This window comes from Drosophila guanche, unplaced genomic scaffold (genome assembly GCF_900245975.1).
Source record: "Drosophila guanche unplaced genomic scaffold, DGUA_6, whole genome shotgun sequence".
NCBI lineage: Eukaryota > Metazoa > Arthropoda > Insecta > Diptera > Drosophilidae > Drosophila > Drosophila guanche.
In genome coordinates this window covers 5,107,916-5,178,938 of record NW_022995749.1, presented here as the reverse complement: position 1 = coordinate 5,178,938, position 71,023 = coordinate 5,107,916, and the positions used below count along the sequence as shown (strand labels likewise).

General features: G+C 41.6%; 4 protein-coding genes across 4 annotated transcripts; all 4 read left to right on the top strand.

The window, feature by feature from the left end:
• Positions 1-19,914: 19,914 nt before the first annotated feature.
• LOC117585350 (dendritic arbor reduction protein 1) lies at positions 19,915-44,495 on the top strand. The gene is made up of 5 exons (XM_034274794.1): positions 19,915-20,263; positions 26,667-27,110; positions 34,422-34,534; positions 41,197-41,449; positions 42,548-44,495. The coding sequence occupies exons 2-5, from the start codon at positions 26,871-26,873 to the stop codon at positions 43,973-43,975; spliced, it is 2,034 nt and encodes a 677-aa protein (XP_034130685.1). The 5' UTR covers positions 19,915-20,263; positions 26,667-26,870; the 3' UTR covers positions 43,976-44,495.
• A 6,249-nt stretch (positions 44,496-50,744) lies between these two features.
• On the top strand, positions 50,745-51,737 carry LOC117584979. Its single transcript, XM_034274184.1, has 3 exons — positions 50,745-50,938; positions 50,999-51,456; positions 51,533-51,737. The coding sequence occupies exons 1-3, from the start codon at positions 50,801-50,803 to the stop codon at positions 51,627-51,629; spliced, it is 693 nt and encodes a 230-aa protein (XP_034130075.1). The 5' UTR covers positions 50,745-50,800; the 3' UTR covers positions 51,630-51,737.
• A 1,644-nt stretch (positions 51,738-53,381) lies between these two features.
• LOC117585499 lies at positions 53,382-54,526 on the top strand. Its single transcript, XM_034274998.1, has 3 exons — positions 53,382-53,624; positions 53,688-54,136; positions 54,225-54,526. Exons 1-3 carry the CDS (start codon positions 53,490-53,492, stop codon positions 54,307-54,309), a joined length of 669 nt encoding a protein of 222 aa, XP_034130889.1. The 5' UTR covers positions 53,382-53,489; the 3' UTR covers positions 54,310-54,526.
• Positions 54,527-65,037: 10,511 nt separating this feature from the next.
• LOC117585476 (sodium-independent sulfate anion transporter) lies at positions 65,038-68,666 on the top strand. The gene is made up of 5 exons (XM_034274968.1): positions 65,038-65,572; positions 66,366-66,586; positions 66,649-66,970; positions 67,198-67,359; positions 67,425-68,666. The coding sequence occupies exons 1-5, from the start codon at positions 65,104-65,106 to the stop codon at positions 68,126-68,128; spliced, it is 1,878 nt and encodes a 625-aa protein (XP_034130859.1). The 5' UTR covers positions 65,038-65,103; the 3' UTR covers positions 68,129-68,666.
• The last annotated feature ends 2,357 nt before the right edge of the window (positions 68,667-71,023 follow it).

The following is a 71,023-nucleotide window of genomic DNA, read 5'->3' as shown; positions in this document are numbered from 1 at the left end:
TTTTAGCAGGTTTATCTCCGGGAATCCTGGTAGATCTTGCCTAAAAGGATGTGCATTTGATGCGCTACGATGATGGGATAACAAGTGAGAGTTAATGGAATAATCTCTCAGGGAAATTTCAGGAAAAGGATCATGCATAACTCTGGTATTTATTTTATATTTTTAAAAGCAAATGGACTTTCCTGACCTCTGACCTTTGTGCTCCTCTCCGTCGCCGTCTCCCTCTTTCACCGACTTTTGGCGCCTTCCATCCTGTTGCCAGCAATTAAACCTGACACTGAGATACATTTTGTATGTAGGGCAAGCAAGCTTCCATTGTTTAGACAGCGGGCAGGCCCACACACATAGCACACCGCTCCCCACAAGAAAGCAAAGGTGTCCACCAGTGGCGTCATCCATTGACACAGGGAGCGGCAGGCACGACCCAAGGGAAGAAGCGCCCGCTGACGTCGCTCCAAAAGGGAGGCTACGCATTCATTCATTGCATTTCATTTAGGTTTTTCTGTTACTGTTTTCATTTGGATCTCAAAACTTTTGCTCTCCCCCCACCCATCCCAACAATGCTGTCGTACTGCCACTTCCCTTTCCACTTGGCAGTCGTAGTACTCCCTTTGGAACGCCAACAACTCGACGCACTTTTCCAGTGCGTTTTGACAAACGACTGACATTCATCATTGTCAGAGAAGCGGGTCTTTCCCTTTGGAACACACACACTCTACCAATTCCAGAGGCTCCAACAAATCAAAGGCACATTCCGTACGAACGACAAATGCCGCTCTCTGACGAGTGCGAGAGAGTGTCCGTCGGGTCTGTGTCTGTCTGTCAGAGCATCTGGAGCGCATTAATCGACACATATTGTACGAGTTGATCAGGCGGCGGCACCCCCCAAAAACATAAGAGGGACCATAAGAGAGAGAGCTGGAGCTACACAGGCGAAGAGGGAGCCACGCAAGAGTAGAGGGAGTCATACAAAAAAAAAGAGGAAGCGCACATAGCAGAGTCAGAGACTGCGGGGAGGGGAGGCGCTGCCTGTACTAAAAAAACCAACACACATCCTGTACAAAAACGCTTTGAAGCCGCCTCCCTACAAAAAAGAAAAAAAAAAAAGAAAACCCCGAAACCGAAACAAAAAATTATAAAACATAGGCCGCCTCCTGCCACACAAGCAACTTTTATTATAAACAAACGGGGGCAGGTCCCCCTGTTGCTACCCCTCCCTGTCACACACCGCCCATGACTTGTGGAGCGGCAGTAAATTTTTGCATGACAAATTGCCGATAAGATCAGCCGGCAAGCAGCCAGCGAGCGACAACGGGGCATCACTTCCAAAAGAGCAAAAAAGCACAAGGCGCAAAAAAAAAGGAGACAGCAAAGCTGCAGGGAAGGGTGTCGCTACTCTGATACCCTAGCATATGCAGTTGCTTATAGCATATGCAGTTTTTTAAGTAATTCTTATTACTCCCCAGCAATCGATTTAGAAATTGGGTGGTATTTCGTACAGAGGCATTTTGTAAATATGGACAAGAAAACATTAAATATTTCATACCATTAGCACTCCCAGCGTCACATCCTTGCAAACATCTAAACAAAATCGAAATACCCGAACTGCCAAAGGTATCAAAACTCTCAGCGAGTGTGACGAACGATGAGTGCAATAGGCGCGCTGCCTGCTTTCCCTTCGCTCTCTTTGCACCTCTCTCTCTCTCTCTTTGCTTCGTGAGGTCGTGTGCTGTGTGGGGGCTCTTTTGATGACGCTGCTGCAGTTGTTGTTTTTGCTCAATGCAAACAATTTCGAAGCAGCCTGTAGCTGCACAGTGGGTATTTAAGCAAAATGTAACATTAAATTATGCAACTCAGGGAAAGAGCTTTACATGACCATGGCGCGCAGTCTGTTAGAGCAATTATAACTTTTGTTCAAGTCTTTGCCCACCTTTGGCCCACTGTGCCCGCTTCCTGCACCTATGTTTATCTGATGCTGCAGCGCTACGTAACCGTTTATGCCTTTGGGCAGGGCCCATGCAAAGAAGGGAACGAAACCCAAAGACAAGACAAGCCAAGCGGAGTCTCGAGTCGCGAATCGCAATTCCTTTTAACGATCGCTCATTTAACGCGTTTTGTTGGTGCATCGTCGTCGTGGCTTTTGATGAAGACATTTTCCGCCTCGCTCCCTCCCCCTCCTTCTAGTTTCCACACTCCTTTCTCATGGTGCACTTGCCGGGGCCTATCACTACACTACGGGCAAATTGAGACATTAAGTTTTGATCGCTTCATCCCGCACTTCGGCTTCGTGTGTTCAATTTTGCCTGCACATTCGCTCTTGCTCTTTTCTTGGGCTTCGTGTGTGAGTCTGTGGTGTGTGTGTGTGTGTGTGTGTGGAGCGGAGCTTTGGCTGTTGGGCTTCGTGTGATTCGTCTTGATCTTCGCTTCTCTCACTCTTTCAAGCTTGCGTATCGTTTGTTGGGCTTTTGATCGCTGTTTCTCACTTCTTCCTTTGGGAATTGCGTCTGATTGAGTTTGACTCGTGATGATTTTCGTGTCAGTAAGGGTAAAGGCAGGAGTAGGAGGAGTGGAAGTGAGAGCGAGAGCTTACGGCAACAAAAGAACAAGAAAGGGTGGAGGGCAGGCAACCTTTTCGATGAGGGGAAGTAAGAGGTACGAATTGTGTGAATGACAGAAAGAGTATACGCCAAAGGTTTCATCAGGAGACGATCTCCCGAAAGCTTGATTGACCGGAAAAAGGAACAACAACTACATGAAGTGAAATTTAATTAAGGTCTCGGTTTTTTTTGTATGCAACTTCCAGCTGCATCTTATCAGTGGCAGTTGCATCATCATCAGCTTCAGCTTCAGCCTCGGCTTGGGTCATCAATATGCTATCAATGTTTACGCATACATTTAAAATGAATATTAAGTTACGCTACAGACTCCCTCGCCCGCAGATCTTGCGCTTACTCTCTCTCCCTCTCCCTTACTCTCTCCGGGATAGACATTAACAAATGATATTTGATTATGAGACAAATTGTGTGATGCGCCGACAGACGCTTTGCTGCCTCCCTCCCTCTCTTATCAGCCATCCATCCACGTTCACACAACCTCCTTCTGGGGATCATCAAACGTTCTCTCTCTCTCATTGCTGTCCATTCTGTTTGCTTTTAATTAGGCAGCGTGAAGAGCAGCCAGAGAGAGGGATGCCCATGTTAACGAGAATTTATGGGAAATTATTTTTTGTTGTTCATTTTTAATATTTCTCTGATAGTAAGCGCCTCACCCCCCCTATCATCTCACACTCTCTCTCTCTCTCTCTCTCTCTCTATCTATCTTTTATTTGTTCGAATTGTTCCTTTTGTTTGTTATCGCATTAGGGCGTTGATGGGGGGGCGTTCTGTATTGTTGGGCTTTGCAATTAAGTCAATTAACGGCTGCCCTGGCTCAAAATTCTACTTGCAACTTGCAACTTGCAACATTTTGTTGCCTGCTGCCGTTTGCGGTTGCTCTGGCTCTTCTTCGCTTTGTGTGTGGGTTCTTGTGTGCAATTGAATTAATATTAATGCCGGATTCATAGCGCCATAAATCACATCAATTAAATGTAATGCGCGAATGAGATGAGTTCAAAAGAGTTTAGAGAGAGACAGCAAGAGAGATCTGTGATCATCTTTTGGGTCATATTTTCAAAGGTTTTGTATGTGTATAGAATCTGCAACAATTATACTTATTCATGTCGAAGTTGTATGCGAATTTTGGCATAATAATTCAGAGCAAGGTTGAGTTTAACTGTTGTTTTAACTGATTTCCTTCCGGTCTTCTCTCCAGCTATTAATCTCCCATTTCCCTAGAAATTACTCCACAACTTCCCTGCAACCTTGAATCACCAACCGACAGATATACGATTCAATCTGTTCCACGCATCAAAACCCCACAGAGAACTGTGTGACTAACGTAAATTTTTGGCTAACCGTAGCACCGTATGGAACCCTAGCCAGGCCACCACTTCCACAAAGACTGCCACGACCTTGTCACCTTCTCCTGCAGCAGAAGGAAAATCTAACCGAAATCGTAACCAAATAAAGAAGAGATCTATCCAGCTGTCAGTCAGAGCAACGCCATATGATATCATGCTGTAGAAACCGTCGATAATTTGTTTATGCCCGGTCATCCCAGCGATGAAAGATGCCCCCCTACCGACTTAGAACTCAGCAGGTTCCATCGACACTGCAACTATTTGTTCAAGGTTAAGCGTTTAGCACTCTGCCTCAAGGTCGTAAATGTGCAATGGGCAATACAAATTGGCAACTAACTGGGCCTCTTCATAGAAGAGGGCGGCCCTACTAGCAGAAGGAAGACAATCTCAAACTGTGTCTTAGGGGTCGCGGATGGATTTACGATCTTTGCTACGTCATAAACCATTCTTGTTGTTTCTGTTTTTCTATGGTGCAGCCTCGTCGAGGCCGTGGCAGCATCTAGCACAATGACAAAAGACCATAAAAATCAATTACGACACGTTTGTCTCTCAACTTTGACATGACCAGAGACAGAGAGACCATGGAAGGTTGGTTGGTTGGTTGGTTTCCCTTTTGCCTTTAGCATCATTTCATCTTCATCTGTGACTCTGACTTCTCCTCCGGATCTGCTGACTCTGACACTGAGGATTTTATGACAACTCATCATAGCGTGACATGGTGTTGTGTGTTTGGCTGAAGAACCAACCTCGAGATCGGGGCATAAAGTCCGTCTATAATTAGCCATTAAAGCGTGCATTGTGGACTGACTGCGCAATGGTGGATTCTATAGAAGATCTTGTGTGATTAGAGCGGATTGTAAATGAAGAAATCGAACTGTTTCTGTAGCTGTCTCTGAACATTTGAAAGTCAAGCAACATTTTCTCAGTGTCATGTGCCTCAATGAGGGTTGGAGGATCTGTTGGTTGGGGATCGTTGCGTGTTGGTGGAAATTCTTCACGCTACCATTATCTTTGAGCATCTCTCGTACAAGTTTACAGCTCAATTGGCGTTAGTTTTTCCCCTGGTATTAGCCATGCTTGATTAAGTTACCAAAAACTCCGCTTGAGGTTTGTGGGCAGTTCTGAGTCTTTCATGGGTTGGTTGACCATTTTGGTCAATGTCCAGGCGTGAGGGATAGCGACTCTAATATGCTGCTAATGACTCTGGTCGACCGTCGATAATGGAGTGTGAACATTTTCTCTCAGCTACCTACCCACCAAGGACACATATTATTCGCATGTAGATTTATCCCAAAAAAGGAAAATTCCCTAAAATTCCTGTAGAGCTTCCCGCTGTTTAGGGCCAAGTGGTTCGGCCCTCGGGTTTGTCATCGTCGCTCATTAATTCGTTGCGGTAACAAGGTCGCAGCAGCAGCAGCAGCAGCAGCAGCAGCAGCAGCAGCAGCAGCAGCAGAAGCAGAACCAACCCACCTCCGACTCCTCCCCTCGAGAAATTTATTTCGTAATTCTCTTGCCGTAAAAAGATATATTTAAACATTTACGGTTATCAAACTAAATCCTAGGGATTCTCTTGGTCTATAGGGAACCAAATGTTTATAGCTCCGAGGGGTCCTCAGCTGCCGCCCCAAAGGGGTGTAATTATGGACCATAAAAAGTGAGAGAGAACGAAGACCCAACCAAGGCAGTAGCGAGACTGGAAGCATGCTTTTGGCATTTTGCGCCGCTATAGCGTCAAAATGTTTCAAATATTTAGCGCAGCCAGGGAAAATGGAACAGAAGATGCCTCAGAAGAGATGCTGCTGGTGCACTTAGAGCAAAGCAGGAAGGGACTTTAGGTAAATAAATAGAATAATAATTAAAAGTAAAAGAAGTACATCATAAATAGATAGAATAACAAATAATCACATGAAGATTCTCTGCTATTGATACTTATTTTCACATTTAAGTTAAATATTTTGAACGATTTTAGGCTTAAGATTTAATTCTCGTTACTAAAAACCATAAAAATGAGAGACATTCCAATTATGGAACATCAATCTTACGTTTTTAGCTCAGTTCTTAATATCTTGCATACTTCCTGCTTCGATTTGATTTATTTTCTTGTAGGTTTTGCTTTATTGTGCATATTTTTTTGTAACAAATTTCCACTACCGAAAACTGTCCTCTAGCGTCTACTGTGAGCCTCTAGAGATCTCTCATTTTCGTCTATAAGTATTTCTACACTTTTTCTAGCTCCTTTCTTTCACTTCTCTGCCATTTAAGACCAACTTTTCTCTCAGTGTAGTACTCCTGTGTCCTCTGTCCCTCGCTTCATGGCTGCTTTAATCAAATTATGCTCCATAGTGCGGCTCCACTACAAGCTCTTCCTCTCCCTGTCTCTCTTCTCCCTGAGCTGTTGTGCGGCATTTTCCATTTTCCTTGCTTTTCCAAACACACACACAAATTGTTGCCTTTGCGTGGACATCAATTTTAATTATTTTCGTTGGCGCAGATTTTGCATTTCACACGGTCAGCGGCGGCCCAGGTTAAGGTTGCGGTTTTCCTAGAATTCTACGCGAAAATGTCTGACAAGAGAGACAGACAGAAACGTCTGCTGTTTCCCGCAGATTGTTGGACCCGCAGCAGATCTAAGATGCCGAGATAGTTTCATGTAACAATTGTTTGTTTGTTTCGCAGTCAAGCATAAACATTTGTGTGACAAACAATCAAACAATCGGACCACGGAATCGGCAACAAATTTTGAAGTTTTTCGCCTTTGAAGTCGGGTCGGCGCAGGCAGACTCGGAGGTATTTCTGGCGAAACCTCAAGGAAGAGAGGGAAAGCCGCTTGGATCATCGTTTTAATTGTGCCAATTGCACAATGAAGTTTCCTTTCTCTCTCTCTCTCTCTCTCTGACTGTGTGTTGTCCCTTTTGTGCATTGGCCTGTGAAAAAGTGTCCTTTGAGGTTTAGTTCTTATGGGTGCTGGTCCTCTAAGGCTATACCTGTTTCCACACCTTCTTTTTTTGTCCTGTGTTTGGTCTCTGATAAACGCCGCTTTTTGCTCCAGATGAATGTCTCAATCGAAGTCGTTGTCATCGTCGGTGCCTGTGTCTTTGACCCTAAAAATTGAGTCGTAGACACTGGACTGGCGGTAGGTTAAAGGATTACCTATGGCCCCTCCCCTGCTCCTTGCCAGTCAGCAGTTTTTTTCTCCATCATTTGTCAGGGGCCCTAAGCGGTCGGTCGGCTGTCACCTATGGCCTGTGGTGACACCATAATTTCTCGGCTAACTCTGAATTGTTGCCCTTAATTGTTTGACTGAATGACTGACTGAAAGACACCGGCACCACCGACACTGACTCGTGGAAACAGAAAATCAATGCAAGTTCTTCTGGCCACGATTGTTTATTGACCTTCTGAGGCAAGCCGACGAAAGCCGCTCCAAAGAGACGATGAAAACTGCCGTTTAATGGGGCACAATGGGGTCCACATAAGGATTAGAGCAGGAGTAGCAGGAGTCTGTAGTCAGAGCTCGATAAGATTTGGCCTAATGAGTAGCATTTGTTAATGGAAACTTCTTTATTATGTGACAGGCGGACAGAGACGACGAAGGTGACAATCTGAGGTGCCTTGGGTTCCGAAACAATTAGTCGAATGATTTCAGGTGGCAAATCAATCGCATATAATTTAGGGATTAGTTTGAGCAACAGATGGCTGGAAGAGTGATTCACTGGAAGATTGGTATTATTTTGAGGGAATTAAAGCGAAAGGATATAATTTATATGAGTTTCAATGGGAATTCAAAAGGATTTCAAACGTGTGAAATAAAAGTGGTGTATAGAATACTTTAAGGCATATACTATCCAAGAACGGGTCTAAAAAAGTATTAAAAGTATTCTTAGTGGTTAAAATCCTTTGAAATATTAACTTACTAACTAGAAAATTGGATATAAACGGCAGAAATCTACTCTAAATTGAATATTTATGATAGCTATTTATGATTCCACATGAATCTAGCAGATTTCGATTATTTTTTAAGTATTTAAGGTTAAGGCCAATGGCACAGGCAATGCTTAGGTTCTAATCTTCCCAAAGAGTGCCATGTGAAACGGGTAAATAACTTATCTTAAAATCAATTTACTTCCATTACATATCACTTACATTACTCCACCCCGCACCGCACACCCTTTCCTTAATAACAATTAACCCAGCCATCAACTAAATGCGTTTCCATTTGCAATTCAAGAAAAGACTTTCATATTTACTTGGCCCCCCCACAGTCGAGTTAAGTGGCAACACTTTCTGCGATACTTTCTCAATTTGACACTTGGCAACTTTATTTAGCCCCAGCCTTCCCCTTCGATGAGTGGGTGGTGGTGGGCAATGCACACTCTTATTCCAACGTACAATGTAAAGTAGTGCCGGTAGGGGCAAAAATTGTTCGAAATTTAATTAAACTACGCTACTTGAAGTGTGTTTGCTCTTGCCACGCTGTCAACTGTTGCCCCCCGGCCACATCTCCACTCTCTATCTCTCTCTCTCTCTTCACTCTCCTCTCCTGCCACGAGCAGCAGCAGCTGCCAGCTTTCCCCCTGCATGAGGCAGAAGCGAGTGAGCCACCTTCTGCAGCAGCTGTTTGAGGACAAGGAGAAGGAGAGAGCCGAGCCGAGTCGAGTCGAGTCGAGTCGCGAGCATTTGCCAATTTTTGCATGCGTCACTCAGAAGAGGCAGAGGCAAGGCAACAACTCAACTCTTTTTGGTGCCACTCCTTCATGCCACACTGCTGTGCGCGCCTTCCTTTTCGGCTGTCAGTCTGCGCGGCAGCCAATTTGCTGCGCTTTTGTTGTCCAATGCGACAGAAGTGGCAATTTCTAATTAAATTATTTCCATTTTTTCCCCCTTTTTATTTGGTTTTTTTTTTTTCGAAAGAAACACATTTGGGTGGGCGGTGGGGGCAAGAGGAACACTACGGGTGGTCCAGATTCCTGGTCCATGGGGCATTTCCACTTGCACTTTGGTAGGCAGACCCAGGCCCAGTCCCAGTCCCAGTCCCAGATCTCGCGCCATTTGTTTGCCAATTTTTCAACATTTTCTTTGGCGTTTTTCTCTCTGTTTATGAAATTTCATTGGAAATCCAATTTTTTTGTATATTTTTTTAAGCAGAAACTTCGAGCTTTTAGTCGAGTTTTTGAAATAAATATTTAATATATGTTAACCATATTTTTTTAGCCATTTTTAGCGGAGAGATATAAATATTCTCTATATTAAATATTTATTTAAATATTTTACGCTGTATTTTAGATAAATTTCCCACTAAAATACCTTAAAAATGCAACAAATAAAATAAATTAAAACAAAATCTATAACCAGCCATTAAAACTGCAGCGAAATTATTATTTTTTTTTTAAAGAAAAATTGAGCTTTTATTTGAAGTTGTTTTGTCCAATTTATAGCTTAGAGATTATTTATTAGATTTGATTTAAATTTAATCCGTAATATCTTAGATAAATATGCCTCAAAAATGCGCAATAAACCCTTGAAAATGATAAAAATAATAAACTCAATGCAAAAACTATTTAAGGAAAAACCCTCCATAAAACCAGTAATAAACCCAAAGAAATAAAACCTCTTCGAGAATGTGCAAAATGCAGGAAAGGAAACTCTATCATTATATCCTAATTAGATTGAAATATCTAACAATTTCCAAACCGCAAGCAACTTTTCTTATCGCATTTTTCCAATGCCAAAAGCGCAAAAGGCAGGGGGAAGCAAAAAAAAAAAACCCACAGTACAGAAAAAAGTGAGGAAAATTAAATTGAGAAAAAAAAAGAGACTAAGAGTATTCCTGGGTTGAGGCAATAGTCTTCATGCAGCATGCGGCATGTGGCAGTGGGTTGGAGGTTTGGCGGCAGCGAAATAAAATTGCAGACGCAGTTTGAAATTGAACAACAAAAATGCATTTAGAAAATATGAAAAGAAACGAGAGAGAGAGAGAGAGAGAGAGAGAGAGGCTGTGGGTGGGAGCGAAAAACGCAAACAGAAATGGCAGATAGACAGGAAAACTCTGCAAGAGCGCCGGGTGCGGGGAAAGCCTAAGCGTGAGTGCTGTAAGGGGATGGAGAGGGGAGTGGGCGAAAGGCCCGAAAAGTATCTTTTTCTGTTTCTCCTTTCCTTCCTTCAGTGTTGTGTTGTTGCTCTGGGTTGGCTGTTGTCTCGCCTTGGTGCGAATATTTCCGTTTCCGGATTTGCCAAATATGTTTGCCTCGCTCCCCGCCACACGCTGTCCCCCCTCCTGCTCTCCGCTGCAGAGACGACGGCAAACCACTCGCACTTTTCCCGAAAAACTTACTTCTGCTGAAACTTTTATCCCGGCACTGGCCATGCATTGCACATAAATGAAAGGTTTTTTCTGTTCTGTCCTCTGAGCTGGGTCCTTGTAAAATGTGTTTGCCAAAAGTGTCTTGCAAAATGCTCATGTCCAAGGGCTAGGGCTAGGCTGGGCGGATTACGGGGGCAGCAGTTGCAGCAGTTGCAAAAGGAGTTACAGCAGATACATCGAGGAGGAGTGAGTGAAATCAAAGCTTCTGGACGGGCATTCTATGGAGAGGGCAGGGATACGAAGGACTCTCCACAAATGGCAGTTTATGAAAGTGAGAACATCTAAACGGAGATTGTGTGTGTGTCTTTTTTTGGGTGTTACATTTTATAATGAGGGCACAAATGGAATTAAAGTTGGAGCTTAGGAGCAGTTATGTGAAGAAGGGGAGTTTTGCAGGCAGAAATATGAGTTTGAAAAGTGTGAAAAAAGGGTTTTAAAAGCTTCAAATTTATGTATAAAAGGTATGAATAAAAGGTTCTTATATCTGCTTTAAAGGCTACAAAATTGATTGATTTAAGATCCAAATTTGGTGTCAATAAAGACTACAATTAAATATAGCAAAAAATTGAGTACAAATTCGTTAAAGAAATTGCATTATTCCTCAGTAAAAGTGTTTAATTAAGTTATTAATTGCCACACTTCAAAAATATCTTTAATTTTGCCCACCCAGACACCAACTTCATCTAGCCAGAGTCGCCACAAATTGCACTCTAAATCAAACAAGTGACTCCTGGCAGGACACTGTCTTTATAGCTTTTTCTTGTGTGTGTTTTTACTGCTGGAAAAGTGCACTTTCCCACTAATCCATCCGATTGATTGGCAAAGTTTTTTTTTGTTGCTGATGTCATCACATATTTCTTCTTGGATCCTTTAATAAACAGCAACAATGACTTCAGAATGACACCTTTGCCGCTGGCTCTACTTTTGCTTCTTCTGCTCCTTCCAGCTTCAACTTTTTCTCCATTTTACTTTGCTCCTTTTTCTGCTCCTCTCACACACTCTCTCTTGTAACTCCACTCTCCATAGCTCTTTTCCTGCCTCTCCTTTAACTGCTCCCTCTATAGCTCTTTTCTTTCCCAGCCTTTTCTGAGTGCACTTCAATTACCAGTCCCCTGCTCGGCCTTATAAATCTTTTGCTGGTGTCCAAAGTCAAGTTCTGGCACTCTCGCCCTACACTCCTTTAACCTCTTCTGTTGTGGCGCTGGTATATATCCCCCCCATTGGAGGCTTAATCGTTTAATTGCCTGGCATAATTACGAAATGCAGCTCATCATCAGATTTCAGCTCAATTTCTTAGCCACCTTGCCATGGCAGAGAGCGACCTCCTTCTTCCTGCTGCCTGCTGGCTGCTGGCTGCTATCTGGCTTCTTTCTCCCTTTCTCTGCCTGCTCCTTCCTTATTCTTTTTTCTTGTTCAGCTCAAAGTGGCTCGGGTTGCAAATTGACCCCCACAACTCCCCCAATTGACCTGCCATCCCCCCCCCAGAGCACAAAAGAAAATAAAAGTAGAAAGAGAAAGCCATTGAGCTAAATTGTCCTGCCGCCTGGAGCAGAAAATGTTCCTTCAATGTTCATAACTCACACAGGTCCAGGGCAGTGCTGGGGACGCATCTGAGTCGTTTCTTGATGGGCAGTTGGCTGGCTTATCTAACTGCAGCAACTATAATTTGCTTTCAATTGATTTTGTTGCCACTTTTTTTCGATCAACATTTCTCTTCATTGATTTGTCCCTCGCTTCTCCTTTTGGACATATTCATAAATCGTTTTACCCCCCCCCCCCCCCCTTTCTTGGGGCGGGTATTTGTCACACCCTCCCCCGTCTGACACTTGTTACAGCAACCGAAAAACCCTTCGATGCTTCCTGGACAAATGTGCATTAACGCCTTTGACCTGCATTTTTGGGGGTGTTTTTATTTTTTTTTTTTGCTGGGGTGTGATTGAATTTTTGGTAGTTTCTGCGGCAATATCCTTGTGTATCCTTGTATCCGTAGTGCCGCCTTGTAATGCACAGCTGACAGCTGCTTTTTCTTCATTAGCCAAGTCAACCCTCATCCTACGAGCTGCCTTGGAGTCCTGCCTCCGCGACTCTGACTCTGACTCTGCCTCTGCCTCTCTGGGGTTCTCTCTGTGTTGGGGGGTAGGGTATTCGCCTTTTGTTATTTTTGTTGGTGGGTGATTGTGAGGCGACCTTTTAAATTAGTTTACATGGCTGCTTGTAATGGGTTTTACCCTCTCCCCCATGCCATCATTGGGCTGGGGGGGTGGCGACTCTGTTGCTTTCTGAAATTTCATATGTTGCAGCCACAGGCGGTCCCTGCTGTGGGCCATTGAACTGTAACTAGTTTTGTGGGCAAAGTGGACAGCAGCAGGAGCGGGGTGCAGGCTGTTCAATAATTTGGCCTATGCCTCATATTCATTACAAGGCCCTGCAGCTACAAGTTTCGCTTTTGGCCCACTGAAACAATAGATTTTGGTGTTTGGCAATAGCTCTTTGGGGGCAGGTTAAAGTTCAAGAGTGCAATGTGGATACAATATTGTGAATATAGATGAAGCGAGGAAATTGCATGGCAATATTTGGGGAGCAGTTCACAGAAAGTTCTGCCTATTAATGCTGACTTGAATGCAAAGTCTTGAAGGTGAGAAGTGTCCTAATCTTATTTGCTCCCTTCGCACCTGGGACAGCTTGATGCACAAGCGAAGAGTGCCAAAGAGAATCTGCGAGAATGCTTAAACAAAATACCTACAGTGCGTGGAGAGAGAAAATGGCAGATTTAGAACAAATATTTCAAAGTTACAAACAAGACAAATTTTTAAACAATTCAAAACTAATTTCAAATGCAATTTTTTATGTAAAATAAATATTTAAAAATATTTTTTAGTTATTATATTTAATTTGCAGAAATATATTTAGTTTTAATAAACATAAAATATATTTTTTGTTTATATTTTTTTAGATTATTTTTCATTTTAAACATAGCTTAAGAGAGCTTAGCTCTGCTCAGTGCTCAATCTTTTCCCTCAAACTTGAATCTTTGAGTTTCAGCCCCCAAAAAACGATTCAAAGTTTCATCTTTTGCTTAAAACTTAAGCCTTAGTCCCATATTTTGCACCCCAGCGCGTAATACTCCCCCCGAAACAGATCACCTTTTGTAGAATGTACTTTAAAACACAAAACAAAACACTTTCTGGATTTCTTTTGCACAGCCATAAATACCAACTACTTACAGGACATAAAATACACACCTTTTGTGTGTGCTGCTGCTGGATGCTGACCCCCCACCTGGAACAATTTATGGCTACAACGATAACAGGCAGCAAACTGGAGGGGATGGGGAGCTTAGCAGTTGGAGGAGCACTGGAGAGTGTAATTATCAGCGGCATTAACACCTTTAATTACGGCCCGAACGGCCAAAACCAACTGCAGCGTGGAATGTGGGCCAAAATGCGTGGCCCCAGCGAAAAGAGAGAGACAGAGAGAGAGGCAGAGATGTGTCCAGGTGTAGGTGGGGTGCGGCTGCTGAATGTGGGGCAAAAGCGGAATATGCAAATGAGATACTGGAACACACACTGTGGCAGCCATTAAGGTCGCAGATCAGACACCAAACAATAAGAACACAGAAAGGGAAGGGCCCTACTGGGGGTATAAGAGGAGTGTAGAACTCCCTCTCCCTCCCTGTGTGTGGTGCATGGATATTAGAATAATGCAACAAAAGGCATACGATATCACGGATATGCGCATGCAAATGAAAATGCACAAGAAAAACCTTCAACAACAGTGGCAGCGGAAAAGTATCTTGGGCAAAGTCATTGGCAAATATGCTGGACACAATTTTTTGGGCCAGGAAGTGTCCGGGCCGCTCCAGGACTGCAGAGACTTCACATAGAAATGCCAGCCAGTTGGGGGCGCTGATTTATGAGCCACCTACCTACATGCCAGTGGATATATCTAAACTATATGCTGCACATATTACTATATAGTACAAGTACATCTGTATCTATATCTATACCTTTGTGTGTCAGTGTGTGTCTGCAACGATATACAGGTGAGTCCTGGTCATATCCTGCGTGTATGCTGGCTGGGATACGCATCAAAGGGGTATTGCAGTAGTATTGCAGGGTAGATATGTCATGGGTAAAGGGTAGAATGTGCGCTTTTGGAGCAGTCTTAGAGCAGCTTATTCTCACACATTTGAGCAGCTAAACAGCTGTGTTTCATCTCAGTAGAAGTTCTTACCCTATCGAATAGTTCTGATATTCCAATAGGATAAATCCTAAAATCCAGAGCTTTCTGCAAGTTGTATAAAGACAAGCAAAACTTTTGTTAAGTTGAGAATTAAATCAAAGAAATTTTGTGGATCATTGTCAAGAATAAGACTGCAATTGGAACCAACTAAAAGCCGTTTAAAAGACAGTCTAAACGGGCATCTAAGACGAAGTCTAATGAAAAGCCTAGAAGGGAGTCTCAAGTGCGAATAAAAGGGAGCCCGCAAAGGGAGTCTAAAAATTGTATTTTGCAAGCTTATTCCAGAAGGATTCCAGGATTGCCCGAAGAACGTAATAAAAAGTGGTGGTTTATGTTTGGGTAAAAGCAATATTAAGTCATTATCCACCAATAAAACATAAAATCGCTAACATTAAATGAATATTCTAACTATAAATGGTAAATAATCACCAAAGTCTGGGTTTTTTTCTAAGCATAGACCTTCCCATAGACCTCGCATTATAATCCTCATTTCTAAGGGCCCATTTAGTTACATAATAATCCCATATACTGAGTACTTCCTGTTCGTTACACTCCTCCACGCGCTCTACAATCTTCTTAGTTGTTTTTCACTCTCTCTCTCTCTGGGTTTTGTGTGACTTTGCATATTCCACTTTGGCTTGTAAAATTTATTAGAAAAGGTTGAAAAACTGTAAAGTCATGTGCCGAAGGATATGCAGGACACACTTGCACACCTCTCTGCGTGGTATCCCCACCAACCCCATCACACTCATCACACGCTTCCTCTGCCTCCTTCCGTAACCCTCTTTGTATCTCTGCTCTACTCATGCATATGCAAATTGCAATGGTTGTGGGCCCCCGCCAATGTGTGACCCAGTTTGATTGTGGGCGATGGGCGATGGGCGATGGGCGTGGTGTGGGTGTGGACAGTCCGACCCACACTTTCCCCCAAAGCACAGCCCTTGCCTTGCCACACAATTCCTGCCGCCTGCGTTTTGTTTCTGTCTCTCCGTGTGGGTGTGTGTGGGTGTGTGTGGGTGTGTGTATTTTTCCCCATTTTGTCGCTGTTGCTGTGGCACAGTTGTTGCCACTTGCCCCATTGTCGATTGTTTTTGCTTGTTGATGCTTTTGCATGACAAACAAAAATTATAATTGCACTTGAAAGTGGCACAAGGGGCAGGTAGATCCTGTGGGCTGGACTGGCTATATGCAGCATATTTCCTATTTGTTGTGTCAAGTGCTATCTCACACGGGAATTGTGCGAAATCATTGAGAGACACACACAGAGAGATTATTTAAGAGCCTTGAACTATATAGATTATGGATGCGACTTTAACAAGGTCAGAAAGTCAGATAAGATATGGGCGACACTTGTGGGAGAGAAACCATAATGAGAGATACGTTTAAAATTAATGTTTTTGCCTTGAAGATACAGTCTTAGAGAGATACGAATACACAGCATTTGCCTAGAGGTAATATTTGTGCCTGAGTAATGGATAAATCATTTTTGGTGACCCCGAATTTATCGCAGGACCTTGGCAAATGCATAATTTTAAAGATAAATGCTGCAGAATAATAATTAACAAAGATATAGGCTACCTTTACATGCAACACAATAATTTACAGATACATATTAAAGCTAAATAAACCAAAAAAAAGAATAAGTTGAAGCCCAATCAATATGCCAAAAATCGAATAACATTTCAAGGTTTCTGGTAGGGGATTTGAATTAAAAAGTTGCCAAGTTTATTCTGTATTTGCAGCCTCTTGTATTTCTTCGTTTTACTTATGGCAGAATTTCAATCCCATAAATTGAAAACTAATAAATAAGAAATATACAATTAACGTATAATTGTTCATTTCTTTCTGCCTGAAATAGCTACCACATTTGATGAGCTATTACCAAGAATAAACTCTTGAAATTCTCTTCAATGCCAACTTGTTTTTGCTCCTCTATTGCAAAACATTTGATCATATTATTGCAGTGCAACTTGCACCAAATACACAAATATTTCTCAAACACCACATACAAATTTCCATTGAAATGTGTTTCATTTAGAAATATATATTTTCCACACAATCTGATGGAAGAAATAATATTTTTCCTAGCACTAATGAAGTTTTATGCATTAAATGTCTAATAAATTGAGACAGAACGAACCGCTCCATCCCTGCCTGCCTGAACAGCTGAAAAATAAGCCAAAAATGTGTCTCAGATGCAGTACAAACGTGTGCCCAGCCCAGCACACTCCCAACCCCCGGTATTTGCAATTTTCTGTATAATCATCTATAGGAAAAACGAGCATCGTGCCAGCACAAAGAATTCACCTCGTACCGGAGAATCTATAAGTATTTATGCAGATGGTTTCAGGCCAACACACACACACACGCACACACACACGCATATTTAAATCTTTGTTGCTGCATCTGTGTGTGTGTGTGGGTGTTTTTGTGTGTCAAACATATTTTCTTCTCTCTTTTTACTCTGTGAATATTTTTGGACCGTATCACTTTGACAAACATGCGGATTATCCTCAGAATTATTAATTATTATATCTGCAAACACGACAGCGCTTGGTCAGCTGTCCCCCCCCGAGCTATGAAGTATCTGTGTGTGTGTGTGTGTGTGTGTTGAGTGTGTGGGTGCTGCCCAAAAAAAAAGAGCATTTTGTTGAGGGAGCCCCGAAACTCCGGGGATGACTAATTGGTAAGCCAAGTAAGAGATTTGTTAACTCGAAATGCTTTTGTTTTCGTGTGCGAAAGAGTTAAATTTTTTGGGTAGGATTGTTCAGTGGATTCCAGGCTATAAAAGATACATTTTTTTCGAAGTAATTCTATTCCCCCCGTTTCGTTCTCCCAAGTAACACTTTTCCGTGGCTACTTTTGCACACTTTATGGAATAATTCCTGTAGATTCCTTCTAAGCTCTTGCTCTCTTTGTATCTTTTGGTTATCTCTCTGCTACACACAGATACTTTTGTATCTTTTAAGCCACGCATATGCAGCGTTTGCATTTTAAACCCAGACTTTAGAGCTTCAAATACTTTTGTATCTCATAAACTCATAATTCTGGTGAGTGTTTGCGCGTAAGCTGCAGATGCTTATGTATCTTTGGAGCTAAAACTAAAAACTTTGTAGAGTTCTGTATCCTTAAGATACTTTTCTGTTTTGTAACAAAAGTTCTCTCTCTCCCTGACCGCTAACCTCTACCGCTGATTGTTAACCCCATCCCTGCCCCTACCCCTTACTGCTCTTTGATACAGGCCCCCCACCCTCTTAATGCTTCTTTAATTTGCGCCTCCCGTTTGCCCCATGTGGCATGTGGAATGAGCTGCTAATGTGTTTTGGTGGATCCCCAGGCCCCTTTCCCTGTCTGCCTCTGAAAAATCCCAACAACATATCACTTGACGCGCCTAATGAGTGTACGGCGGGGGGGTTGGGGTGCTGTAGGGTAATGCGGCATGGGCTGGTGTTGAAGGGTCAGGCCACAGGGTGGTGGTTGGGGCAGGGTATTACCCCCTTCGGACTTTGACTAAGTTGTGGGCTCCAAAAACATTTGTTGCCAACAATTTATTAAGAATATTCCAATCCCCCTCCCCGAACCAAGTATATATATCCTAAGCCACCCGCCACAGACCCCACTGTATGCCCACACTTCGCCCCCTCCTCCACCTTTCAACGGCTGTTCCAAGAGAATTGCATTCAAAACAAACACAAGAAAAAATCTCAGACAAAAGGCGGGTGGGAAAATGTTTATAAACAAAACACGGAAAGAATGCAGTGGGTGGGGGCGTCGTTGAGTCGTCCAGGGGATGGAGGTTGAAGACAGGTGGGGGGTGTGAGTCAGTGCAGACGAAGAAGGTGAAAGTGGAACGGTAAACAAAAATAAGAAGAGGTGCGAAAAAAATGCGTAAACAGAAAAATTGCACCAACAGCAACATGGAAACGTAACCAGCAACATATAAAATGTGTGCAGCAACACGCAAATGTAGCCAGCAGCACAATAAATGTGTATAGTCAGGCAGCAGCATGCTGCTAGGGAATTTAGGCAACATCAACATTGCAGAAAAACGAGAGAAAACGAGAGAGCATAACGTGAATGAACAGCCGAGAGAGCGAGCTAAACAGCGTTCATTTTCGAACTCGAAATTCGGGTGGAAGAGAGAGAGAGAGAGGGAGAGCGGCAGCAGCCACGCGTTTTTGTTGTTGCTTTTGCTGCTGGTGTGTGTTGTGAAAAATAACATTGCATTTTCATTCGAAATACCGGCATTTTCATTTTGCATGCAGCGGAAGAACAAAAAAAAACTGCAATAGCAGCTAAAGGCGGGGAAGACGCGGAAGAGAGATAGTGGAAAAAGCGGCAGAGAGAGCGAGGGGATAAACAGCAGCAGAGGCAGGGGGCAGAGAGACAGCAACATCGGGAAAAAAACTGTAAGCTATGAAAAGCACTAAACTCCCGCCAACGCCCGCCCCCACACCAACCCACTCAGACATTGACCTTGATCATATTATGCCCTTGCCATGGTAGTTGGGGCATTACGATTTTTACCAGATGTTGGGAATGGATTCATCCATTGCAATACGATAAAAGGGGAACTCTACTGTCCCTAAAGGGTATATAAAGCTTCGGTTTCCCAAAGCTAGACATTCCTACAAGCTGTTCGTTGCAGACTTTCTGCTTTATATGTCAATTCCTCTCGATGTAACCTGATAGAACATGAATAGCTCCTTCTATTTGCTATGCCAACTACACTTTTCCTTTGAAATTAATATCTACAATTATTTCAGTTGGCTTTTAATTGAACACAAAACACGTGTGGCAAGTGTTTTGGCGTACAGAACAATTTATGAGAATTAAAATAATTTAGAATATTAGTTATGGGAAGTTTACTGCACCCAAAACGCAGTCAATTTTTGGCTTGCCAACAATATTGCATCCAATTATTGCCTTGTTAACATTATATTAAACATTTTTTGGGTAGCCAGTAAATATTGTAGAATTAGCGTAATATGATCTTAAGTTCAATAAGCAAATAATTCCGATAATTTCAATAATTTTTAATGTTTTTTCTTTTAAGCAGCGTCAGCAGCAGCAACTTGTACAATCAAGAAGCTCCAACGAAAACCAAATGAATAGCGCCCAAAATCGAGGCAGAAATCAACCAGTTTAGAACAAAATGCTCTCCATTACCTGGCCACAAGAGCAGCAGCAGCAGCAGCCACTCTCTCTCACTCTCTCTCTCTCTCGGTGAGAGCAAGTTCATTCTGTAGCGAAACACGATTGAGCACGATGAGACATGCACACGAACATGTCGCTGCCTGCCTGCCTGCCTGCCAGCAGGGAAACCGGCAAGCAGCCTCGTAGTTACCGTTCAGTTTTTCCATCGCCGTCGCCGACATCGGACGTGGTGCGTCTAGCGTTATTTTCCAACTGAACGATCTGAATACGAAATATTCACAACACCCGCAACAAGACTGAGTGACGAAAAAAGTGATTTGGAATTGATTGGAAAAATATCTTAGAGATAACAAAATAAAACTAAAGATATAACGCGCGTCGTGCAAAAAACATTTACCAAACAAGCAAAGTTTTGAAAAAGAAAATACAACAAATAATAATTGTGTTAAGTGTTTGAAAAATTCAAAAAGAAAGAAACGAAAGAAATACGAAATAGAACATAGAAATAAAAAACCCAACATTTTGGAGTATATAGGAAATAGCGGGTAAGTGTCTAGGGAAAATGGATACAATAAAAAAATTCACAAAAGAAATTGGAAAACTTTTACCCAACGGATTACGCATTGATCTCACGACAGATCATAAGCCTGAGCTTCTGTGGGCGACAGTAAACCTCTTTAGTGATTAGGGAATTATCATAAAGGTCAAAATATGATTGTTCAAAAAAAGTGTTTTCTAATCTTCAAAGTGCGGTGACTAATTGAAACGAAATAAAGATTACTTTCCAGAGGAAGTAAGGCCATAAAATGCCGCAAGATTTATGAGAGGAAGTAGGGCAAAATAAAAGCCTAGTGAAATATTCAAATAAACTTGGGATTATAATGGAAAGAAGCCACCCAAAAACAAGAAAATCAAGTGGATGGATAGATTTCTGTTTATCTGTGTCTAGAATTACAAGCGATGAGTGAAGTATCTCCCAGATATCAGCTTTTTATGGGCGATATGTGAGATCCCAAAGAGCCAAATAGAACTGTTGGAGCAACCCAAGCATTTCTCAGAGAGTGTAAACAAATCATCTCTCAGGGGGCTTTTGTTTGGGGCCTGCATTGCGGTTCTTCTTCAAAGTCCAGAAACCGACAAAGCCCAGCACATGGAGCCACACAGAGAGAGTGCGATGGCGAGACAGTCTTTAATTATAACCAAATACTAGTTGAAGAAAGAGCCAAAGACCGGGCGACACCTTTGTTTGACTCGAGCAAACATTTTCATCATCTGGCGTGTGTTTTTTCTAGTGTTTTTTCTTTGCTTTTTGTTGTTGTTGTATTTATTGTACATTTGTTTAAATTATTAGCAAATGAGCAACAAGTGCAATAGCACTGTAACCGACAGACAGACAGTTCATTATTTTTTATCAAATTCTCTGTGTACTTCCTTTCGTGTTAATCCTTTGGTAAATATGAATACGCACTTCTCGGTTCGCAGTCCCCCACCGCTCGATTCAAGTCTGTCTGCAGCGTAACTCATAAATTCACGCAAAATAAAATTTATGCTGCCGACAAGCGAGCGTGTGGCAGCGTAAGGAGTGGAGCTGCTGGTGCCGGTGCTGGTGCTGGAAGATCTTTTAGATCGGCGATAAGATCTCTTCTCGCGCTGGTGCCGCATGTGTCTTTGCTTTAAATGAGTTGTTAAACGGGAATCGTGGCCGCCAAAGATATAAATAATAACCCAAGTAAAAAAAGGTACAAAAAGAGGCCACGACCAGAGGGTTACTCAGTAAAGGGATTGGATTTAGGGAAGTTAAGTTGAATTTTTGTTAGCTAATGGCCCCAAAAGAATGACGCACTTTTAAGGGTATAAATCTGTAAAGGAAATCCCTGTTCTGGCTACAATAATAACTCAATTTAGATTGCTTTCAGGGTTCAACCCAGGGTTGAGAGTTCACTTCACGTTTTACTCTCTTTTGCGGTCAATCGGTTTTAGGTTGGGATTTTACCTGTTGGCAAATTGAATTTTAATTCAGAATTGAGTTTTACACATGTTAAACCTTTTTTTCTCTTGTTCCCTGTGTGTTAGTGGAGAGGAGAGTGAGCCTTTTTCCACAGGATTTCCGTTTGCTGTAACCTTGCTGGCAACCTTCTTTCAGTACCCCACAATAGCCTCATCCTCGGTGTCGAATGCCCCTTCTAATTAGTATTCCAATGTCGTGTGTTGTTTATGTATATCCAAAACATTGGATAAACTTCGCTTCTTCGTAGCTGAAACATAAATTTCCAAGTTAAAGAAGTTGTCTCCCTCCCGACTTTATTTATTCTGTTTTTTTTTTGAGAACTCAATTGGTGGTACGTCGTATCCATTTGGATAGTACTTCTCTTCTCCCTTTGCTTCTGCTTGGGTTCTTCATCAAAACTCAATTGTGGATTTTTCATTCATGGAGACTTTTGCTTCTGCTTGGGGAAGCGTGGGAAGTGGGCAGGTTCTGCTCATTGAATCCCCGGGTAGTACTTTCCAATAGGCCTAAGCTACTTACAAGGTAAAGTCCACCGCCCTCTCTCTCTCTCTCTCTCTCTTTGACAAAAAACCAGAAAGTATCTTATGCAAATAGGTCTTGAGGACAAGTGGAAACAGAAGAGGAAGACACACAGCAGAGTCGGAAGTAGCAGGAGCGTAAGAAGTAAGAGAGAGAGCGAGAGGAGATTATGAGGTGGAAACACGCAAAACAAAAAAATGAAAAGAAATTGTAAACACAAAACAAAATATTTGTTATACGCTTGTAAATTTTCTCGCGTGAAGCACAAAAGTAATGCCAAAGGAAAGAGGAGAGGGAAGAGCATGAATGCAGAAGAAGGTGGCAGAAGGAAGTGCCCAAAAGAAAAGCGAAAGCAGTGAGACAAATGGAAAGAACGGTGAGGAGCGGAGCGGAGGGGCTGATGCTGATTTTCATGCCTCAGCTGGCTGCTGGCTGCTGGCTGCTGCCCAAAGGCCGAAGGAAGAAACACACAGAAAGACGTGGGAATGGCAGAGGCTGTGAAACAGAAGAAGAACAACAAAAAAAACTTTATCGCAGTCCAGGCCAGGACGTGCTTTCCCCCCGCGTGCCACCCCGTTCGCTCCATTGCAAACCAAAACGCAATCCACAGTTACTTGGCGAAACCCTCCCCCTGCTACGCTCTTTCACGCTTTGCTCTGCCTGCTCCTCATCGCGCTCTTGCTCTCGCCCTCCTCGCTCTGCGTTAATGCTGAGTGACATTGATGTGACATGCCGTCATCTTCTCATTTCCCTTTGCCCAAGCACCCCCCTGCACCTCTCCTGCTCTTCCACAACTCAACGCATTCTTTGCTTTATTTAAAAGTTTTCTTTGCTCTCTGCCTCTCTCTCTCTCTCTCTCTCGCTCTCACTCTCTGCCTTAACGCCTCAGGGGCGTGGCAAGTTTTGTGTTGGATTCTTTTTTTTTTGTAGAACACACCTTATATAACAATAGAGAGAACACCGCCTGCCCCTTGAGGCAGGACCCTGGCCCTGGCCAACATAATAAATGATATGTAAACTAAGTCAAAAGTTGCCGTAGGTTTCTCTGTGGAGCTTAAACAGAGGCGGCAAGTGACGGGCGGGGGGGTATCTTGGTAATTTGTGTGTGTGGCACAAATGCTGCCAGGCATTTTCTATACAGATTAAAGTTATGGCAGTGGGGCTCTGGATGATGAGAGATGAAAGTGGAGGGGGCTTCAAAATTAATCAAAATAAACAGCAAAATGTTATGAGTAAAGCCTAAAATGTGGCAACAGGAATTAAGCATTAGCGAATGGGGTTTTAAACATGTTATAAAAACTATAAAGAAAAGTACTGAAATGTTACTTTTGGCAACACTTTAAACTGCGCTGAACATTTCCTTCAACCGACTTCCAACTGGCCTTCCAAAGTGCCTCTAAATATCCTTCAAAAATTCCCTTTTCAACACACAAAAAGTAACCCAACTTGCCTCTCGCTTTCCTCATGTCGCCAAAACCAAAACTACTTACAACTACTAATCCCCCGTGCTCAGAGAAAAGAAGAACCCTTGGTAGAATTTTTGCAACACAATCATTTCCAAGGATAAGTTCCAACTGTCTGGCACATTTGTTCCACTTACGAGACGAACACCCGTGGTGTTATCAATACCAAAACTAGAATGTCTCAATATGCGAGCCATAGAAAGAGAGAGGGAAGACCCATAGCTACATTTCTACCTGAGTGTGGTGCACGTTCGTGTTTGAATTTTGACCAAAAACTAGACGATGTCGCACCCATATCAATTTCCTTTTCTACCCAAAACGAATTAAAATTACACATCGACGGACGGTCCGAACGACAGTCGTTGTGGAAAGGGAGACAGATATTTACAGATCCTTTTTTTCTCTGCCTTGAAAGAACATTTATCATTGTAGCTAATAAATGTGTTTCCTTTACCTGACCGACACGGGGAGAAGCCAGAGAGAGAGAGAGAGAGAGAACCCAATTCCAATTGAGTCATTTTCGATATTTCCAACCCCCCTTTACATATGAGGTTTGACTTTTTTACGTGTCCGTTTTTTGTTTCTAGTTTTTCTTACATTTAACAATTTACCAATCAAACAATTCAATTATAGAAGTGCATATAAATTTCATGACCAGCTGCTGTTGTGTCTTGTACTTGAGCGAGCGAGCGAGCAACCGCAATTGTCTTTTTGTCAAGTACTCGGAAGGAGCGAGAGCATTTTTGGTTCCTATTTTTATATAGTATATAAATCACAAATGAAATGAAACAAGAGTGAAAGTGAAAGAAAGTGTAGCCTTTAATTGGCTTGAAGTGCTTGAAATTTATGTGCACAAAGAATGGGTTGAAATTTTGGTTCACTGATTGAGAGATACTCTCGGAATCGCTCTCCCTGGGACAGCTGCTGCTCCTTATAAGTGTTTCTCTCGAATGGCACCCTGCCCAGCTTTAAGACAATTATCTAAGTGCTTTCTGCTTTGGGCTTATCGAGAGCGCAGAGAGACAGAGAGAGACTTCACTCGCTAATTGCCCGAGCTCTACCCCTGGCTCTGTGTCTTTGGCTTTGATTTCCATTATGCTCAGTCGGCCGCCTGTCCATAACATTTCCGTTTTACTGCCGGGATTGCCTGCTCCTGTCTAGAGGTAGAAGGTTTTTCAGTCTCAGTCTCCAGACTTAATCTCAAAACAAATCGATTTCGTTGACTTTCGTCTGTCTATCTGTCTGTCGTTTTCTTTTGGACCTCAGAGACGTCTCAGCCTTAGAGACTCTTCAGTCTTCTCCCTTTTTTCAACACGATTTATTTCATTATACTCAAGCGTTTTTCTCTCTTTTTCTTTTATTTTCCTTTGTCTGCTCAAAGTTAATCACCCAAACGCCAGACAATTCAATCGATTTTCAAGATACTCACTCTCTTAGTTAGTTGCAAGCTTTAAGATTTTATAAAGTTTTTACTTTTATTTTTGCTTTTGCTTTTGCTTTTCGTTTTTTGCTTTGTTATTTATTAGTCGGGCCTCGCTGGCAAGTTCAATTCAATTCAATTTTCTTTACAACATTTCATCTTTGACATGTTTTGTGTGTGTCCGTTCGACTGTCCGTCTGTCCTCCCCCCCACTCCTGCCACTCTTATTGTATCCAAGACGCTGCCTGCCTGCTGCTGCCTGCTCCTCCTCTCTCTTTGCTTTTTTCCTGCTGGTTTTGTCGTCTTCGTTTTTAATATCTTTTAATCTCCAATGTCAACAGCGGCTTACATTTGATTGCAAGACAAGACACACACAGACGGACACTCTCGGAGATACAAACATTTATTTTTTTGCTGTTGTTGAGAGAGCGAAAGAGAGATCTTATCTCCTCTCTCTCTGAATCTCTGAACTGTCAAGCTAATTAAATGAAAACCAACTGGCAACATATGTTGCAGCGTATATTCTTGAGGCACAGCGGCAGCAACCTTGGACTTGAGACTACCCCAAGCACAACAAAAAAACCGACAACAGATGGAGGGAAAAATGCAACTTTTGATTTAAAAGAAAAACCCCACCGATAAAGTCGCATTTTCTAAGCTATTTTTCCAACTCTTACGCTTCACACATATCCGATTACAACTCAACCAAGTCAACCAACCAAACCATCAATCATTCAATCCCAACTCAATCTTAAAACCCAAAAAGGTTTGCCACCGAGAGTCAATTTCTTTGGTCTTCAATTATTTTTCCATGTGCCAGATGTGTGAAGCAGACAAAACAGAACCCTACAAAAAAGGATAATAAAAAACATAAAGAAGAGAGAGAACGAACAGAGGACGGGGCCTCTGTGGGTTAAAACAATTGCCCATGAGTCGACAAAAATATCCAGGGTGTATCCTGCACCTAAAATAGAAATACAATAAGCCGAGAGAGAGAGAGGAAAAATATAAAAAGAGAAAAAATAAATACTCAACGCACAAAGTAAATATAAATAAAATGGCAAAAAAAATAACTGGCAACGCATTAAGCAAAATCAATAAAAATTAACATTGGCCAGAGTGGGGGGGGGGTTGTGGTGTGGGGTTAGGTGTTAGCCCAGGGGTAGGTGTCAGGGCTTAGGGGTGGCAGTGGCAGTGGCAGAAAGCGCGTGCTGCCTGCCGCCTGCCTGCAGCAGGGACCGTGTGTGAGCTGAAATGGTCAGGATCAAGCTAATTATAGGAGGAGCAGGAAGAGCTGGCCTGGCCAACTTGGAAATTGTTCTACGTGCCAGGACATCCATGTGTCAGATAATTAGCAGCAGCACAAAAAGGAACACAACAGCAAGGAAGAGACAACATGAGACAAGAGAGCGACAGGAACACATGCTGTGGCTGGTCCTGCAATTGTTGTTTCCCTCCTTCAATGCTGCTACCCGTAAAGATGCACTCGCTAGGCCCCTAACTAATCGAAATTTCCTTTCCTTTCTCTCTTTACACAGCTCTTAGAGGCCGCCAGCGACGGCTGTCCAGCGATGACAGCAGCAGCCATTGGGAAGCGCATTTGACCCCGCCCCAAAATCAAAGAAAGAGCCTAAAACCTACACCGAAAAACCCAAGCCACAGAGCCAGAGCCAGAGCCAGAGAGGACTCCTGCTTCCGCATACAAAAGAAAGCAAAAAAAAAAAAACACACACACAAACCAAATGTGGAAAATGTTGGATATCATGGACATGCCCAGCACCGATGCGGATATCTTCATGTTCGAATGCGATGACTGTGCGGTGGGTGGCTTGCCCATGCCACTGGCACCGCCGCCACAGTTCCTTATACCGCCACCGCCAAGGCCGCCAGCGCTGGCCGAATACACCGTCGTGCCGCAGGACTGCAACGATGAGCAGTTGGCGCAACAGCAATGGGACAGCGATGTCTGTCAGGCCATGCCGGTGAGTAGCCCCCCACCCCCCGCCAGCCAGGCTCAGGCTGATTATAATTTTGAGGGCGTTGCAAATTTCCCAAAACCAACCGAGGGGTGGCAGTCCCTGATTATGCGGCAACCCTTACCAACACATCCCACCCGTTCCTTCTCGTAATGAGCTTGCATTTTGCCGCAGCTGTTGGGATTTTTCCTCTTTGTAGTTGCCAGCCAGCGCAAGTGGTTTAATTTTTTTGCTTTCTGCGCCTTCGTTAGAGGTGTCAGAAATGTATGTTGCCCTATTGAATTATGTGTTATGCATATTGCAACAGCAACAATAATACTACACTCAAGTGGTAGGTTTATGCTGTACTGTGGGCCTGTGGGCGTGGGCCCCTCAACACCCCAATAAAGCACTTGAAAAATATGAATCTATTGTTGAATTTATTTATTGACAAGTCAAAATCTGTTGGGTTTATAGGGGCAGTGCCCGTGCTTATATTTTGATTGCTAGCTGGTCAGGTTAGTGGCTTTTTTATCATTAAAATCTTGACTTGATTTGCTTACTTTTATCTCTAAAATTTAATTTGATTTTGATAGCTTGAATTACATTTTATTTATTCTTTATTTCCCATTCAAATTTCAATTAAATGTAACCCTTTTTTCTGCGCTTTCCTTTGCCCTATTTCCCCACAATCTTTCTTCACTTAAAGTTCCATCTTTAAGCACATTTAAATTTAAGTCGCTGCCCCCCCCCCCCCCAAAAAAAAGGGCAAAAAGGGCTGATGAGAAATTGCCAACATGGCAAAACGCCCACTTACAAAATGCCGCTCCCCATTTGGGGCGCTGTGTGGGAAAACCACAAGAAAATCACTTTAAAGCAAAAGTGAAACAAATTTTCTTTTTTTTGTCGTTTTCTTGTTGCCTTGAAGTCCTTGGGCGAGAGTGTGTTGCCCTCGCAACAGCAGCTGTTGCACGGCTACTGTGGGGCGCTACTTCCTCTAGCCATTGCCCGACGACTGTTTCCTTATAGAGAAGATGATGATGATGATGATGATGATGATGATGACCATGTCCCACCCCGTGAGCAACAGAAATTACAATAACAATGAAAAAGTTAAGCGACAGGCAGCAACACAGCAAAAAGGACAACAAAAAAGCACTGCCCTGTCCATGCCCCTTTGGACTCGGACTCGGACTCGGACTCGGATTCTTTTGACTCATTCTGTGGCAACATATGGCAAACGAAATCAACCCTCACTTTAAAAGGTTGTCAGCAGCGCGGTTACATATAAATTTCTGGCTTTTCCCAACAACAACAACAACAACCAAAAGATAGATAGATAATTTTTCATGTGGAAAAACTCGCCTCGTCTAATCTGTGGGGCAAGTGTTTGCTTAGGCGAGGAGAGCAATGATGACAGGGCAGCGGTACGGGGTATGCATACATATATGTTATGAGTAAAACAAAGATCAAATTCCAAACACAACGGTGTGGCACGCTGTAGCAAATGCTCACTGATAACATTTCACGTGCTGCCACAGACTGCCAGCCAGCGCCCCAAAATATATCTTTGTGGACTCCACACGAAAAAAACTCGAGTGTTTTCCACTTAATTTTCTACATGAAAAATTTAAATAAATAACACAAAAACAAATGTAACCATATAAGCCTCGGGGCTGTGTGTGTGGTCTCGGCTGTGAGACATATCTCTGGATCTGGAGTATTATTTCTGTGTGTGGGCAACACTTGAGGCTGTCTGTCTGTCTGTCTGTCTGTCTGTCGCGCGCTCGTTGATTTATGCTGACAAATCAAACGTTAACATGCAGTTTATGTGTATCTCACGGTTAACGGATTATATTAGATCAAATTATCTTATAAGACGCATAGCCCAGGCCCATGCCCATGCCCATTTAAATTTGTGAGAAAATCGGCTTAAAATCAGGAAAAAATCGACGCATTCGAATCCAATTTAATGGATTAGCATGAGCAGTCGGGGCGGGTAGCCAAATTGAATGTCAGGCAAAGCGACAGGCAAGTGTGCCAATTTGAAGAGGGAAAAGTGTGTGTGCGTCTGGCAAAGCAAAATGTTCCAAGAGGGAGAGTAAAAACCTTTAAAGGAAGCTCGAATGGCGGAAGGAGCTGCAAAGTGAAATTAAATTTCAGATGTGTCTGGCGATATATATGGAAGAAAATATCCTTGACAAGCAGCTTCTGATTTGCTCCAATGGGCGTGGCAGGCAGCAAATAATCCTTTATTTTTGTTGTTGCCATTTTTGCTCCAAAGAAATATTTCAACGTTTTTGCTTTAAGGCAGCAGCAAGGAAGATGATGATGATGGGTTTGGGTTGGGCTTTTCCGGGGTGAGGTTAAAGGCTGTGTGTGTGGCAAATAGCATGACATTGATATCAAATGTCGTGAGAATGCGAAATTCCTTTAGCTACAATATATTTCTATCTCCATCTGACAACAATTTTGTGTGTGTGTTTTTGTAGTCTGTGGGTCCTTGAGTTTTTGGGAGGTTTTTTTTGTCAGTCTCACTCGCTTGTTGGTTGGTTGGTTGCTTCGTTGTTGTTTTTCCATGGTGTTTAGTGTTGATGTTGTTTACAGTTGACATCGCCAGACACAGCTGCAGACAGCAGAGAGCAGCAACAGAGAAAAACTACCGAATAATAAAATGGTTTGGGTTGGGTTGGGTTGGGTTGGTGGAGCAATGAAAAATGTTGCGAGCGTCACGAGACTAAAACGTATTATTTATATAATATACAAATATTTATTTCCATTTGGATAGATGCATGATACTTTGGGAGGCTTAAAGCTGCACATCAAATACAGTTTTTAGCTAAGAAACTTGCACCAAGAAATTCGCATTTATTTCTATTTATTCAGGGCTTAAATCTGCTTGGCTTTGAGTTTTCAAAGAAGTTTTCTTGGACTCATTACACCCTTTAGATGATGATGGGACTGAAAATGGTTATGGGGCCTTCCTGGGGTAGCTGGTACCGGGCTCAAATCACGAAGCTGTTTCCAAACAATTGCACTGCCAAGTGGTTACACAAAAGGGCAGAGGGGGGTGCCACCAGGTAGTTCGATGCTCGGCTATGCACGTGCTATGAAAATCGAAGTTGTTAGGGGGCTTACAGGATGTGTGTGCAAAAAAAATAAAAAACATTCTGTGCTGCCACAACAGCCACAGCCACAGCAACACCAACACCCCCCCACACACCCATCGCATGTTTGAAAAACTTTTGCCATGTTATCAAAGCAGCGAGCCAAAGTTGCTGCCTTACTGCAAGTGGCACGTGCTGGTTGCAACGCAACATCATCAGGCTTTTGTCTATGTGTGTGGCAGAAAATACTTTTGTGTTTTTCTCATCAAGCCGGAAAATGAAAACGCTGGCGCCTCGCGCACAAGCTCCCACTCGTTTGACTTTTGCGAGAGAAAGAAAAGTTGTTAACTTTTAAAGTTTTTCGACCAAAAGAGTGGAACTTTTCAATAGGTAGGCGGCAACAACATTTTTGACGACTGATTTTGATGACTCTGCCGGGTACTTTGTTGCCTTTATGCGGCGCTCAAAATTGGGTCAAAGGCAACACTTTATGGCCTACTTGAAGGCAAGAGAAGCCCAAGCCTGGCAGATTTTTCATGATTAAAAAGATACGCATAAAAGTAAACAACATTTTGCAACACTGGCTCTGCGTTAATCTACACTTCTACCCAGCTTTTTCTTTTCCTTTTTCTTTTCCTTTTATGATTATTATTCTTTGGCTTAAACTTTGTGCCATAATTTTACATTTATTCCCAGCTCCTCCAGCTAATGGGGGGTTTTTTTTTTGCTGCCTTAATTATTTTATCGGCCAAGTAGCCAGCAGTCGCCTGACTGTTTGGTGTCTCTGTGTTTGCATTTCCATTATTTGCCTTTTCCTCCATAAATCGTTCAAATGTTATCGCTATCTGGTTGGTGGCTTATGTTTACCTTTTGCCTACTCCTTGCCTACTTTTTTTTTCTCATTCTTCTTTATTTAATTTAATTTATGGAATGCCTAGAGCCAGATGGAAGGCCTTCAATCATACAGTAGGGAACGGCCTACTGTTGCACTGCTTATCTGCAGGCAATGGGTGTGTGGGGGGAGGTGCAACTGTACATTGCTGCTGCCGCCTCGTTGTTATCGATAATGCGACTCTGTTTGCTTACTACTTTTTTTCTCTCTCTGTTTCTGTTTCTTTCTTTCTGTATTTTATCTTTTGGGTTAATCCCGTAGGGGGGCAGGGCATGGCTCTCTGGAAGGCAGCTGGAAGCGTTTCGGTGGCAGCTTCTGGCAGTCCACACAGCAATCGACAACTGTCGCAATGTCTACAGCTCTGCCTCTCCCCCCTCTGCCGCTCCCCACCCATTTATTTGCTTGGCCCCAAAAAATATGAGCATTACAAATAGGTAAACGCTGCTTTTCGGCGTATGTACGTGTATTTTAGATTTATCGATTATCAACGCACACACACGGACACGCACAATGCAGTTCAAAGTTGACTTGGGGAACATTGCGTTCGAAGCATGAGAAATCTTTAGACAAAAGAAAATTATTTCGTTATTCTTTCTTTTCACGACTCTCACAAATATTTCAATGACGCAAGTGTGATTTCTATAAGATTCAATGGGGGACCGGGTCTGGTGCATTGGGGAGTGTTAAAGATGAAAGAAATGTGATAGCCAGCGGAGAGGGTGGGAGTGGGAGCAGGTCTGTAAGCTTCTGTCACTCAATTTGAGATTTTAATTGAAGAAATAATAGAAAATCTAACATTTTATCGATAAAATAATCGGTAAGTATAGGAAAAATCGATTTGTTATCAAAAAACTTACCGAAAAACTGTGAAGCAAGCAGAACAAATATTTTTCGATTATTAATTTGGCGATTATTTATCGATAATTGAGAGAGCTTTCAAGATTTTTGTGATTTTCTTAACATAAATTGTTTTCTAACACATTTTCCATGAACATTTAAACTGTTTAAATATTGTTTTGGCATCCGCTTCATCTCCCGATACTTAGCCAATACCTTTTGCCCTTCAGCAACGCCCAAAGCTGATCCACTGCTCCATATTCAATATAAAAAAAGCCATTGAAAAAAAGTGAAAAGCTGGCGTCAGGTCTCATTAATCAATTTGATTACGAGCATTGGGGCATTGTTCGTCTGTGCCACAGCTTTTGGCGTTGCAATGCACACACACAGCACAACACATCACAACACATGCCGCATGCCGCATTATAATTGTTTAATTTATTATTATTTGTATTTTGGTTTTGCCTTGAGAGTCTGTCTCAGCCGATTTGTCTTTGAAAATGAATTTCAAAATATCACAAACAATTTTCTTCGTTTCGTTTCGGTTTTTGTTTTGTTTTGGATTGTGATAAGCGACGGTCTCCCCCCCCCCCCCCATGGCACTCCCCTTTGTACTGAGCTCTCCCTTTTTCCGATAGTTTAAACAATTTCGCCATTTGGAGCAACGGCTGCTGGATGTCAATATTTTAATGGCTTATCTGTGACTCTAGGCAGAGGGAGAGCACAGCCCTTACACGCTCTCTCTCTCTCTCTCTTGTTGAAATATTAATAATATTTATATTTGCTGCAAGCGCTTGATTAATTATAAAACAGAATTCCCCTCTTTCTTGGGGCGGTAGATAAGCGATTGGAAAACGATGAATGCTTCCGCATGTCCCACATTTCATATTTGTACGAATGCCAGAGCGTGTTTGTGGCTGGCAAATAAATCAAAGCCGAGCGGGGAGATGCATTTAATAAATTAGTAAATGCACAAAATGCATTACAAATTAAAGAGTAACCCACATCCACACACACACACAGGGAAATGCAGCACAAAGAGCACCAGTTGAGTACACACACTCATACTGGCAGCAGCATACTCTCCAGATACTTGTTCATACAATCGCCGGCGAAATTATTTGCACAGCTGTCAAAGTTTGACCTCAATTTTCTCTCTCTGTGTTTGGCATTTGCTCCTCCTCTCGCACTCTTTCCCCATCCAAAAAAAAAAAAATATATATTTGCATGTTTTTGAGTGATTTATGCTGCGTTTGTCTCGCTGCTGTTGCCAACGACAGGTGCATTTTTGTGTAGGAGTTTTCCCTTTTTTTTGTCGACCGTTTTTCTCCACCAAAAGTCGGGGGTCAGAAAGGCCAGTTTTTTGCGCCACAAAACAAAATACAATTTAAATAAATAAAACTACTTAATGCAAAAATACTTCAAATCTAGACAGGGCTAAAAACATAAACAAAAAGTCAGTTTATCTCTTTCTTTTGACAGGCGACAGGTGAGAGGCGGCCACTCAGCCTCTGCCGCTGTCTCTCTGATAAGCAAAAAGTTTTTGTTGCATTGATACAGAGTTGTTTTTGTTGATTTGAAATATGAGAAAACTAGTTGTGCAATACAGTTATTTTCCAAAAAGGTATAGAGTTACTCGTCAAGGCTTTTTTTTTTTAAATGTTTTGTGTGGATTTTTATCAACAATTTTTAGAGCTGTGGGAGGGTTTTGTTTCGAGTTTGTTAGGAATTTCAGTGGTTAGGGCTGGAATAAACTTTAGCTAGAACATATTTAAAAGAAGAATCGCTAACAAATAATAAATAGCAATTTTCAAAGCATTTCCGTTTATTTTTGTGTATTTTTTGAACCATCTGAATACTGTTTCTAGTGGCAATAATCTAAATGGCAGTCCGCCCACACACACACACTCTCTTTTCTCAACTAATTTTCTTGCCTTATCAAATGTACTTCCTGCCCATCCTCAGACTTCTTAGTTCTTTTTGTAACTTGATTTTATTTTTTGCATGCTCAAGCATAAATTGAAAAGGCAAATTGCTCTCGCTTTATCCACCAAGATGACCTTAATTTGGCTGTGAGTTTGTCTGGCCAAAAAGGTAAACGCCTACGCCTGGCCCAGGCCCAGGCCCAGGTCCGAATTCTTACCGAGTTTTTGGGGTAGAAGAAAAGCCACAGTCAAAGTAACAGAAAAGGTTAACAGCCCAAGTCGCGTGCGCTGCGCTTTTGTTTGCATTTCGTTAGGCATATTTACTGAAAATATATTTTACCCCCATCCATCCATCTCTCTCTGCCTTTTAGTATTTTCCTGCGGCTTTCTTTCGTGTCTTTGGTGTGTCTTTTTTGTGTTGCTTTTTGTTTTTCTGTTTTATATGCAAAATGGCTTTGTGTTTGAGTTTGAGCGTCCCCTCCCCATCCCCAGCCGCTCGCTCCTAACCAACATTAACATTTAACTTTTACTTTTTATTAACCCCAAAGTTTCTCTCTCTCTCTCTCTGTCTTTGCAGATCTTGGATGCCAGCCTGTACAGCAGTCAATCGTTGGCCACCTCGGCCATGATTGCGGTCTTCTCGCTGCTATTTATCTTGATTGTTCTCATCTCGTCGCTATTCGTTTGGAAGTAAGTAAAAGATACAAAAATTTCTAGTGCCTCCAGTACCTACAATGACTCAATTATGGTCTAGGGGGGGCCACACACAATCCAGTGCCCCAACCATTCATCCTTCATTCATTCCGTGCAACGCCTTGTGTGGCTTTGTCTTGACTATTATCGCGGCTTGTCTGTGCTCCCCCCTCTACACCGCCCTGCAGGCAACTTTTACCGCAGTGCAAGCTTCTCTTTGCTATGCTCTGCTCTGCTGGGGAGGCGTTAACCATTGCCATGCAACATGTTGCATGTGGCATGCTGTTGTTGCTCTTTTGCTTTTATGATTTATGTGCAGCAAAAAAGTTTTCAACTGCCAGATAACTGAGCGCAGATAAAAATGGGCAAGAACCCAACGCAGAAGAGATCTTAAGATGGGAAGCGGTTCGAAATGAAATCAAGTTTAAGAAACCCCAAACTAAATGGTTTATAATAATTGTAACAATTGTTTAAATCAATTGAAGCTACAAAAACCCTTTAGCCAAGGTTTAAATCACTATAAATAATAGTTTTCATCACTTAAACTGCATTCTCAAACACTTCCAACAAATGGTCCACGAATTTGTACTAAGAAAAACTTAAAAAGAACTTTAAGCCCACAATATAACGTATATAACGCCCCATAAGCTTTCCATCAATTGATTAAAACAGCCATAACGCATTTACAAACGTTTTTGAACCCTCAACCCAAAAGTAGATATGAAAAAAGCGTAATTAAATCACTGGGAGAGAGAGAGAGAGAGAGAGAGAGCTCAAAGCATTATGCACTTATGCCGCCCACAAGCGCATGGTGGAGGATTGAGAGCGATGAGAAAGGATAAAAGTGTTGAGCCGCATAAATGTTCGCACCATGCAAAAAATGTGCACCACCAACCAGGCAGTGCGCTGCATAAACATTATAAAACTATATCAAAAATGTATGTAAAACAAGCGCAAAAAAAAACAAAAAACATCACGAAAGAAATGAAAATCCATTTGTAAAAGTTATCCCAAGCGTTAGAGGAAGAGAGAGCGAAAGAGTGAGGAAGAGGGAGATAGTTTCAGCAGCGCCAAACGAGAATTAATGTAGTCTACTTTTGAGCGGGCGCCCACACAGTGACCTCAATATGGGAATGTATATGTGTACGTGTGTGTGTGTGTGTGTGTGTGTTTGTGTGGGTGCACTTAAAACCCGAAACTAAATTAAATTGAAATTTTAAATAAATGTTGCAGCAGTTCCAGCAGCAGCTACGCAGCTACAAGGAAAAAAACACGTGAGAAATGGCTCTCACACACACACACATAAAAACAAATCAACTTTTGGTTGGGCGGTAAAGAAAAAAAGGTATAAAACAATTTACTTTTACGTTCTCTGGGAAGAAAAAAACCACACACACACACAAACCAGGAGATTGCAAACGAAATGAAATCTGCTGCAGAAATAAACCACAAAAGGAGAGCGGAAAAAAAGGAAAATAACTAAAGGGAGGAGGAGAGTGGAGAGCGAAACACACGCTGGACATTGTTTGCATGTAATGCAGTGTTGGAGTAAAAGCTGCAAAAGATTTTTGCACGCACAGCAGTGGAGTAAGGGAGAGAGGGAGAGCAATGGCTGGGCTAGATAACAGTTATAGGCAAAGGCACGAACGAACCAAGAGAGAGAGAGAGAGAGAGGGAGCTAAAAGAGGCACAAGGCCAGAGCTAAGGCTTTAATGGGTTACATTTCAGACTAAGGGCAGTTTTAAGAACAGGCATACAAATTAGGGAAAATAGAGCGAATAGGGAATAGAAATGAAGGAAAAATAAAGCAATTGGTGAAAAATAGAGAGAAATTTTGCGTTAAACTGAAGGAAAATATAACTCTTTAAGCCACACAACTTTTTCTTGCGGAAGAACTTTCAAATGGAAAACTCTTGTCTATTATCCCCTTCTACTCAGCTCTTTGAGCACTCATAAATAATTAAAAAAAAAGCAAAAGGCTATCTCTATCCACATAATTCCCCAAACGAAAACCCCTGAATGCTTTTGCCAGCTGCATCCCTACATTGATTTACCCAAAAGAGCCTCTTCTTTGCTGCTCATTAACATCAACAAGTGTTGAAGGAACATGTTACACACAGTCTTTTCCCTGTTACCCAGTTTTCTCCTCTGTCTACCGAAAATCGATTTTCGCTTCAGCAAACAACAACAACAATAGAAGCAGCAGCGGCACCCACAAAACTTGGGCGCAAAAATATTCATGGGACTCTCTTGTCCATCAACAGAATCAGGCGTTGGCGAGGAGCCGTGGAGCCGAGGAGGGGGCGTGTGTTTTTGGGTTGTGCCACAAGCGATTTTCATACATATTCATTAAAGTTCTGCTGACCGCACAGACACGCACCAAAGAGAGAGATAGCATGCACAGAAAGAGAGATGGAAAATATCACAGTGTGTGTGTGGGGTGTGGGTGAAATGTTGTTCTTGTGCTTCATCATTTTTGAGGCAAACAAAAGGCAAAAAACAACAAATACCATCACAAAACGGGCATCTTTATTACATAGTTATCTATGCATATACATATACATATACGTATCTGTGTGTGTGTGTGTGGTTTTGTGTGTGTGCGTTTAGGCGTAAGGAAAAGCTTTAAGTGTCTGGGACCCTCCCCGACCATGGCTGCCATTTCTATGGCATTTATGATGTGGCACATTACTTGTGCTTTTATGTGTTGCGTGTCCTGCCTCCACCCAAAAAAAAAGGAAGAAAAAGAACAAGCCATGAAAGAACTATGGCAAAAGCTCATAAATAAAATAGCAACTAATTTTATTTATATTTTTCTAGCCTAATACAAATCAAATAAACATAATGGCAGTCGAGCAATGCGTGTCGCGACACCCCGATACAGCAGTACACAAAAACTCGTTGCTCCAGCATTCAGTGGCTTAAAAGTCAGGTGTTCAAAGAGCCAAAAACCATAGCAATGCCGTTTTCTTTATTATATAAATATTATTTGTTCCCTGTGGTCGCTTTATGGCTTTTAAATTCTTGATAAATATTTAATTAAAATGCCCCCGATGCCTGTGCTCGGCTTGCTCCAAAAACGATTATCATATAAAATTCAAACCATAAATTGCATTTATTATGATGCACTCCCTCGCTCTCGCTTTTTGTCGTCTACAATCTCTGGGACTCGTAATTACCTTAATTATTTTAATAAACCCCGACAGACACACACACACACACACACACACACGCACACTCGCTCGCAAATGTTTGCACATTGGCAACTTTATTAATTACACGAAAAATGCTGTTGCATGTGCAACATGTGGGTTGAAAACAAAAAAAAAAGGGGACAGAAATCTGAAGCGCTTGTCATTAAAATTGTTAACATTGTCGCCAGTTAATAATATTTCAATAAATATATGTATATGCTTAATTTATATAAATATTTTTGCAACACACAAATTATGGCAGGCAAAAAAAAAGTTGCTCGTTAAAAGCAAACTCTCCAAAGTCAAGCTCGAGTCGAGTCGAGTTTGTGTGTGTTAAATGTTTCATTCATATGAAATGAGGCAAGCAGAGGCAACATCTTTGGCATATTTTGACTGTTAAATAAATAAAATCAATTTCACTCAGCTCTGTCTCTGGTCTCTCATATGTGTAGGTAACGCGCCCTCAAGTATGCAATAACAATCACAATTTTTGCTTATTACACGAGGGCGAGAGTGTGTTTTTGCATGTTTTCATTTTCATTTACCTTTTTATGCCTCCCCCCATTTGTTGTCCTGGCAATTTCACTTTCTTTTTAATCAAAACTCCCCCCAACCAGTGTTGCCAAGTGACTCATTTGCTGTCAACAGCTGTTGCCTTCACGGCAGCACTTTTGTGCTGCTCTCCCTTCGGGTAATTTGATGCCTTTACAGTGCCTTGCATTTGCGGCTAGCTGTTGCGGTCAAGTTTTGTTTTGTTTGCTGGTCAACGCTGCAACGCCGCGGTGCTTCAATCGTTGTGCAATGGTCAAAGCCACAGAGAGAGGAGAGTAGAGTGGAGAGGTTGGTGGATTTGGAGCGCTGTAAGACCACCAAAGTGGCAGTGGCGGTGGCGGTTGTGGGTTTGTTATTGGTTATTGGTCTAAGAAAATGTTTTACACTTTGTTTTGGTGTAGAAAAATGTGTAAAAAAGTGCTAAAAATAGCTTTAAGTTCTGCCTTTGCCCTGCTATTAATTTAAATTCCAAAAATCCGACAAACATTGATTTTCTTTTACTGAAAAAAAAAAACAAAAGAAAAATCGTTTATTTGTATTCTCTTTAGAAATCAATTTTCTTCCGCTGTCATTTGCATTTTTGTTTCATTTCTTTTCCCTTTTCCTTCCCCTGATCTATGCAGATTTTTGCATACATCTTTGGCATGCAATTTCCATATCAAAGTCTTAACACGAGGTCTCCCACACCCGCTTCCACTTTGGGTTGGGAAACACCTCTGCCTGGCAGTTTTTCCTTTATTTTATTCTTTGTAGTTTTTACTTTTTTACGTGCCGTGCAACCCCCAAAAGAGCCTGTTCCTGCTGCTGTGGAACTACTGTGGAAGTTCAGGAGTTCATAAATAAAAGATTCACTTCTTTAGCAAGCCGTAACTTTTGCACAAAAACGAAACGAGGAGAGAGAGAGAGAAAACTACCTTCAGCCGTACAACATTGTTGGCCCCCCTTCTGTGGCAGCAGCTACTTTTTATTGTAAATTGCTTATGTGTCTGCTGTGTTCCCCGGGGCCCAAAAGGTAGCTTAAGATTCTGCCACACACACACACACACACACACACACACACAATCCTTCCATCCCTTAGGCATACAGTTTCCCCCTTTTTGCATATATCGAGCATACAAATGGTTTACTTTCTTGCCAAATTGTACGACACTCTGGGGGATGCCTGGGTCCAGGCCCTAACCCTGCCCTTTCGGCCATAACGCTTAGAAATCAAACAGCGCCACCCCAGCTCTCCCTCCCACTCAAAGGGTTAAGCAAACACATGCCCCGCTCCCTCGCCCTCTCTCTCTCTAACGTAGATTTGGTTTTTACGCCTCGTAAGTGAAATGAAATGAAATGAGGCACACACAAAAGTCAAGAGGCAGAGAGAGAGGGAGAGAGAGAGACTGCTGTGAAGTGCTTTGGCTTGTGCGGCATGCCACATTATTTAATTTACTTTTAAGAATATTTTACAAGACAGACAACAGGCGGCAGGCGGCAGGTTCTGTGCCGTCTTGGCTTGGCTTCTGTCTCAGCCTGAGACTACTTCCTAGCTGTTGCTCTGAGTTCTAGTCTCCTTTTGCTCCCACTCTTAGCCTCAGTCTCAAGTCAAAGTCAACAAGCAGCAGCAGCAGCAGCAGCAGCAGCCGCCACTCTCTCACTTCAGCTGTGAGCAGGCTAACGTGTAATGTGAGAGCTCCTCAGTGTCCCATCCGTGTGTGGGGTTGGAGGGTCTCTCTCCTTGTGTGTGTGCGCTGTCATTTATATTCTTTGGGGAATCAGGCATATTATACAATATCAGATTGAGTTTGTTACGAAGCGATTTAAGTGAGGAAATTTCTGGTTTAAGACTTGCAGATTACCAAAAACTGATAGCTGAAAAATCAACCTACTTTCGGCTAATATTCCACCAAAAGCTAACCCTTTTGTGCAGCTCTTATCTCGTCTCAAGAAATACATAAAAAAAATTCCCCATGATTTCTACAACTTTCCAAAAAGGTAAACCAAACTTCGTCTACCTTTTTTTCTCTGCCTTTCAAATGCGCCTAAAAGCAGGCAAATCATTTTTAATGTCCTCAAGTTCCGCTCTCTCTCTCTCTCTCTCGCTCTCTGTCTGTGTTTGCGAGTTTCTACGAGCGACTTCCGCTTTGACATCGCAACATGTTTACCTACAAGACATTACAAGGATGTTAGCTCATCCTTGGGGGAAGCCCTTAGCCAAGCCCTGCTGCTACGCTACGTGTGTCATGACGTGGCGTCAATTTAATTTCAAATTTTTCATTATGCTTATGCCTGCCACATGAGAGGGGGTACGAGCATGCTTTCCGCTTACTTGAAGGCATCCTCAAGGTTGTCTGTTTTGTCTTCCTTGCCATGGGCAACACTTAATTATGTTCATTATTTTCATGGCACGCGGTTGTCCCTTGAATGAGAGGATTCCTTTCGCATGCTCCTTCTGAGGCTTCTCCTCCTGCTCCTTTAGCGTCTTTTCCCATCATCATTTTGACGTCGCTTGACGCTGCTTTTTGTGCTCATTTAAATTGAATTTTCTGTGTGGGTGTTGTGTGCTGATTCCCTCCCCACTGTGCATTCTTTATTAATCAAATTGTTTTGGGCAATTTTCTTGGGTAAAGCTCAGAGGAGCTGGCAAAATCGTGGCGTTGTTTACCTGACATTTATCAGGCCAAGCCTCCAGAGCTCTGTGCTCTGGTCTCTGGTCTCCTTTTTGGTCATTACAAATCGATTTATCTCTTTTTTGGCTTGGACTCAAGAAAACTTATGGCTCTATTAGCTGGCAAAGGAGTCGGTTCTGGTCCTCCTGCTACTCCTCGTGGTACATTATCATTATAATCATCACCATTTATCTCTCACGCTGCTCTCCCTCTCCTTTGTACATTTATTAATCAATATCCTTTGCTCGTTCTCTCTTTGCAGAAACAAACGTAAAGTGCAGAATCTCCTGCCATGCAAGACACCCACTCGTGGACCCCTCAGCGGTGCCATGCCCCTGGGTGGCGGTGGCACTTTGGGCTCTGCGCATCATCATCATCATCATCATGGGCTGTATGAGGATCCGGATGCACATTTGGGCCATCATCGGCCGCTGGTGATGCATCGCCACCATCATCATCATCATCATCAGCAGTTGCCGCATCATCATCATCATTATCAGCAGCATCATTCAGAGGTTAGTACTCATCCATATCTTCCCACACCCCCTGCCCTTATGCTTCTCCTTTATCTGTTTGACAAATATTACGATAAATGCTGTCAAAACATTGCACTGTCATTGTCCCGTGTCCTGTTGGTCCTGCTGCTGATCCCCGTCACATGCAATTCAATTGTAAGCTGAAACCACATTTCCTTCCATGGATATCCATATCCCTTTCGTGTCTTTCCTTTTTGTATAATAATTCATTGATGTGCCTGTCTTTATGCCCATTGTACGCCTCAATTTACACTTGAACTTGACATGGGCACATAAAGGACATCAAGGACATGCATATTCATATAAATATATATTTATATGTAGTCCATATCCTGCCCCTCTCTGCCTGTGAGGCTTCATTTCAGCTCCTTTTGTGTGCCCAAAATATTTTACGACTCTGACGCCTGCAGCGCTTTTTTTTGCGCCGTTTCCTTCGTGCGAGTGTCCTGCCTGTCCTGCCTCTCAAAACATGTTTTCTTTATGGTCTCCGCCTCGCTCTTTCTTGCCTCATTTTTATTTCATTTTTTTCATATTTAATGTGGCAGCTTTTGCCCCACATGCGGGAGTGTGTGTTTATTTTATTGTCTGATAAACAGCTCCTTTAGGGGGTTATCCCTGAGTGTGGAAATCTGCTTAATGTATACCCTGTCTAGGCTACGCTTACAATTAATTTCAACGCTCGATTGGAGAGTAAATTGGTAACTTTCTCGCACATTTTTTGCACTTTTTTCTCCACCATTTTCCATTTTATTTTCGCTTTTTTCACTCTTTACTTTCGCTGCTGCTGCTTGGCCCCCTATTTATTATTCATTTCTTGTGGCAGTTTTACTTCTTTTCTGTGCTCCAACAAACTGCTTATGCTGCCAGGATCTCAGGCTCTCATCCTCTACCCCTTGTCACAAAAGTTCTGCCCAAGGGTACGACATTCTAAAGCGGCTTACGCGGCACAGGCAAAAGAAAAGAAGGCAGTAAAAGTAACAGTGAAAGTTCTCCACATTCCCAACCCCTTTTTTTTTTACCACCCCTACTGTCAACCCCTTTACTAACTGGATTTCTCCGTTGCTCTTTCCATTACAGCTGCTACAAGGCAAAAGCATTCACTATCCCAGCGGATATCCCATGACACGGTCGCCACCTTTTCTCGTGAGCTCATCGCCCGGACCCGATCCTTATCGCTCCAATGACAATGTGTACGAGGAGCTTGGGCCCGGACGCGTCGATTCCGATGGTGAATCCGAGCCACCACTGCATTCCGATGATGATTTCGCCGAGGATGAGTTGTCGCTGCCGGGCGAATGCAGTTTCCAGAAGGAGGCAGCGGCAGTAGGATCTGCAACTGCAGCCGTCCCAGCAGGCAGCACGGCGGCACCTGGGGCCACGCCCTATCATGAGCGTGCTGGCGGCAGTGGCACACAGGCGGGAGCAGCCCAGGGTCTGCTGCTGCAACAGGCGCCACAGGAGCGTCACAGTGTGCTGAGTAGTGGCTCCTCCACGGGTCAGGATGCCTCCACGGCCACAGCCTCCTCGGGTGCAGGCTCTGGCTCTGGCTCTGGCTCTGGCTCCGGCAACAACAACAACAACAGCGAGCTGCTGCTGGCGCGACGCACTCCACGCACGCGACAGCAACGCACGGCACAGGATCAGGATCTAAACAACAGCAGTTCGACGGCAGAAATTGCCGACCTGGCGCCGCTGTACGATAACCGCAGCAACCTAATGTCCCTTGGGTACACGGCCCGCTCGCTGGCGCCTCAATTTTACAACACATTGGAGCACGAGGTGGAGCGCCGGAACCGCATCAATGCGCAACTGAGCAAGGCCCCAGTGCCGCCACTTTCGACCATCTACAGGGAACGCATACGATATCCGGCGGCCTCACAGCAATATCCCACGAACAGTGCCAGTGGCCTGATGGCCGCCACCATGCGGGCGAGAACACAGCCCCGGATAGTGGATCGTCGCCTGGCAGCGCATCAGCATCAGCATCATCGCATACATGCGGCACCGCTGCACCAAGAGCCTGCCTATGGCTATGCCGAGCCCATGTATAATGCCAACTATTACTACGAGCAAACAGCCAGGGCAGTGCCCTATGCCACCAGCACTGGGGACTATCGTCATCCGTATGGAGACTCGAGTTTTGGCTCCGATTCGGGCTACAGTCATCACACGCCTGCCAGCTCGATTGGGCGACAGGACTACGATCTGGCAGAGCCACAGCAGCAGCAGCTACAGACACAGTTCAAGCAGCAGCAGCAGCAGAAGCAGCAGCAGCATCTACAGACCCAACCCAAGCAGCACAGCAAACTGAGCTCCGCGCTGAGCTTTGGCTGGAATCGAGGCAGAGGCAAAGCGTCACCCATGACGGGTAATGCCTCCGGCAGCAGTAGCGCCGAGGCCACCAGTCCCAACAACAACAGCAGCGCCTGCTCCACAGTCACCTCACAGCTGGACAATAATAATGCTGCTGCAGCAGCTGCCGCGGCCAGTCTGTCGCCTGCGTAGATCCTCCTTTCATGTAAATAGGATAACCCTCTCCTCCCTCTGTACAGTTAGTCATAGTCGGATAAGTGTTAGCTTCTATATCCAAAAAAAAGTAAATCTGTCCTGCGTGTACATCGTCAAAGCAATAGATAATAAAATAAAGAAGAGCCCAAAGTTTCTTGATAGGTTTATTATAATGCGTATCGAATGGATTGGCCATATTAATCGTACAAGTTTTCGCTCTGTTTCAAAAGCAAAACAACTTTTTCGTCTCGAAAGCAAAGAACTTATAGATCCTAAGTGTTTTTCCAATGTGATTGCCAAATTCTACAATATATACATTATAGCCATATATTTAGAGAACAAAACTAAGCAAACAAATTTGCAACTAAAGCATAAAAACCCAACTAATTTATAATGTATTATTAAACCACACAAAAAACAAATATCCATTAATCGTAAAGTTACTTTTAAGTTTTAATTTGTAATTTTGTTTGTTATTTTAGTTTTTAAGTGACGAGAGAAGAAAAGAAAACACACAAAAAACACCAAGAAAAACGTTGAAGGGAAGAGCAAAATTCAACACAAAATATACCAAAATATCAGAAAACAAAAAAACAATACAAAAAACATTAATTGAAATCAACAAATTGGCTTTTTTAATCATTTTTTTAGTTTATGTTACATGTTTGGAAAACTTTTAGGAGGAAGCAGGTATAGCTAGGTGTCATAAATTCTGGAACCTTTTGGGGCAAAAGAGCGTTGAATGGGTTCCATTTTCCTTACTAACCCAAAGCTTGCAACATTTTATTGGAATTTGTTTTGTTTTAGGGTTTTTATGGGCAAAATTCGAGTCCAAATTTGATGGGAAATTGTTTTTATTTTTAGAGTTTTGATAGGCAAAATTAAAAAAAAAAGTTGTTGAGTTTATCTTGAAAAAATCGACTACCAAAATTAAATTGAAAGGGTTTTTATTTTGTAACAAACCTCAATAAGTTTCTTACATTTTTGACTCTCTTTTGTTGCTCAGTGGCTCCGCTTTCAACCAATGTGTTAATTTTTGGTACTGCAGCTCTGAAGAAATGTCGCTTAAAATTTGCATTGTATACTTTTGGGCGGGCAAACGACCATCTACACTTTTCCTGTCATACTTTTGAGCATCCACACACAAAGTATTCAATAATGTGGCATATTTTTGTGCACAATTCTGCTCTGTTATTTTCCCACAGCCAACTCAAACACTTAACAGAACACTGCCACAATTAACAGGAACTTAACATTACAGTACAACTCTCAAGTGTTTTATTTAAGAATTCCTTTGATTTTCAGCTAAATAAAATGCATTTAACCAAAGCCTTTATACAAACATTTTAGAGGCTCGAACAAGACTGTTTAAATATATATTAAAAAAAAGAAAAACTAAAAAAACATACTTTACTTATTGCCGCAACAATAATAAACTGTATAAATTGGAAATCTAGTGTTTAAGGCTTGTGTAAACTACGACTAAACTGAGCAATCAGCTGAGGCAAACACCCATTAGGTATATCGAGTGAACCATTTTTTAGGCGGGCAATCAATCCCTTTGCATTCCCCCCAACACACTTGCTAGGTTGTAACTCCCCCGAAGGAAATCTGTACATAGCAGATGAGAGCAGAACTGCCTCCCTGCACAGCAAATCGGAATTATTGTATAGCCATAACCATAACCAAAACTCCCTAAAAATACCCTCGCAAGCGTCATGTGTGTGAAGGAGCGAGGAAGTGAAAAAAAATGTTAAATTTTCTTAAACGAGCACAATGCAATGTATCCTATAAAACGTAGTCTATACATACATATAAATACATACCATACCATACCATATAGCATAGAAATGAAAGAATTCCCTACCCCCAACTAAATCGGATAAGAAGTAAAACTCTAGCTTAGATTAAGCTTCTCTCAGCCATCTCTGCCATACTACGATATGCAATAATTGCTTTAGATCAAGTTCAAGTCGTTGTGATTTTTGGAAATCCCCTAAAAAAGAAATATAAAGCGTATAGCGATCCCCAGATTAAAAATAAACTATGTAAATGCAGTAGCACAATCATCCTAAGCGAGTGACAAGCGTTAAAACATAACAAAAAATCAGCAGCTTCAACAAGGTCTTTAAAATAACAACAACAACAAAAACATATGTAAAACTAGGCATACATAAACTTAATTTTCAAAACAAATCGGATGGTAAAAAGTGTTTCAATAGCTTCAACAAGGCTATATGTTTTCATTTCAATTAATTTTTGTTTATTTTTTAGTTGAATTTTACATATCAATGATCGTATTTATGTAATATAGCACACCTGGTTTCTAATACTATCAATATCAGTACAAAACAAACATCTCTATTAACTACAAACCCTTTTTATCCATCAGAAATGAAACTTTTTCTCCATCAAAAGCCTGTACATACGGATAAGTCAATAACAAAATAAACATTTTGCCGTAGCTCTTCCAAAAATACACAAAAAAAATTTAAAATTAAGCTAAAAATGTTAAAGAAAAATAATATAAATTTTAAGTTAGGAAATCAATTGAATGAAATTTGATTGTACATAAATAGTTTTCCTGTTTTATTTCCCCCTTTGGACAGCATATCAAGGCCAATGACTCTTACCCATAAGGATTTAAATAATTTTCTACAACAACAAAAACCGCTTAGACTTTATATGGAAGGACGATCTCTTTTCATTTCGCATGCAAAAGAGTGGAATGGAAAGGAAAAGTAAAACGATTTAATCGAATTTATAATGTTTAATGGCAGTTAATCGAAGTAAAACAGCAACATCTATAAATAAATATCAATTAAATTAAAGAAAATGATTAGCAATTAATTATATGCCCCCGAAAACTAGTTAGTTTATACATTTTTTTTATGTAAAACCAATTTAACAATTAGTTTCACCTTTTTCTATAAGCCGATATGGATAAATAATTAAAAGAAAAATGACAGAAAACAAAAAAAAAAACCGAATCAAATTATGAAAAATGTTTGTTGTGTTTTTTTTATGGCTAGTTTGTTTGTTCATTTTGGCTCTAGGCACCCGGTGTGCGGCAAATTAATTGCGACTGCCGCAAAGTAGGCGACAGAAAAACGTAAAATGCAAGAACTAATTAGCTGGCACGCTCGCACTCTGGCACTAACTGTGCAAATAGTTTTCTCATGCGTGTGATGGGGGTGAAGCTGTGGAGGGGTGTGCTGATATGTGACGCATTGCCGACATTGAGCAGGCTGGAGTTAAACAGTAGAATCTGAAGCAGCAGCAGGCAAGAGTATCATGGGAGAGGAGCAGCAGCAAAAGTGTCATGAGAGAGCTGAAGAAGCGAAGGAAAGCAGAAGGCAGCAAGCGGCATCTTAAGTACTGGCTAAACAGGATAGCACAGCAGAAATTAAATTGACTTTTGGCAGGCTGACGGCAGGAGAGGAAGAGAATGTTCTATGTTCTGCATCTTAATTTGAAAACATTTTCTTTAGTTACAACCTGAAAGGACACAGAAGGCAGCCCCTTCAAAAAGCACACTCAAAGGCAACCCACTGACTGTGTGCACTTAAACCGCTTCCCCGTTTAGCCAGTACTCAAAGTAGCAGCGCGAGCAGAGAGAGCGAGCGAAAGAGAGTGAGCGCGAGTCAAAGGCAGCGGCACACACAGTCATCGGCGGAGGCGTAAATCTGCAGCAAATTAAATATGCGCGCGTGTGTGTGAGTGTGTCAGAACGGCAACATCGCGTGTATGTAGCGTGAGGTAGGAGCAGCTTACGTTGGCGCCTGCCTAGTGCGAAGGGGGCGGCCCTGGGGCTGTGGGGCTGGAGCTGAGACTGCGTTTGTTTTGCCGCTTGTGCATGCAGTTAATGTGCTTATTTTAAAATTTAAATTGGCTTGCGCAGTGCGCCCTTGAGCTGGGAGTCCTCCACATAACAGAAAGAGGGAGCGCAAAGGCAGTCATCATTTAAATGTGTGTGTTTGTGGCGGTGGGGGAGTGTGTGTTTGTGCATGTGTGTTCGTTGAGGCTTCAACCAAGATTCACTTAAATAGAAAGTTTGCATTGCGCTTTTTATTTTGCTGCTTTTATCAGCAGAAAGGTATATTGCAGGGGAAGGTGGGGGCGGTGAAAGTGTTCCCTCTAAATCTCTCTCTTGCATCTTTTCTTTCATTCCTTCATTCTGCCATGCAAGTCAAAACCGCTTTTGGCTGCTTAACTGATGCACTGCCTTACCATCTCTTCCATGTACCTTGTTCTCCTGCTTCATCTTGCACTTATGCCGCTCTTGCTGCTACTCCTGCACGCTACCGCCTCTCTCTCTCTCTCTTACATTTTTCTTTGGTTTTTGCATAAGACTCTAGCTGTAATTAACAGTTACTTGCAGTGATACCATAGCCAGCGGCAGGCAAAGAGAGTGAGGAAGAGTAAGCGATAGCTTTGCGTGCGAGTGTGTCAGATATATGCAGCTAGTGCTCGCGTGTGTGTGGGAGAGTGTGTCAGGGATATGTTTGCATTAAGATAAACAACTTAATTATTTTCACAATGTGACTGCGGCTGCACTTTTGCTGCGGTTGTAAAAGGCAGCAGGAGAGAGAGAGAGAGTGACAGGCAGCGAACGAGCAAAAGGCGGAGAAGAGAGAAGAGCGAGTGTGTGCCGCTCAAGTATGTTTGCTGTTAATGAAAGCTTCAAAGCTTTCTTTGAGCTAATTAAATAAAATGGAGAAAGTGCGTGTCGAGTGTAAGAAGATTTATAATAAATGCGTTCAATTAAGGGACTTAGGGAGAGTGACTAGTGAAAGGAATAGCGAAAGTGAAGCAGAGAAACTAAAGTGCAGTGAAAAACATATTTAAAGTCTTGCCCGCAAATGTACCCATGTACTAAATTGACAGTCAAATAAAAAATACACAACCCACGTATATTTTGCAAAACCTTTGGAGTAAATAAATAGATTTTTGAGTCTTTCACATGTGTCCCAGATAAGCAAGGTATCACACCCGTAGACCCATGGCTATCTCTGCATATCACTGCGAAAAAATCTAAGTTAGTTCCAGCTTAAGGCACGTGCCCACACTTAATAGATAAAAAAACACTGAACACAAAGGCCACACAATTGATATAAATTTAACTAAATTTGTCCAGCAAACATTGTCCACATTCAACTAAATTTAGGCACAGTGTTGGCATAATTCAGAGCTTGCTCATTTTTTTAATTTGCGTTTTGCTAAAAATAAACTCTAACCCAGCGGGGCATGCACTTTTCAACTTAAACTTATAAGAAGAATCCATTTCTTGAGTGCTTCCTCTTGAGCAATTCTTCTTGAGAAACGTTTAGCCATTTCAATCATAAGATTTACCATAAAATAATAATACATATTTTTATAGTTTTGACGTGGCACTCATGTAACTAAATTATTTTCTTTACCTTGTCAACCCAACTAAATTCTTTACTGCCATAGAGACCCAAAGCTAATTAGTTTTTGCGCACAGTTTTGGCACCATTTTGTGTTAATCAAAAGTTTGGCAGGTCGCACCGTCCCCACCTGTCCTGCTGCACCAGAAACAGCTCGAAAAGTTCAGCCTGCAAGTTGTGTTCGGTTGCCTGCCAGAGAGGTGGAGGAGCGTTTTGTCATTCGTTACAAATTTTTACACATGGTCCAATTAAATTATTTAGACACACACACACATGCATACATACACGACTAGCTCTACATGGGAAGGAGAGCTCGAAATAGTTTTAATTAAATAATAGATATACCCTTGTAGTATCAACACTTTTGTTGGGGTTGGACTCTTTTTAGTTGCAGTTTTGGGCAAAGTTTTTGTCGAGCAAAACGTAACGACTCCCAAGACAAAAGCCTATGGCCGAATAACGGTAAATGTGTGTCAACTGTACCTGGCAAAGGTGTCAGTAAAAGTTCGCTCTCTCCCGCTGTCGGGTGTCTTTTGCTCTTACTCTTCGAGTGCTTGTCAGACATTTAAAATTAATGTGATATGGAGGTGTTTGAGAGCTTACAAGACACAAGCCTGAAGACAAGTCGAAGACATGAAAGACGTTAACACAAGCCCCTCTCCCCTGGGACACGTTTTTCAGCACTGTTTTAGAAGAAGTTTGAACTTTAAAGTTTGCTGATTTTTTTGGCACATGAAAGACCCAGAAAGTAGGCCAGTGAAAACTTCTGCTACACTTAGTTGTAGTCCAGTTTTAACCTGCATTTCGTTTCAGTGGTTGTCCCACCATTTCCGCCCATCAGTGTTGCAAAAGTACCCATAATGAGGCAGACTAATGAGATACCAATGCTCTTTCATTCGCATTGAATTGTTTGCCAATCACTTGAGGTTGCCCCTGCAATGTGACAGTGGGTCTTATCACTTATCTATTTTGAATCAACAAAAAATATGATATCGCAGTCACAAGTTACACAATTATCATCAGATCAGTGATCGGGGGCATGGGAGGGGAGTGCTAATTGCAGCCACACTGATGGACTTTACAGATAAAATATAAAATAGGACAATCACATGTCAATCTAAAACGAGTCATAATACCAAGAAAATCAAGACAGAACTGATCAAGTGAATGTGAGCTTATATTTGAAGTGGTGCAGACTCATAAGATCTTCACGATCTTTGTTCTAGCTTACTCTCTGTGCATTAACCAACACTGGTGACTCATGGTTTATCGTCGTTTATCTGAATGCTTTCAGATATCACTTCAGTTTGATTGATTACCGCCTTATGTCGCAGGGGTAATTATTCACTGGGCATTGCGCGGTCGCCTCAGTCGCTGATCTGTGGTCAAGTTACGCGCAACATATCCACGCATAATGTTGCCAAGGAGTCAAGCTTTGGGTGTGGTCTGTCTTCTGCTGGCCGTACTGCTGGGGCCACACACCACAACAGCTCAAGATGATGTTGTTACGGACTGCAGTTTGAGCACTAGTATGGCCCTGGAATTGGATAAGGTGAGGCGCAGTGGAAACTGCCCATATAGCCTCAAGTTAAACTCGAGTATCCTTTTGTAGTTTGCTGGCATTTGGTGGGAGGTTGCACGTCTGCCATCCACTACTTATTTCTGCACCGAAGTGAATTTCACAGTGTTGGATCAGCCCAATGACAATGTCCTGATTGACACAACCTATGGCGTCTCCCCGGACTATCCGTGGGTCAATCAGACCATGAACGCCACCCTCACAGTGCAAAATATGACAGAGGCCCCGGATGGCTACAATTTTACGTACTGGAATCCACCCAACTACTCCCCGTACACCGTGTTCAAGGTGCTCTTTACCGACTACACGGACTTTGCCTTTATCTGTGGCTATACCAATGCCACGGATAATTCGACTTCGTTTGGCGTGGTTCTCACCAGGGATCGCACACCCTCAGCCGATACCCTGAACCAACTGGAGGGCAATGCCTCGGCTAAGTATCCCTTTAACTTCTTGAACGGCACCATGTCCGCGATCACTCAGGGTCCAACGTACGTATTTGGATCGATAGCGATCCATCATGTCTAATATTTGGATATCTTATGGCCATAGTTTTGCTTTTTCCAGTTGCTATGCCCCCAGCAGTGGCAATCCCCTGACGATGATCTCCGTTTTCTTGTTGGCTGTGACTGGACTTTTGTGGCTGGTGGATGCTCGTCATTGAATGTTTTAAAAACTTTTGTTTTTTTCAGTAAAATTATTAACCAACACTGATTGAAGCGTTGTTCAACACTTGACAGGCAATAAAAAGCAACAGAGCGTTCAACACTGACTCACACCTAAAAACTAAACAAAGAGACGGGGCTCAAAATTGTTAAAAAATAATTACTCAACACTGAAAAAACATTAACCAACACTGAACCATACTTCAAACTAATTAAGGAAACTGCTAACCGCAGCACTGAAATATGATCAAAGAAATGACGTACAGCATTACACAACACTGACTAGCACTGAGCACTGATAAATCACTGATCATTAATGATTGCATGCTATCTTGGTACCAGTTTATTGGATTTCCCCCATTTTTATACCCTTTCAGAGAGTATTAGGCTTATTAAGCTGATATAAAATGTTATTAATTTCCTTTTTAGCATAGACTTGCGTAGAAATACAGTCATATCTATTGTCTGGCGCTTTCTAGGAATTGTTTTAACGCCACTTATTTAAGTAAAATTTATAGCAAACAAACAGTCGATCGATCGCTCAGGGTATCAAAGGCTTCGATGAGTAGGAGCTTCCTTCCTTCCTTTCTGGTTTTCTGCTGTGTTTTCTTCTGTACATTCTGATTGCATTTTATCAAAACAAAATAAAAAATAGTCTCACTATCTGCTACGGGTTTTTTGCGTTTCCGATTTCTTTTTTTTTTTTATTTCTCACTTTTAATGTCCAACGCTGACTCAGTGCGTTGGCTGTGATAAAAAAGAATCACATGTGCGATGCTCTCTGGGGAAGAGACACAAAGGCATGGGGTTGGTAGATCGTCAAAAGATTTAGATACAACAACGTGTGCGAGAATTCAATTAAATAGAGGTCGGGGTTTTGATAAGAAAAAGTAAACTTTTTCCTTGGATGAGTAATGCAAGAAGTCATAGAAAAGACTGGAAAAACGCTGCTGAAATTGCAGTCAAATTTGAATGAGTTAATAAGGAATTTAAGGTGAATTTTGAAAGATTTGCTTGTATAGATTTGTTAATGCATTGTCAGTCGTTGAAATATCAGAAAATTTTGATAGTTTTGGGTAACTTTTAATAGCTGTAGTACTCTATGATTATATTACTTTAAAACGAATCTGTTAAGAACATTTTATATTTAAATTGTATTATTCATTCGACTCTTTCCTGCAGTCATCAAATTTAAATAAAAATATGCAAATAACTTTCGAGTAATCGTTTAATAAACGAACAATCCTCTCTCATAAATGTAGGATTTTCAAATGTAAACAACTTTCATATGTCTGTACAAACACCATAAAGATAGTCACAATTTATAATGGAAAATGTTCAGGTTCAACCAAACCAAAAAATAATGTGTTGAATCAATTAGACAATGCGGCTATTTCGGGACATGTTAATAATTTCCTGGAAAATCTACTGTGGCCATGTCAATGAGCTTTAAGGCTAAGGTTGCGGACTGGGGGGAATTTTCTACAGGTAGCGCCCCCGAAAAGGAACATGTAAAACCAGCAAAAAAAAAACTACAACTGATAGCCATAAAGGCCAAGGAGCTTACTCATGCCTCGATAACAGCGCCTCTCAGATGTACGTAAATCGTTGACGGAAAATATGTATCTATGTGTATGTGTTCTTGGGTGCAGAGGTTCGATAATGGGGTGCAAAAAAGAGGACAAGAGATACTCCTACTCATGGCTATAAAAGCAAGTTCTGTGTGCGATCCGACCTCAGTTGAACGACGCACTTGCAGCGAAACGAACGGAGTAGAGCCGGAAGAAGAAGTTAAATCGATATCACTATATAGTGAAAGAAATATATATATATCTATATAGAAACAGTGTGAGATCATCATGTGCAAAAGTGTAATGATTTGTTTGGCCATCGTGGCGGCAGTCCTTGTGTTTGCGGTGCAGGGACAAACACCACCAGCGACTCCCGCTCAATGCAGCAGTGTTGTCAGCAGTTTGGGTTTCAACAATACCAACGTGAGTGCAAAAAACTATATAGTATAGAAACCCAGCATCAAAGCTAATGTTTGCCCTTCCCAGTTGATGGGTACCTGGATCGAGGTGGCCCGCAATCCCGCAGCTAATGTTTCCTGCATTAAAATCAATGTGGATCTGTGGAATAACACCAATCTTCTGGTCAACATCAGCCACTCGAGCAGCCTCCAATCCTTGTACATGGATGTGAACGAGAAGGCCAACATTACACTGGCTACGGACGTGGCCGCCTCAACGGCTGGCTACAATGTGACATTCACAAAGAATGGCCAGAGCGAGACACCCGTCTACATTAAGCTGTTGTCGACTGTCGACTCCGACAAATATCTGTTGGGCTGTGCCTACACGGATGCCAACAATAATGCAACTAGCTATGGATTTATTCTGTCACGCGGCGGTTACACGGCGGCAGGCATTGAGGCGGCCAACAATAATGCCTCACTGTATTACAGCAACTTCCTGAATGGCACCTACAGCAATGTCACGCAGCTTGGGTGAGTAATCGAAGGCCAAAAACCTCCTAAAGATCTTTCCAAAGTTCTTTCTAATTCGTTTTATTTCTTTCTTTCTTTTTTCTTATAGCTGCTATGCCAGCTCTGCCAGTCAGACGCTGCCTTTGCTCACTGGCTTCCTCGCTGTGGCCATGGCTCTGATCTTCAAGGCCTAAACAGGCAGGCACACACACACACACACACACACCCCTCCACGACACAATCAAATGTAGATTTTTCCAACAAAAATAACACACAAAAAAACCCCAACCAAAAAACCAAAATCCTTGCCTAAGTTATTACGTCAGCTGTTTTATTTAGTTTTTAGTTTACTTTAAAAACTTCCATCAATAAAAAGAAACAGAAACGATATGGAGAAGCGCTACACCCACACACACACACACACACACAAACACTCAACAAAAATCTGAAGCTCGATAAAGAATGATGAGGAGCAGCTCCTCCAATCAGTGCCTCCAATTTGCTTGAAAAACTTGTAGCCCACAAAATGCGTGATAAGATAATGAGAAAAAGACACACAAAAAAATACAGAAAAAAATAGATAACAAAATTTATGATGACTCTTTGGGTGTACAAATTCCATAGATACATTGTCGTTTCATATCTTCCGTTTTTCGTGTTGCCAATTTATGTACAAGCCCGACCGTAAATCAATCATACGGGCTCCAATGCCCCGCCTGCTAATATGTTTCCTGCCACCTGATTAACCGATTGACAAATCACTGCCACAATTTTGCTTTACGATTCCGATTTCGTTGCGTTAATTACTGGCCCCCGATCACAGCGTCGGTGGTTATCGCTGCTCGTTCGCTGATTTTGTTTGGTTTATCTATGGACTATGGCTGGCTATTGTTTTTTGTACACCCTAATTAGGGTCATTATGTGATAGGATTGCTGTGGTTCAAGTGGTTTACAAGCGCTGCTGTGATTGGGGGCATGGCAACGGTAGCCGTTTGAAGTAGTTTTTGGAGCCCACAATCAATGGACAAAATTTAATTGAGTTTGCGGTAGGACAGAGAAAAAAAAAGCACCGATTTCTTGGAATAAAGGCGAATATCTGATTAGTATGACATAACAAACCAAAACAGGTGGAACTGTCACTAGCAGGCGGACAGATTGAAGATAGCCCTGCCCTTGGCTTAGTGCTAGATAAAGATATCAGCATATTGGAGTTACTTTCTCATAGCGCACTTAATCAAATGTCATCTATGAAAAGAAAAAAGACACGCAGACACTCCAGCAGACACTTAATTGTCAGATGGCAAGAGACAACTCACTCTGCCAGCAGGCCAGTGCTTTTTGGGTTCTGTGATTTGTTTAGCCTTCGCTCTACCCAAAACCCCATGCTCAAGTTCCTCAAATCAGATACAAAATCCCCTTTGCTGTGTAGCTTCTTCTGGCACTTATCGGAGCTTCCAGCTGGGGAGCTGCTGTTGCTGCTGATTTCATGTTTATTTATTCTGCTTTCAACCCAATCAACCCACACACACTGCCTTCCCCTCGTAGATATACAATATACAATACCGATGCAAACAAAAACCCACACTTATGCAAACAGAAGGCCACTAAATCACTGAACACTCGGTACTGGCATTTACACTCAAGCAAGGACTCTCCTGGCTGCTGCTCTGGTGTTCCTCTCTCCTCGATGATTTCTTTTGTTGCTGCTTGACCCGCGGCTTCTGCTGTCTTCCTACTTCTTATGGCTGCTTTCCCTTTCTCCTTTTAGAGTACGGGACACCCCACTTCTGTCTTCGGTCTTCGCTTTGGTTTATTTGTTGGCACAATTTGGTTACATTGTTTGCTTACAATCTTCAGCATTGTTTGCCCATGTTGGGTGTTTCTCTTGTTGTTGTTTGGTATTCTTGAAATCAAGTTTACATCGATTAAGTAGCTGTAAAATCAGTTGCCCAAGAATAACACAAAAGAAAACCAACCCGCCCCAGGCCACCCTTCACACAAAGGTATCTGCTGGATATACAAGGTAAGCCCCCACAAAAGAAGATGTTGTCATAATTCGTACAAAAATCAACTAAAAGATGCAAAAAGTTTATGGAAAGTGAAAGATCTCTGTTTAGTTTGGATGAAAGATAATAAAATTGATCGATATGATGTCGATATTGAATTTATTACAGATTGATAATCGATAATATCGATAATATATCTACAACATATCGACTACAAATGGATCACAAATATATTATTTATGACTATTTCTAAAGTTGATTTATGGAATTTCCAGGAGAAATTTTTAAAATATCGATAATTTATCGATAAAATGTCGTTTAATCTAAATTCAAATTGTTAAGTTAGGAATAGAGAGTCCCATATTTTCCCAATGTTTTTGTATACTATCGATTATAAAGCGATGATTTATCGCCTTGAAGTTAAAGAAATATCGCTGAAAAAATATCCGACTTCTAAGGAATTTTTTTTCTTTAAGATTTTATTAAAAAAAAAAAAATGTAAGCTCCTTACACTTGTGAAAACCGATTTCCCTGTTGCTACATTGATTTTCATACATTTATCCGACGAAGCGGAGCATATTTCCTTTTACAAATATTCTCCCAGAACCTCCCAAGAAAATTCTCCTGCACGAAAACCTATTATTTTGAACCGCATTTCAATGCACTTACATTTATTATAATTAGCAAACATAAATCAACGAATAACCATCAATATTTAGCATAAATCCCGAACCAAAAGTACCCATGAAGTACCATGCAAATCTTACAAGTCTCTCGCTCTTCCCGGGTACATATTCATGTCATATTCATACACACACCATACACAGCAGAAACCCATCCATACACACAGCCAATAATTATACACTCTCAAGTAGCTAATCATCAAACGAGCCATCACCAGAGGAAAGCCAATGGAATCAGCAGCAAAACCCAAACCCAAGGGGAACCAAAACTCTGACCGCAACAAGGTCCAAGAGATAGAGAGACGGATAGAGAGAGAGAGAGAGAGAGATAAGGAGGAGTTGGGGCTTTTGGTCAAATGCCAGACAAACAAAGGATGCCTCCAATCAATGCTAATAGCAATCGTCCTAGAGAATTCTCAGCACTGTAGTACTCAAAGTGCTTAGAAAACCAAAAGCCACAGATATAGATGGATGAAGGGCGAGAGAGAGAGAGAGAGAGAGTTGTATGTATATATACATGTATATATAGGGTTGGGAAGCGACAGAGACAGCTTGAAGGTGGGAGACAAAACTATTAATTAATTTGCCAGTCACTGCAGGGGCCAATCGACACGACACACCGCATGCCGTTGACATTTCAGTCAAAAGCAAAACCAATACAATTTCCCCTCTAACCCAGGAGACAGCTGTAGGGAGAGAGAGATTGGGAGTGTGGAGTGGCTAATGAATTGCCAAATGGAGTGAGAGTGAGAGACAAGTTTTTATATGCGGGGAAAAGCGAGCGAAATTAGCTTAGGCATTCATTTCAGCAGGCACTTCAAAAGTGGAAGATGTGTAATTGTTTGGTGGCACACAGTTGTTATCATATAAATTGAAATCTTAGACAAGTTCCTGCCACTCCAAAGCATTTTCACAGTCAAGTGTCAGGGGCAGGTCTCGTAGCTCGAGAGCTACACTCAAAACAAAACAGTTTATGCAGCAACAAAGCTGCTGTTAAGTTTGTGTGAATTTCCCACAGTGTACCTAATTTATGCTGATCTGTGGCCTGAGAAAATTGCAACCCCGTAAGCATTTGCATAGATTTCCAACACTTGGGCCACATGGAAAAACATGATTTGATTTTCGCTAACCCACAAAAGGTAGCAGCCAACATTATGCATAGAGATCTACATACAGATATACACGTAAGTTCCCTCCACAGGTTGTGTTTATGGGTGGTTGGGGTGGTAATTGAATGTCCTGTGCTTAGTCATTTACATTCAATTAACAGTTGTAGCGGCCATCTATGAGGTACTTGCACTCCACTGTCTGTCTTTCTCTCTCTCTCTGGGTTCTGTTTCGTATTATTAGCTTCTGCATTAGCCATAAATATTCATGTACAATATGCAGAGGCTTAACCCAGGAGAGAGGACCACTTCATTGAACCCCCTACATAAATTATGCCTCCATGCACTTTGAGTCCTTGTGTGTCGTGTGGGAGCTCCGTGTGTTTTTGTCTTTGATTTTGGCTTTTGGCCTAATGCATAAGATATAATTACGCTTGAGGTTGCAAGGGAAAGTGTATCAAATATCAAGGCTTAAGGATTAGCAATCGGTTGCTTGTGCTGCCGAGACCTTTGATGAGAGTTCTGGGGAAATGCGGAAGAGTTTCCATGTAAGACGTGGAACGAGATCTGCTGTGAAGAGCAATTAAACGGTGAAAAGCATTCTAAGACACAGCGACACAGTCACTGAGCTAGCCGTAGAAATAGAGGGACTGCTAAGCCACACTGGGAGAGAGAATGATTGAAAGAAAGGAACGAGAGATACCCTTTCTAAAAACCCTCAAAATTAACATAAAATACCTTCAGAAATAGCCCACAAAAAATCATCAAAAAGTACCTAAAATATATATTGAAAATAACATAAAATATATTATAAAATTCTTGAAATGTTCTCCAAAGTACCTTCAAAATTCTACCCCCAGAGAACATTGTTCTCCATAAATTCTCCACAAATCCTATATACACTCCACAATCCCCTAACATTCACTCATCCTCCTGTCTATCCACGATTCGTACTCTGATTCTCTCTCCCTTCATGACTTCTGTGTAAAACGTGTGAATCCCTTTTTGACAGCCCATCACAATTCACAATTAAAACAATTAATTAAGTTCGAGTGAGCGTAAACCACAAAACGGGATGGGAGCACCTGTAAAAGAAAGCAATAAACTGAAGTACGATGTGGTGGGGGGGGGGGTGGCACTACGTATAATACATTCTACTATATCTAACATCCGACGTACATAGTCTAGCAATCCCAGCCATTATTTTAAATGCCAATTACAGTTGGAGAATGGAGACATAGAAAGCGACGAAGAAACACAGAAAGCGACATGGCAAGCGACAGAGGGACATGGCAGCAGCATAAAGTGGAATGTGTGGAGGGCAAAAATGGCGCAAATTGCTGTAAATCCATTTCGGAAGGCTTTGCTTTACCCACTGTTTGCTGTCGATGTTCCACAGCTCTCTATCTGTCTGTGTGTGCGTTTCACGGCATTATTCGTAACGAGCGACATGATCATAAAAATAAACGCAAATATAACACAAAATGCAAACACAATAATGGGCCAGGGCCCGAGCCTGAGCTTGGGAGTGCCTTAGTTTTTATATTTTTACACCTGTTTTTTGTCCAAACAAACAAACAAAGAAACAAAACGAAAACGCAGCAGCACGTTACGTAGAACGAAATTTGACTGCGCCAGCACGCACACAATTAAATTTCCGGTACAACACCTACATGAGATGCCCCCACACACGCCAGACACTCTCACGAACTGCTTTTCCGGGTGCGATTCCACCAAATACACTTTGATTTCCGTGCCTCAACTTTGCCTATGCACCCAGCGATAATCGAGGAATCAGTAAGGGTATATAAGGCTATAAATGGTAGGCATGGAAAGGATATTGGAGAATATAGGAACACAACTTCCATTCGAATTTAATTTTAAAATATTTCCTTGGCTAAAAACCCTCCAATAATGCTTCGAACTAAGCAACTAAAACAGCAACTATCAATATCGATTCGTGGGTATCCTTCTAGTCCTCGCTTTAAACTATTTTTCTGCCACTTTTTCCGCCTGTTTGTGCCTATGTGTCTATCTTTGTGTTTGCATCGTGTTTGAGCCATTAAAATTACGCCTAACGGAGTCACACACACAAGGACGTAAAAATGTGCGATGGCTCACGCGGCGTATGAGTATTTTACTCGACTCTCTCTCTAACTGCTGCCTGCACACACACGTTTCATTTGAAATCCATGGCACGTTTGGCCACCCCGCAACCCCGCAACCCCACAACAACAACAGCAAAGCCGTAGCAATTTTCAATCGAAACTCCTAGCAGACACAAGGGCGCGTAGGTGCAGTAGGCGTGGCAGTTGGCGGAAATAATGCGGCTGGCAGTAAGGATGTCAAAATTGGCAAAAATCGACGACGAGGCTGCAAAACCGCCTGCCGACTGCCTAACTAAAAATCAAAGCCGTCTTTTTTCCTACTTCTTCGAGTGCTTCCTCCTCCATGGAGGTCTCTCGGGGACGTCTACGTGTGTGTGTGTGCTGAAGATTATTATAGGCATGTAGGGGGGGGGGGGGATTTGAGGCCCAAGAGCCACTTGAGGCGCAGCACACACACGCAGGAGGCGCCACACGCTTTCAATAAAAATATATGTTGTGCCTCAGCCTCACTCTGTGTGTCTGTGCACTTAATAATAAAATTTCGTTTAATTCCGAGTTTTTGAATTTCATTTTTTATGCGTTTCCCCGGCATTTTATTCGTTTCTCGTTTTTTTTTTATTTTTTCTTCTTTATTTTCTGTACGCCAGGTGTTTGCTTTGGCGTGTGATAAAATTTTAATTATATTTGTTGCTGGCATGGAAAAAAGGGATGGGCCGGAGAATATTATTACATTTCCTTGGGGCTCGTAATTTGCGTTTTACGCGAAAGATGCTAATCGGCATTGGGAACAGAATTTGTAAGGAATTTACGTCTGTTGATGAGGATCTTTTGTGTATTTATGCCATGCATTTTTGGGAATTTATTTGATTTAATTTAAACAAGATTTAAGCATAGATATGGAGTAGTTTCCTGGGAATCACAGGGAATCACATATTTGAAGTCAACAAACAATCAATCAAAAAATTACTATAGATTTATCTTTTCTTCGAAAAAAAAATATCTTATACAAAATCGCTTAATAAAATTTAATGAATGATGATTAGATAAGAGACAGTGTCCTTCAACCCAAACTCGACGGTGACACATAATCTTTTTTTTATCATTTTATTAGATTTCATATTTATTTCAGCGGATGATAAATATGAAATCTTGAGGAAATTGTCTCCAATCTATTACAAAAACGATACCTTATCTTCATTAGTTTACAATCCATTTAAATCAGCCTAAAATGTCTACATTTATAAGGGTCTAGAGCATTTAGATGGAATTTACATCAATTTCGCACTTCTACTCAACTTTTACATGCTCTTCCAGAGCTGTTAAAATACCAAAAATTATAGATCCGCTATGCAATACATTTCCTTCTATATTTTCTCGATGGAAATCTGTTACTCTCAAAGAGTCTTCGCTTATGTATTACCCTTTCCTTAATTGATTTTCTAATCATAAAATTCCAAGAATTACTCACCCATTCTATCAGCTGACGTTCTTCTTTGTTGCTTCTTCTCTTGGAGAGAGCTCAAAAATAAAACAATAATCTAGAGTTTTCTTGAAATTGATTTTGCAATTAAGTTTTAGCACCATATCACCGGCACTTCCCCTCTTCCGTAATCACTCTGTGATTACTGCGAGGCTGTGACTCAGCAGCAGCAACAAGAGCTATTTGCCACCTGCAATAAAAAAAAAAAAACGTTAGAAAGTACTTTAGCAACAAAAATGTTGATTAAAAAACATTTCAAGTCGTATTTAATTAGTGTTATCTGGCTGTGGGTGGACACTGCATGTACAACAATAAATAAATAAATAAATATACATAAAATGTGCAAATGCATTTTGGCTGCTTATAAATTTCATTAGGCCAAAAGCGTAAACATTTTGACATCGATGTTGCTTGGCTTGGGTTAGGGGAGGCTTAATGTCTGGACTGTCTACTGTCTGTATTTGTCAGGACTAAGTCCTGAGTCTCGGACTATCTTCTGTTTGACTGTCTCTCTATTTGTCTGATTGTTCTCAGTTTCATTTGCGGCAAAAATAGATAAAAGAAAGCAAGAGATATCGTATGATTCGCTGGCCGTCTTTAAACTTTTTTGAAATATTTGGCAAAATTATTCTGCATAAAATATCAACCTCCAGCGAAAGTGAAATTGAGAACAGCGCTCTCTCTTTCTCTCTATCTCTGTGTGTTTGCTTCTTGGCCTTGTCTAATGGACGCCTGCCAACAGTTGGCTCAAAATCTACTGGGCTCCTTGGGTGGCACACAATGGCTTCACATCCTCCTCTTTGCCTGCTTCAATTCCAGCAGGAAGAAACATTGTATTCGAGTCAGGTGCGTTGTGAATTTTGCTGCAACAGTCATTATAATAATGCCACAACGAAGTGTGCTCGGAAATAATAATCAACTTGAGGGTAGGAGAGAGTAAGCTCTAGCAGCAGCAGCAGCTGCTGCTGGCTCGCTTTGATGGGGCCGGGGCTGGGGACCGTGCCAAGTCAGGCACTTAAAATTTCATTTAAATATGGACTGCCACTGCCACTGCTGCTGCTACTCCTCTTCGTTGCAAGTGCAATCGTGCATTGTTGCACTTGCACCACACTGCCTTGTTGCAATAATCGCCTCAAATAATAACTTTAAGTGCATAATTTTATAAAGTTCTCACAGATCCATTTATAGTTATTGTTCGCCTTCGCCTTTTGCATTCTTGTACATTTGTGCTTAATCTTTTATAAGGATATGAAAGCACGTGAGAACATTTAGCTGTGAGCTCGAAGGGAAAATGCAATTTAAAAATTGCACAAAATATGGCACAAATGTGCGAGTAAGGAAGTGCAATGGAGGGTGGAAAACTGAATGAAATTTCTACTAAATAAAGAGTTTTATGATTCATACAGCCAACTAATCAATTGATGGTCTCATTTTGCAGACAAATCCAAGTCTGGCTCGAGTAAGCTTTCGTAATTTTTAGACATTTACCTGAAATGTTGCCCAAATGTAATGCAATCATTTTTCCCAACGATTTTTGCAACAGTGAGCCCGAGAGGCCACTCCAAACCAAATTCCAAATGTTTGATAGACACTCTAATAAGTCGAATGCAGTAATATGGAGTATAGATTAACCTCTGGGTATAGCATTACAGCACCCATTGGCAAGCTCATTATCGTGTGTGCCACTTACCTTTCCCCAGATACATTTTCATGGCTGTGTCTATCTGTGTATTTGTCTCCCTCTCTCTGTCTGTCTGTTGCCATAACATTCGATTATCCCTTTTTGGCTAGCCATGATTTCAAATCCTATTTCTGTTACTGATTTTTCTGGCGTATGTTTTTGCATTTCGGTTTAATTGATTTTGCGCAAATTTCCTAGAAATTTACAAACTTTTGCGCCACCCCCAATACTCCTCCCAAAATCCATTTAGTGCTAATTGTTTGCATATATATGTGGCATCACTCGTTGTTGCTTTTTTGTGCGTATATCCTGCTGTCCGCGTTTACATAACAAATGGCGGCTAAAGGGATAGATACACTGAGTGAGTGGCTGGCACGAAATTTATTTATATATTTTTGACACGCACTGCTGGCCACACGTGGCTCTGGTGATTAAAAGCAGATTTTTATTCAGATTGGTACAGAGAGATTGTTGCCATAAACCATTCAAATTTTGCAGACTGTTGAAATTGTTGACTTTGAATTGCAAATTAGTCGATTACCAAATGGGATTTTTGCCATAATTAGTTGTGGATCAGGCGGGATCAGACTGTACAGTCAGGTATTAAATATTGAATAATTTTAGCATTGCTTTGCATTAATCAAAAACATTTTGCAGGCACATACAGGAACAATTTTTACCAAATTAAATCGGTAAATGTTGGCTTATTCTGGTAGTGCCACACGAAAATATTAATTTTACAATGTTATAATTATTCTTCCACATTTCAGACGCAGCTTGAATGGATCTAAGAGGCAGAATGAGAAAGATTTTGTTCCAGCTTTTAACAGCTCTGCTTTGGCAACGCAATAAAAGTCACAATATTTTAATGTACGCACAGAAAGTGGAAAGTCAATCGAAACTTTTTAATTTTAATTTACATTAAAAATGTTGTTTGCCTTTTTTTATTAGCTTTTGCCATTTGCTGGGTGTCGTGTCGCGTCGCGTCGCTTTTGATAAAATTTGCATACAAAATTTCCACACAGTTCCAGGACACGCTTGCAGTCAAAGTTTGTTTCGTTTTTTTTTCTGGAATATTTGCATAACTCAAAATCTAGACAAAGAGCAGGGGGGGGGCCCGGGGAGTGCACATTAAAAGGAAAAGGCACGAAAAGCAAATATGAATCATATGGCACATGTGTGGCAAATGTTCGTGCGAATGGAAAAAATAATCTAGAAATATAATTACATTAAATGGAAACAGCGAGAGTGAGAGAGTGGGGCAAAGATAAAGGTTAATGACTTTTTTTTTGAGGCAGGGAAAGATGGTGAAATAAGTGCAAGAATTTTATGAACATCGGCAGCAAAAAGGAAACAGTTTTTGGGGAGTATTTGTGGAATGAAGATAAAAATGATTATATATAAATAGCCATAGAAATTTACATCAAACAGATGATGAAATAATACATCACTCTTATGCGAAATATTTAATGCCAAATCCAACTCCAAAGTCATATTTTACACATGCTTTCAATCATCTACCAGGATATTTAACAATTAACAAATAAAATTAATAAACCAACGATAATTTAGATGGCGTCGCTTGTGGTTTTTATTGCCCGAGAACCGGCAACCCAGAAAGCGAGAGAGAACCCGTAAAGAGAGAACAACACCCCAAACCAAACCAAAACGAAACGAAATGAACTGTAGCGAAACGTAGCGGAAAAAGAGACAATGCCAATTGAGGCTCTGATATGTAAGGTAAACAAACAAACACAAGAGCAAACAGCATCGCAGAATCTCGCACGACAAAGATGATCTACAATACAATCTACGGTTACGATTTACGGATCATTATCACAACTAGTAGACGAGCAAGGGCCGCCCAGTATCATTCGACAGTCGCGTTTCGAGGCTGATAGACGTGCCAGTGAGATCCAGTGACATGTATCCCCAACTGGAGACGGATGCTGAGGCCCAAGAAAAGGCAACGGCTCAGAGTCTTTTGGCCACGAGACAAACCCAAACAGAGGATGAGAAACCCCCAGCGATACCCAAATGGAAGCGATGCCTGCATCGTCATGTGCCGATCACTCAATGGCTGCCAATGTACTCTCCCGAATGGGGTATCGATGATTTTATAGCGGGCATTACCCTCGGCCTAACCATCATACCCGAGAGCATGGCCTGTGCGCTGCTTGCGGGTCTACCGGCACGCTATGGCCTCTGTTCGGCCTTCATTGGACCTTTGATCTATATGGTGTTTGGTTCGATCGATAAGGTTATCATTGGACCCACAAGTCTGGTGGCATTGGTCAGTGTACAATTTACGGTGGGGCGACCCATCGAGTTTGCATTTCTGTTGACATTTCTCAGCGGCATTGTACAGATCATTATGGGCGCTCTACGATTAGGTGAGTGTGTCTGTTTATCTATCTATTATCTGTGTCTGGTTGTGTGTGATCTCATTGCTAAATTGAATCAAGTGTTACTGCCGTGTGTTGCCCTCATGTTCATCCCTTTCCCCCATGAACTTGAGGCTTAGCCGAAACGAAACCAATTGAGTTGTACGTCAATTTATTCAATGCGATTAACACCATTTAGCAGCCAATTAGCACCTTCTTTAGGTGATGATTGCAATGTTTGAGCCCCTATTGAAATCACCACACATTGAGGTCCAGAGAGACACTGTTTTGATATGATTCAGATCCAGCTCCATTGTCACACCTTTTTTGTATGTTTTATAGATTTGATACAACATTTAATTATTTGATCTTGGGGGTCATGGGGCAAGAAGATTAATTTATTTAATTTATATTCAAGGAACCAGTCACAAAATTAGTTTACATTTTATTTGACTCTTAATTGATTTTATTTTTGGGACTAGGAATTTTCAATGTTAATTAGTATAATTTTTTTTTAATTCAATAATTTCTGGATCAGATTTTATTAATATTTTTTTTATTTTTTATTAATTTTTTTTGTTTGTTTTTTTTTATTATAAATTTCAATCTTTGAATATTTATTTAAGTTTCTTTTATTTTTTTAACATCTAATTTTAAATTTCTTTTTTTAGTTTGTTTTGCATCAAATTTTAAATTATTTTTTTTTGCTTATAATTTTTTTAAAATTTAGTTTTAATTTTTTTTTATTTTTTAATATCTTTTAATTTATATTTAATGTATTTTTTTATAATTTTTCTTACAGGTTTCATCTTTGAATTCATCTCAATGCCTGTAATCAAGGCCTTTTCCTCAGCCACTGCCATTTTGGTGATTGAATCACAGCTGAAAGTATTGCTGGGCATCAAGTACTTAGTGGCGGGTCTCCTAAGCTCCGTCACTACCCTAAGTTCTCGCATAGACGAATCGAATATGGCTGATCTCATTATGGGCGTTTGTGCTATAGTTTTTTTGCTGTTACTCGAGGTTTGTGCATAAATTACTACAACCTTCAGCTGCCTAAACATTTCTCTCCTTCTATTTTCCAGCTACTTGAACGCGTGGCTTGCAATGAAAATCATGGAAAAGTTCTAAGAATTTGCTGCCGCTATTTGTCCACCTCTAGGAATACTCTCATCGTGCTAATAGCCGGCATTGTCACCTACATTTGGCTGCAACAAGCGGGCCAAGTGCCCTATGCCCTGAGCCAGAATGCTTTGGCCACGTTGCCCAACTTTACAATTCCCAGTCTGGAGATTGAAACGCCAGCACGAAACTACACTTTCTGGGAGATCTTAAAGGAGCTTAATATGGGCATTATAGTCATACCGATTGTGGGCATACTCACGAATATATCAATCGGAAAGTTGAGTGAGTAATTCTGGTGTCTAGACATCGGTTGGCACTCGACTCTTAAGGTCTTAAACTGTATGCCGAGAGTAAACAAAGAGAGCAACGATTGAGTAATTAGGAGATAACAAAGTGTTATATAGAGAAAACCGAAAGTAGTAGCTCTAAAATCCACGGAATTTTCTTCACTTGCACTTTAAACCCTGAAGTAAATGTCTGTAAATTCTCAAATCCATTCCCTCTTTCAGCACCCAAAGGCCTGGTGGACACCAATCAAGAGCTGCTCACGGTGGGACTCTGCAACATGTTTGGTTCCTGTGTCCAAGCCATGCCCTCATCGGGCGCCTTTACACGCTATGCCATAAGCACGGCCTGTGGCCTCAAAACCCCAATGGCAAATCTTTATTTGGGTAAGCAGCCACAAAGAGTGACACATAATTGCAGCAGAAACCTGATACTCTCTGTCCACCTTTAGGTATCATTGTGCTGCTGGCTTTGAGCTATCTCAGTCCGTACTTTAATTTCATACCGGAAGCCACACTGGCGGCCATACTGATATGCTCGATAATCACACTGCTGGACTTTAAGCTGCCGCTGCGGCTGTGGCGTGACTCGAAGCGTGACTTTGCCACCTGGCTGCTGTGCTTTTGTGTCTGTGTGCTGTTCGGGGTGGAAGTGGGTCTGTTTGTTAGCATTGTGGTGACAGCTTTGCATCTGCTATTCCTCTGGGCACGTCCCGAGGTGCGTGTAAAGATTGAGGAGCTCGACGAGATGCAGTACATCCGCGTGACGCCAGGCAATGGCATCTACTTTCCGGCCATCAATTACCTGCGGGAACGTGTCCTCAAGGCCTGCACACAAGCGGATTTTGGTATCACTGTTGTCATCGATGGACACCGCATAACGGGTCTGGATTACACCGCCGCTCAGGGCATATCGAAGCTATCGAGTGATCTGTGCCGTCAGGCGGATGCTGCCAGCTCGACTCTCTTGATTTTGTATAGATTCCCCGAACACCTCAAGCGCCTAATCGATCACACGGAGAATCTAGTGTTTTGTGAGACGGAGGACAAGGTCAGGGAGTTCTTGACACAGGAATCCCTGCGTAATGGTTATATCAATCTCAAGGAGCACATACGAGCTTCCATAGATTTGGGCTATAAAATAGACATCGATTAGGGCAACCATCCCGCTCTTTCGCTCCTCTTTAGTTAGTCGTTTGTATTATTTATTTAAGTTTACTTGGAGCTAGGGAAATTGTCGTCTGGCAATAAATGGAAATAAAAAGTGAAAGAAAAGTGGAACAAATGCCTTGATGGGGCAGCAATTTATAAAATCCCGCAGCCACAGCGCGACCTCTGCTGGTCGCTCTGCTGAGAAAGAGAGAGATGGCAGCACAAAAGTGTGAAAGAGATGGAGAACGTGCAAGCAAGAGCGAGATAGTTAGATAGATGCGGTGCCGCTGGCGACGCCGTCAATGATTGCCCAGCTAATGGATTTCTGTTTACTTTTTCACTTAGTTCCGGACGCCAAAAGAGGAAAGAGAAAAATAGGCAAAGGAGTGGAGAAAGGAGGGGAGAAAGTGGGATAGAGTGCATACAGCAGAGAGGAGCAAACGCTGTGAAAAATAACGCAAAAGAAATTAGAGAGAGAAAAAAGCGAAAGCTTCTGAGCCAACTATACAGCCTCCCACCCCCCCTCAGCCCAACCAAAAGGTGAAAAAAGGAAGAAAAAAAACTATAGAAAACTGCAAGAAATTAAACTAAAATCCTAGCCGTAAAGTAGATCAAACGCAGTGAAAACAAAGTGAAGGAATAATTGAAATTCACGAACGAGCACATCGAATAAGGAATACCCTTTGCTGTAAAAGAAATTGTGTAAAAATTACGAGGCAAATTTATAGAACTTTTTACTTAATTTTTTAAGTCATTTTTGAGCTAGAAAAATGTTTAGCACATTTTTTGTATAAAAAAAAAAACATTTTTACAATCATTTGTAGCTTTAGTTTTAAATTAATGAAATACAAAACTTTTTTCGAAGTACTTTTATTGTTTTTAAACCAAACTTTCAATACAAAAATTATATTTCTATGAAAATTAATTACAAGTTGATGAAAGTTGAAAAGTCTTAACAGAAAACGTTCATATTTTTTGCCTTAAGCAGCTCTTGGCCACTCTATTACTCTATATTTAGTGTGACCCGATCAATGACGCACAAACAAAAATTTTGTTTAAAAGCTATACCTGATTTACCCTGCCAGAAGCAGGGTATTAAACAGAAATCAAGAAAAACAAGAGCAAAAGCGAGTTAATTACGTAAGGTTAAGAAAGAGAGAGAGAGAGAGAGAGAAAGAATAGTTAGAGCAGAACCTGCAAACCGTTGGATCTAAGTAGATTTCAAGCACTTGAGGCGTTGTAAATGAAATGCGACGGTAGGTGCTGGTGCCTGTGCCACCCTTAAACTTTTTCTAAACCTGCCACTCCCTACACTCCCCACCCACAACACACAGCCGCCGCTGCTGCTGTTGTTGATTGCATTGGCAAACGAAGTGAGCAGATTTAATGAAATTTAAAACGCTGTCCAGCACTTGTCCAAAGGATAAGCGCCAGCGACAGCGAGCGACTGCAAGAGCAATCCAAAGGATAATGCGGTCAGCCGAATGCAGATTGGACTTCGGATGCAAATTTCCTCCGATCCGCCCCCAATCCACTCACTGGTAATTATTTCAATGGACTTTATTTGCGTAGCTTTTCAACTGCTCCCTGTACTCCTCGGCCCTGTCTGTCGATTTTTCCACATTGTTAAGCTAATGAGGATTTTCAGAGTCCAAAAAAAAAAGGGAAATCCACGTAAAACGAAAGAGCAGCAAAGGAGTAAAATTATAATTAATATGCTAATATATCGATAGCGGTGAAAATCACTTAATGGTTAGCCGCCCAAAAAAAAGAGGGAAAGGAAAACCAATATCAATCGGGCCATATCGCATGTCCAGTGGACCACAAAAACCAAATATCATTCAAATTGCGGTTCATGCAATCAAATTTTCACACACACAATATAACAAAAAAATGGCACACCCACACACAGACAGACAAAGTGATCCGAAGTGCATGGAGACGAGACGAGTATGTTGCACATTCATTTTGCGGCTAGTCTGGGATCAAACAAAACTTGTTGACACACAAAAGCCAATGGAAAACCCAAAAACCCCACAGCCCAAAAACAAGCCAAAACCGCACTTTACTCGCCCAATATATTCGCTTCCTCTATCTGTCCCTCTGTTTATTGCTAAATATGCAATAATTTTATGCACTTTTTTGTATTTTCTATTTCCTGCATACCGGATAAAATGGTGGATGCACTATAGGTAGTTAGTGGTATTATTTGTAGTTTATATTCAGCCCAATAACATTTATTTTACTCATTCACATGCGGTTAGCCGGGCTGCAGAAAAAAGAACCCCTTTGACGCTTTTGTGCTCCTTTGACTGCATAATTTTTTATCAACATTTTAGCTGAGGCAAAAAACTATCCAAATTCTTTGTTCAAATTCCTGAATGGCAATACATGTCTGAGCTTTGGTCTGGCCAGCATATTGATTCTTTGTTAGATATTATCAATGCAGACTGGGTGTAGTATATACGTTTAGGGGGGAAATAATAGTGGCGGAATAATGCAGAATAATAGTAGCTGCTAATAAATTATAATAAATTTGTATTTTAATTTATACTCGTGGAAAGGTTAAGCATTTGAGTCCCATTCCTGACGAGAAGAATTCAATACAGTTTAAGTGGTCAAAAACACTTTTAAGCTCCTGTTGTGTCTATTAGAATGCTAGGAATTTGAGCACTTTTAGCTATTTAAATCACGTCACACAGGCCACATATAGAATCCTCTATGAATCCTCCTCTCCGCTAAATAAATTTATCTCCGCACTTTCTACGTTTATTAAAGACATGAAAATAATTTATTTTAATTCGAAACATGCCAAAATTGTTGACTATTTTCGCATACAAATTCATAATTTATTTCTGCTATTTACATGGCAACATTAACATGAACTTTAATTTTCAAT

What these genes read in the sequence shown, in the direction of transcription:
- LOC117584979 (XM_034274184.1), top strand. Translation starts at nt 50,801, where the DNA reads ATGTTGCCAAGGAGTCAAGCTTTGGGTGTGGTCTGTCTTCTGCTGGCC. An exon ending in TGGCCCTGGAATTGGATAAG is followed by an intron (nt 50,939 to 50,998) that starts GTGAGGCGCAGT and finishes ATCCTTTTGTAG; the next exon opens with TTTGCTGGCATTTGGTGGGA. An exon ending in GCGATCACTCAGGGTCCAAC is followed by an intron (nt 51,457 to 51,532) that starts GTACGTATTTGG and finishes TGCTTTTTCCAG; the next exon opens with TTGCTATGCCCCCAGCAGTG.
- LOC117585476 (XM_034274968.1), top strand. Translation starts at nt 65,104, where the DNA reads ATGTATCCCCAACTGGAGACGGATGCTGAGGCCCAAGAAAAGGCAACG. An exon ending in TATGGGCGCTCTACGATTAG is followed by an intron (nt 65,573 to 66,365) that starts GTGAGTGTGTCT and finishes TTTTTCTTACAG; the next exon opens with GTTTCATCTTTGAATTCATC. An exon ending in TATATCAATCGGAAAGTTGA is followed by an intron (nt 66,971 to 67,197) that starts GTGAGTAATTCT and finishes TCCCTCTTTCAG; the next exon opens with CACCCAAAGGCCTGGTGGAC.
- LOC117585499 (XM_034274998.1), top strand. Translation starts at nt 53,490, where the DNA reads ATGTGCAAAAGTGTAATGATTTGTTTGGCCATCGTGGCGGCAGTCCTT. An exon ending in TGGGTTTCAACAATACCAAC is followed by an intron (nt 53,625 to 53,687) that starts GTGAGTGCAAAA and finishes TGCCCTTCCCAG; the next exon opens with TTGATGGGTACCTGGATCGA. An exon ending in AGCAATGTCACGCAGCTTGG is followed by an intron (nt 54,137 to 54,224) that starts GTGAGTAATCGA and finishes TTTTTCTTATAG; the next exon opens with CTGCTATGCCAGCTCTGCCA.
- LOC117585350 (XM_034274794.1), top strand. Translation starts at nt 26,871, where the DNA reads ATGTGGAAAATGTTGGATATCATGGACATGCCCAGCACCGATGCGGAT. An exon ending in TCGTCGCTATTCGTTTGGAA is followed by an intron (nt 34,535 to 41,196) that starts GTAAGTAAAAGA and finishes CTCTCTTTGCAG; the next exon opens with AAACAAACGTAAAGTGCAGA. An exon ending in ATCAGCAGCATCATTCAGAG is followed by an intron (nt 41,450 to 42,547) that starts GTTAGTACTCAT and finishes TTTCCATTACAG; the next exon opens with CTGCTACAAGGCAAAAGCAT.